This window comes from Lolium perenne, chromosome 2 (assembly GCF_019359855.2).
Source record: "Lolium perenne isolate Kyuss_39 chromosome 2, Kyuss_2.0, whole genome shotgun sequence".
Lineage (NCBI taxonomy): Eukaryota > Viridiplantae > Streptophyta > Magnoliopsida > Poales > Poaceae > Lolium > Lolium perenne.
This window is the reverse complement of record NC_067245.2, coordinates 162995125-163067213: the sequence shown is the minus strand read 5'-3', so window position 1 is coordinate 163067213 and position 72089 is coordinate 162995125. Positions and strand designations below refer to the sequence as shown.

Sequence of the window (72089 nt, the reverse complement as noted above, 5' to 3'; positions counted from 1 at the left end):
TCCCATGTGGGGGGTGGCCGGCCCCCTATGGTGGAGTCCACTTGGGACTCCACCCCATCTAGGGCTGGCCGGCCATGGAGGTGGAGTCCCTTGTGGACTCCACCTTCCTTGGTGGTTTCTTCCGGACTTTTCTAGAACCTTCTAGAACCTTCCATAGAACCTTCCGCGACATTTTATTTCACATAAAATGACATCCTATATATGAATCTTATTCTCCGGACCATTCCGGAACTCCTCGTGATGTCCGGGATCTCATCCGGGACTCCGAACAAATATTCGAACTCCATTCCATAATTCAAGTGCTACCATTTCAACATCCAACTTTAAGTGTGTCACCCTACGGTTCGAGAACTATGCGGACATGGTTGAGTACTCACTCCGACCAATAACCAACAGCGGGATCTGGAGATCCATAATGGCTCCCACATATTCAACGATGACTTTAGTGATCGAATGAACCATACACATATATTACCAATTCCCTTTGTCTCGCGATATTTTACTTGTCCGAGGTTTGATCTTCGGTATCACTCTATACCTTGTTCAACCTCGTCTCTGACAAGTACTCTTTACTAAATGCCGTGGTATGTGGTCTCTTATGAACTCATTCATATGCTTGCAAGACATTAGACGACATTCCACCGAGAGGGCCCCAGAGTATATCTATCCGTCATCGGGATGGACAAATCCCTTTGTTGATCCATATGCCTCAACTCATACTTTCCGGATACTTAATCCCACCTTTATAGCCACCCATTTACGCAGTGGTGTTTGGTGTAATCAAAGTACCTTTCCGGTATAAGTGATTTACATGATCTCATGGTCATAAGGACTAGGTAACTATGTATCGAAAGCTTATAGCAAATAACTTAATGACGAGATCTTATGCTACGCTTAATTGGGTGTGTCCATTATATCATTCACACAATAACATAACCTTGTTATTAATAACATCCAATGTTCATGATTATGAAACTAATCATCCATTAATCAACAAGCTAGTTTAAGAGGCATACTAGGGACTTCTTGTTTGTCTACATATCACACATGTACTAATGTTTCGGTTAATACAATTCTAGCATGATATATAAACATTTATCATAAACATAAAGATATAAATAATAACCCCTTTATTATTGCCTCTAGGGCATATCTCCTTGAGTCTCCCACTTGCACTAGAGTCAATAATCTAGATTACATTGTAATATACCTAACACCCATGGCATTCTGGTGTTGGTCATGCTTTGCCCTAGGGAGAGCTTTAGTCAACGGATCTGCTACATTCAGATCGGTGTGTACTTTGCAAATCTTTACTTCTCCATCTTTGATGTACTCGCGAATCGAGTGGTAACGCAGCTTGATATGCTTCAGCCTCTTGTGTGACCTTGGCTCTTGTGCATTGGCGATGGCACCCATGTTATCATGATAAATGATTAATGGGTCCAATGCACTAGGAACCACACCGAGCTCTACAATGAACCTCTTCATCCATACCGCTTACGATGAAGCCTGCGAAACCGCTATGTACTCTGATTCTGTTGAAGACTTCGCCACCGTGCACCTTTGCTTCGAGCTTGCCCAGCTTCGCAGCACCATTCAATATAAACACGTACCTGATTGTGACTTAGAGTCATCGGGATCGGTGTTCCAACTTGCATCGGTGTAACCGTTTACAACGAGCTCTTGGTCACCTCCATAACAAAGAAACATATCCTTAGTTCTTTTCAAGTACTTCGGGATATTCTTGATCACTGTCCAGTGTTCCATTCCTGGATCACTTTGATATCTGCTAGTCAAACTAACGGCATGTGCTATATCCGGTCTAGTACATAGCATGCCATCCAGGATAGATCCTACTGCCGAGGCATAGGGGATGTCACACATCCTTTCTCTTTCTTCTGCCGTAGCCGGTCCTTGAGTTTTACTCAATACCTTGCTGGTAACATTGGTAAGAACCCTTTCTTACTTTCGTCCATTCTAAACTTCTTTAGAATCTTGTCCAGATATGTACTCTGTGATAGCCCTATTAGGCGTCTTGATCTATCTCTATAAATCTTGATGCCTAATATATATGATGCTTCACCAAGGTCTTTCATTGAAAAACTATTATTCAAATAACCCTTAACAACTGCTTAATAGTTCTATATCATTCCCGATCAATAATATGTCATCTACATATAATATCAGGGAATGCTACTGAGCTCCCACTCACTTTCTTGTAAATACAGGCCTCTCCATGACCTTTGTATAAACCCGAAGTCTTTGATCACCTTATCAAAGCGTCGGTTCCAACTTCTTGATGCTTGCTTCAGGTCCATAAATTGAACGCTGAAGTTTGCATACTTTGTCAGCATTTTTAGGATCGACAAAACCAATGGGTTGTACCATATACAACTCTTGCTCAATGTCTCCATTAAGGAACGCCTTTGTGACATCCATAAGCCAAATCTCATAATAGAAAAATGCAGCTATTGCTAACAAAATCCTCACAGATTTTAGCTTCGCTACAGGTGAGAAAGTCTCATCGTAGTCAACTCCTTGAATTTGTCGGAAACCCTTTGCGACAAGTCGAGCTTATAGACGATAATATTACCATCGGCATCTGTTTTTCTCTTGAAGATCCATTTATTCTCGACAGCCTTTCGGCTATCGGGTAAGTCTACCAAAGTCCATACTTTGTTATCATACATGGATCCCATTTCGGATTTCATGGCTTCTTGCCATTTGTTGGAATACGGGCTCATCATCGCTTCTTCATACGTCGCAGGTCCTCATCATTGTTATCTACAATCATGACATTTAGACAAGGATCATACCAATCAGGAGTGGCACGTTCCCTTGTCGATCTGCGAGGTTCAGTAGTTTCCTCGTTCGAAGTTTCATGATCATTATCATTAGCTTCCTCTGTTGCCGGTGTAGGCGATGCAGGTACAACTTCCGATGCTGCGCTACTGCGATCAACGAGTATAGATTCATCAATCTCATCGAGTTCTACTTTTCTTCCAGTCACTTCTTTAGTGAGAAATTCTTTCTCAAGAAAGGTTCCGTTCTTAGCAACAAAGATTTTGCCTTCGGATTTGTGATAGAAAGTGTACCCTATAGTTTCCTTAGGGTATCCTATGAAGACGCATTTCTCCGCTTTGGGTTCTAGCTTGTCCGGTTGTAACTTCTTTACATAGGCTTCGCAACCCCAAACTTTCAGGAACGACAGCCTAGGTTTCTTATTAAACCATAATTCATACGGTGTCGTTTCTACGGATTTTGATGGTGCTCTATTTAAAGTGAATGCGGCTGTCTCTAATGCATAACTCCAAAATGATAACGGCAAATCTGTAAGAGACATCATACTACGAACCATATCTAAGAGAGTTCGATTACGACGTTCGGACACACCGTTTCGTTGAGGTGTTCCCGGCGGTGTCAATTGTGAAAGTATTCCGCATTTCTTTAAATGCATGCCAAACTCATAACTCAGATATTCACCTCCACGATCAGATCGTAGAAATTTGATCTTCTTGTTACGTTGATTTTCTACTTCACTTTGAAATTCCTTAAACTTCTCGAAAGTTTCGGATTTATGTTTCATGAAATAGATATACCCATATCTACTCAGATCATCTGTGAAGGTTAGAACATAACGATAACCACCGCGCGATGCTACGCTCATTGGTCCACATACATCTGTATGTATGATTTCCAATAAGTCAGTAGCTCGCTCCATCATACCAGAAAATGGAGTCTTTGTCATTTTACCCATTAGACATGCTTCGCATCTATCAAGTGACTCAAAGTCAAGTGATTCAAGTAATCCATCAGTATGGAGTTTCTTCATGCGTTTCACTCCAATATGACCAAGACGACATTGCCACATATAAGTAGAATTATCATTAAGTTTAATTCGCTTAGCATCAATGTTATGTATATGCGTATCACTACTATCGAGATCTAATAGAAATAAGCCATTCTTTTGTGGTGCTCGACCATAAAAGATATTATTCATAAAAATAGAACAACCATTATTCTCAGACTTGAATGAATAACCGTCTTGCATTAAACAAGATCCAGATATAATGTTCATGCTCAACGCAGGTACATAATAGCAATTATTTAGGCTTAAAACTAATCCCGAAGGTAGATGTAGAGGAAGTGTGCCGACTGCGATCACATTGACCTTGGATCCGTTTCCAACGCGCATCGTTACTTCATCTTTCAGCAGTTGTCGTTTATTCTTTAGTTCCTGTTTCGAGTTACAAATATGAGCAACCGAACCAGTATCAAATACCCAGGTACTAGAACGAGAACCAGTGAAATGAACATCTATAACATGTATATCAAATATACCTTCTTTCTTCTTCTTGACAAGGCCGCTCTTCAGATCAGCCAGATACTTGGAGCAATTACGCTTCCAGTGTCCCTTCTCCTTGCAGTAATAGCACTCAGCATCAGGCTTAGGGCCGTTCTTAGGTTTCATAGGAGGCGTGGCAGCTTTCTTGCCACCCTTCTTGAATTTTCCCTTAGACTTGCCCTGTTTCTTGAAACTGGTGGTCTTGTTGACCATCAACACTTGATGCTCTTTCTTGATCTCAATCTCAGCAGCTTTTAGCATGCCAAAAAGTTCAGGTAACTCCTTGTTCATGTTCTGCATATTGTAGTTCATCACAAAGTTCTTGTAACTTGGTGGCAGTGATTGAAGGACACGATTAATCCCCAGTCTGTTAGGAATCACTATTCCCAAGTCACTGAGTTTCTTCGCATGCCCGGTCATGGCGAGCATGTGCTCACTAACGGAGCTGCCTTCTTCCATCATACAGCTGAAGAAATGTTTCGATGCTTCATAGCATTCCATGGCCGCATGAGTCTCGAATATAGCTTTCAGCTCATTCATCAACTCATGAGGATCATGGTGCTCAAAACGTTTTTGAAGATCGGATTCCAGACTGCACAGGATGGCACACTGAACTTGAGAGTACCGAGTTTTCCGAGTCGCGTAAACAGCTTTTACTTCATCGGATTCATTTTCTGCAGGAGGGTCACCTAGCGGTGCATCAAGCACAAATTGCAGATTTCCGCCAGAGAGGAAGATCCTCACATGACGGAACCAGTCGGTGAAGTTGCTACCGTTGCTCTTAAGTTTCTCTTTCTCTAGGAACTGATTAAAATTGATTGGGGACGCCATCTCTACAACATATATTTGCAATAGTTTAGACTAAGTTTATGACAAATTGAGTTCAAATTTTAATTCAACATAATTAAAAACCTAAGTGAACTCCCACTCAAAACAATATCCCTCGCATTGTCTTAGTGATCACACGAACCAAATCCACCGCACCTAAACCCGATCATCACGAGAAAAGGTGTGATTTCAATGGCGAACACTCAAAGTGTTCATCATATCAACCATATGATTCATGCTCTACCTTTCGGTATCACGTGTTCCGAGACCATGTCCGTACATGCTAGGCTCGTCAAGGCCACCTTAGTATCCGCATGTGCAAAACTGTCTTGCACCCGTTCTATGTCCTGATTGAATCTATCACACCCGCTCATCACGAGGTGCTTCGAAACGACACGACTTGGCGCCGGTGCGACTAAGGCTGAACACTTTATTATCTTGATATTTTAGTGAGGGATCATCTTATAATGCTACCGTCGCGATCTAAGCAAAATAAGATGCATAAAAAGGATTAACATCACATGCGGTTCATATGTGATATGATATGGCCCTTTTGTTCTTGCGCCTTTGATCTTCATCTCCAAAGCACGGATATGATCTCCATCATCTTCGGGCATGATCTCCATCATCGTCGGCGTAGCGTCAAGGTCAATGGCGCCGTCTTCATGATTGTCCTCCATGTAGCAACTATTACAACTACTTTGAAATACTACTCAACATGAAATTTAAAGACAACCATAAGGCTCCTGCCAGTTGCCACAATACAATAATGATCATCTCATACATATTCATCATCACATTATGGCCATATCACATCACCAAACCCTGCAAAAACAAGTTAGACGTCTCTAATTTGGTTTGCATATTTTACGTGGTTTAGGGTTTTCGAGAGAGATCTAATCTACCTACGAACATGAACCACAACGTTGATACTAATGTTTTCAATAGAAGAGTAAATTGAATCTTTACTATAGTAGGAGAGACAGACACCCGCAAAGCCTCTTATGCAATACAAGTTGCATGTCGAACGAGGAACAAGTCTCATGAACGCGGTCATGTAAAGTTAGTCCGAGCCGCTTCATCCCACTATGCCATAAAGATGCAAAGTACTCAAACTAAAGATAACAAGAGCAACAACGCCCACAAACCATTGTGTTCTACTCGTGCAACCATCTATGCATAGACACGGCTACGATACCACTTGTAGGATAACGTTGCATAGAAAACAAAAATTTTCCTACGGCAAACACGCAATCCAAGCCAAGATGCAATCTAGAAGACGGTAGCAACGAGGGGTATCGAGTCTCACCCTTGAAGAGATTCCAAAGCCTACAAGATGAGGCTCTTGTTGCTGCGGTAGACGATCACTTGCCGCTTGCAAAAGCGCGTAGAAGATCTTGATCACGATCGGTTCCGGCGCCACGAACGGGCAGCACCTCCGTACTCGGTCACACGTTCGGTTGTTGATGAAGACGACGTCCACCTCCCCGTTCCAGCGGGCAGCGGAAGTAGTAGCTCCTCTTGAATCCGACAACACGACGGCGTGGTGTCGGTGGCGGTGTAGAAGTCCAGCGGAGCGTCGCTAAGCTACGCGGGCAATATGAAGTGGAGGAGCAAAGCTAGGGTTTGGGAGGGTGGCCGGCCACTCAAGGGGGCGGCCAAGCTATGGTCTTGGGGGTGGCCGGCCCCTCCCTTGGCCCCTCATTATATAGGTGGATCCCAAGTGTTGGTGTCCAAGTCTTCGAATAAGACCCGAAACCAAAACCTTCCATAGGAGGGGAAACCTAGCCCAACTAGGACTCCCACCCAAAGGTGGGATTCCCACCTCCCATGTGGGGGTGGCCGGCCCCCTATGGTGGAGTCCACTTGGGACTCCACCCCATCTAGGGCTGGCCGGCCATGGAGGTGGAGTCCCTTGTGGACTCCACCTTCCTTGGTGGTTTCTTCCGGACTTTTCTAGAACCTTCTAGAACCTTCCATAGAACCTTCCGCGACATTTTATTTCACATAAAATGACATCCTATATATGAATCTTATTCTCCGGACCATTCCGGAACTCCTCGTGATGTCCGGGATCTCATCAGGACTCCGAACAAATATTCGAACTCCATTCCATAATTCAAGTGCTACCATTTCAACATCCAACTTTAAGTGTGTCACCCTACGGTTCGAGAACTATGCGGACATGGTTGAGTACTCACTCCGACCAATAACCAACAGCGGGATCTGGAGATCCATAATGGCTCCCACATATTCAACGATGACTTTAGTGATCGAATGAACCATACACATATATTACCAATTCCCTTTGTCTCGCGATATTTTACTTGTCCGAGGTTTGATCTTCGGTATCACTCTATACCTTGTTCAACCTCGTCTCCTGACAAGTACTCTTTACTCGTACCGTGGTATGTGGTCTCTTATGAACTCATTCATATGCTTGCAAGACATTAGACGACATTCCACCGAGAGGGCCCAGAGTATATCTATCCGTCATCGGGATGGACAAATCCCACTGTTGATCCATATGCCTCAACTCATACTTTCCGGATACTTAATCCCACCTTTATAGCCACCCATTTACGCAGTGGTGTTTGGTGTAATCAAAGTACCTTTCCGGTATAAGTGATTTACATGATCTCATGGTCATAAGGACTAGGTAACTATGTATCGAAAGCTTATAGCAAATAACTTAATGACGAGATCTTATGCTACGCTTAATTGGGTGTGTCCATTATATCATTCACACAATGACATAACCTTGTTATTAATAACATCCAATGTTCATGATTATGAAACTAATCATCCATTAATCAACAAGCTAGTTTAAGAGGCATACTAGGGACTTCTTGTTTGTCTACATATCACACATGTACTAATGTTTCGGTTAATACAATTCTAGCATGATATATAAACATTTATCATAAACATAAAGATATAAATAATAACCACTTTATTATTGCCTCTAGGGCATATCTCCTTCAGTAGGATAACGTTGCATAGAAAACAAAAATTTTCCTACGGCGAACACGCAATCCAAGCCAAGATGCAATCTAGAAGACGGTAGCAACGAGGGGGTATCGAGTCTCACCCTTGAAGAGATTCCAAAGCCTACAAGATGAGGCTCTTGTTGCTGCGGTAGACGATCACTTGCCGCTTGCAAAAGCGCGTAGAAGATCTTGATCACGATCGGTTCCGGCGCCACGAACGGGCAGCACCTCCGTACTCGGTCACACGTTCGGTTGTTGATGAAGACGACGTCCACCTCCCGTTCCAGCGGGCAGCGGAAGTAGTAGCTCCTCTTGAATCCGACAGCACGACGGCGTGGTGTCGGTGGCGGTGTAGAAGTCCGGCGGAGCTTCGCTAAGCTACGCGGGCAATATGAAGTGGAGGAGCAAAGCTAGGGTTTGGGAGGGGGTGGCCGGCCACTCAAGGGGGGCGGCCAAGCTATGGTCTTGGGGGTGGCCGGCCCCCTCCCTTGGCCCCTCATTATATAGGTGGATCCCAAGTGTTGGTGTCCAAGTCTTCGAATAAGACCCGAAACCAAAACCTTCCATAGGAGGGGGAAACCTAGCCCAACTAGGACTCCCACCCAAAGGTGGGATTCCCACCTCCCATGTGGGGGGTGGCCGGCCCCCTATGGTGGAGTCCACTTGGGACTCCACCCCATCTAGGGCTGGCCGGCCATGGAGGTGGAGTCCCTTGTGGACTCCACCTTCCTTGGTGGTTTCTTCCGGACTTTTCTAGAACCTTCTAGAACCTTCCATAGAACCTTCCGCGACATTTTATTTCACATAAAATGACATCCTATATATGAATCTTATTCTCCGGACCATTCCGGAACTCCTCGTGATGTCCGGGATCTCATCCGGGACTCAGAACAAATATTCGAACTCCATTCCATAATTCAAGTGCTACCATTTCAACATCCAACTTTAAGTGTGTCACCCTACGGTTCGAGAACTATGCGGACATGGTTGAGTACTCACTCCGACCAATAACCACGAGCGGGATCTGGAGATCCATAATGGCTCCCACATATTCAACGATGACTTTAGTGATCGAATGAACCATACACATATATTACCAATTCCCTTTGTCTCGCGATATTTTACTTGTCCGAGGTTTGATCTTCGGTATCACTCTATACCTTGTTCAACCTCGTCTCCAGACAAGTACTCATTACTCGTACCGTGGTATGTGGTCTCTTATGAACTCATTCATATGCTTGCAAGACATTAGACGAAATTCCACCGAGAGGGCACAGAGAAAATCTATCCGTCAACGGGATGTACAAATCCCACTTTGTTGATCCATATGCCTCAACTCATACTTTCCGGATACTTAATCCCACCTTTATAGCCACCCATTTACGCAGTGGTGTTTGGTGTAATCAAAGTACCTTTCCGGTATAAGTGATTTACATGATCTCATGGTCATAAGGACTAGGTAACTATGTATCGAAAGCTTATAGCAAATAACTTAATGACGAGATCTTATGCTACGCTTAATTGGGTGTGTCCATTATATCATTCACACAATGACATAACCTTGTTATTAATAACATCCAATGTTCATGATTATGAAACTAATCATCCATTAATCAACAAGCTAGTTTAAGAGGCATACTAGGGACTTCTTGTTTGTCTACATATCACACATGTACTAATGTTTCGGTTAATACAATTCTAGCATGATATATAAACATTTATCATAAACATAAAGATATAAATAATAACCACTTTATTATTGCCTCTAGGGCATATCTCCTTCAGTCTCCCACTTGCACTAGAGTCAATAATCTAGATTACATTGTAATATACCTAACACCCATGGCATTCTGGTGTTGGTCATGCTTTGCCCTAGGGAGAGCTTTAGTCAACGGATCTGCTACATTCAGATCAGTGTGTACTTTGCAAATCTTTACTTCTCCATCTTCGATGTACTCGCGAATCGAGTGGTAACGCAGCTTGATATGCTTCAGCCTCTTGTGTGACCTTGGCTCTTGTGCATTGGCGATGGCACCCATGTTATCACAGTAAATGATTAATGGGTCCAATGCACTAGGAACCACACCGAGCTCTACAATGAACCTCTTCATCCATACCGCTTCGATGAAGCCTGCGGAAACCGCTATGTACTACGATTCTGTTGAAGACTTCGCCACCGTGCAATCGCCGAGCTTGCCCAGCCATCTTTGCAGCACCATTCAATATAAACACGTACCCAGATTGTGACTTAGAGTCATCAGGATCAGTGTTCCAACTTGCATCGGTGTAACCGTTTACAACGAGCTCTTGGTCACCTCCATAACAAAGAAACATATCCTTAGTTCTTTTCAAGTACTTCGGGATATTCTTGACCGCTGTCCAGTGTTTCATTCCTGGATCACTTTGATATCTGCTAGTCAAACTAACGGCATGTGCTATATCCGGTCTAGTACATAGCATGGCATACATGATAGATCCTCTTGCCGAGGCATAGGGGATGTTACACATCCTTTCTCTTTCTTCTGCCGTAGCCGGTCCTTGAGTTTTACTCAATACCTTGCCTGGTAACATTGGTAAGAACCCTTTCTTACTTTCGTCCATTCTAAACTTCTTTAGAATCTTGTCCAGATATGTACTCTGTGATAGCCCTATTAGGCGTCTTGATCTATCTCTATAAATCTTGATGCCTAATATATATGATGCTTCACCAAGGTCTTTCATTGAAAAACTATTATTCAAATAACCCTTAACACTGCTTAATAGTTCTATATCATTCCCGATCAATAATATGTCATCTACATATAATATCAGGAATGCTACAGAGCTCCCACTCACTTTCTTGTAAATACAGGCCTCTCCATGACCTTTGTATAAACCCGAAGTCTTTGATCACCTTATCAAAGCGTCGGTTCCAACTTCTTGATGCTTGCTTCAGTCCATAGATTGAACGCTGAAGTTTGCATACTTTGTCAGCATTTTTAGGATCGACAAAACCTTTGGGTTGTACCATATACAACTCTTCCTCAATGTCTCCATTAAGGAACGCCGTTTTGACATCCATATGCCAAATCTCATAATCGAAAAATGCAGCTATTGCTAACAAAATCCTCACAGATTTTAGCTTCGCTACAGGTGAGAAAGTCTCATCGTAGTCAACTCCTTGAATTTGTCGGAAACCCTTTGCGACAAGTCGAGCTTTATAGACAGTAATATTACCATCAGCATCTGTTTTTCTCTTGAAGATCCATTTATTCTCGACAGCCTTTCGGCTATCAGGTAAGTCTACCAAAGTCCATACTTTGTTATCATACATGGATCCCATTTCGGATTTCATGGCTTCTTGCCATTTGTTGGAATATGGGCTCATCATCGCTTCTTCATACGTCGCAGGGTCCTCATCATTGTTATCTACAATCATGACATTTAGACAAGGATCATACCAATCAGGAGTGGCACGTTCCCTTGTCGATCTGCGAGGTTCAGTAGTTTCCTCGTTCGAAGTTTCATGATCATTATCATTAGCTTCCTCTGTTGCCGGTGTAGGCGGTACAGGTACAACTTCCGGTACTGCGCTACTCTGATCAACGAGTATAGATTCATCAATCTCATCGAGTTCTACTTTTCTTCCAGTCACTTCTTTAGTGAGAAATTCTTTCTCAAGAAAGGTTCCGTTCTTAGCAACAAAGATTTTGCCTTCGGATTTGTGATAGAAAGTGTACCCTATAGTTTCCTTAGGGTATCCTATGAAGACGCATTTCTCCGCTTTGGGTTCTAGCTTGTCCGGTTGTAACTTCTTTACATAGGCTTCGCAACCCCAAACTTTCAGGAACGACAGCTTAGGTTTCTTATTAAACCATAATTCATACGGTGTCGTTTCTACGGATTTTGATGGTGCTCTATTTAAAGTGAATGCGGCTGTCTCTAATGCATAACTCCAAAATGATAACGGCAAATCTGTAAGAGACATCATACTACGAACCATATCTAAGAGAGTTCGATTACGACGTTCGGACACACCGTTTCGTTGAGGTGTTCCCGGCGGTGTCAATTGTGAAAGTATTCCGCATTTCTTTAAATGCATGCCAAACTCATAACTCAGATATTCACCTCCACGATCAGATCGTAGAAATTTGATCTTCTTGTTACGTTGATTTTCTACTTCACTTTGAAATTCCTTAAACTTCTCGAAAGTTTCGGATTTATGTTTCATGAAATAGATATACCCATATCTACTCAGATCATCTGTGAAGGTTAGAACATAACGATAACCACCGCGCGATGCTACGCTCATTGGTCCACATACATCTGTATGTATGATTTCCAATAAGTCAGTAGCTCGCTCCATCATACGAGAAAATGGAGTCTTTGTCATTTTACCCATTAGACATGCTTCGCATCTATCAAGTGACTCAAAGTCAAGTGATTCAAGTAATCCATCAGTATGGAGTTTCTTCATGCGTTTCACTCCAATATGACCAAGACGACAGTGCCACATATAAGTAGAATTATCATTAAGTTTAATTCGCTTAGCATCAATGTTATGTATATGCGTATCACTACTATCGAGATCTAATAGAAATAAGCCATTCTTTTGTGGTGCTCGACCATAAAAGATATTATTCATAAAAATAGAACAACCATTATTCTCAGACTTGAATGAATAACCGTCTTGCATTAAACAAGATCCAGATATAATGTTCATGCTCAACGCAGGTACATAATAGTAATTATTTAGGCTTAAAACTAATCCCGAAGGTAGATGTAGAGGAAGTGTGCCATTGCGATCACATTGACCTTGGATCCGTTTCCAACGCGCATCGTCACTTCATCTTTCAGCGGTTGTCGTTTATTCTTTAGTTCCTGTTTGAGTTACAAATATGAGCAACCGAACCAGTATCAAATACCAGTGTACTAGAACGAGAACCGGTTGAAATGAACATCTATAACATGTATATCAAATATACCTTCTTTCTTCTTCTTGACAAGGCCGCTCTTGAGATCAGCCGGATACTTGGAGCAATTACGCTTCCAGTGTCCCTTCTCCTTGCGATAATAGCACTCAGCATCGGGCTTAGGGCCGTTCTTAGGTTTCATAGGAGGCGTGGCAGCTTTCTTGCCACCCTTCTTGAATTTTCCCTTAGACTTGCCCTGTTTCTTGAAACTTGGTGGTCTTGTTGACCATCAACACTTGATGCTCTTTCTTGATCTCAATCTCAGCAGCTTTTAGCATGCCAAAAAGTTCGAGGTAACTCCTTGTTCATGTTACTGCATATTGTAGTTCATCACAAAGTTCTTGTAACTTGGTGGCGGTGATTGAAGGACACGATTAATCCCCGATCTGTTAGGAATCACTATTCCCAAGTCATCGAGTTTCTTCGCATGCCCGGTCATGGCGAGCATGTGCTCACTAACGGAGCTGCCTTCTTCCATCATACAGTGAAGAAATGTTTCGATGCTTCATAGCATTCCACTGCCGCATGAGTCTCGAATATAGCTTTCAGCTCATTCATCAACTCATGAGGATCATGGTGCTCAAAACGTTTTTGAAGATCGGATTCAGGATCGCACAGGATGGCACACCGAACTTGAGAGTACCGAGTTTTCCGAGTCGCGTAAACAGCTTTTACTTCATCGGATTCATTTTCTGCAGGAGGGTCACCTAGCGGTGCATCAAGCACAAATTGCAGATTTCCGCGAGAGGAAGATCCTCACATGACGGAACCGGTCGGTGAAGTTGCTACCGTTGCTCTTAAGTTTCTCTTTCTCTAGGAACCGATTAAAATTGATTGGGGACGCCATCTCTACAACATATATTTGCAATAGTTTAGACTAAGTTTATGACAAATTGAGTTCAAATTTTAATTCAACATAATTAAAAACCTAAGTGAACTCCCACTCAAAACAATATCCCTCGCATTGTCTTAGTGATCACACGAACCAAATCCACCGCACCTAAACCCGATCATCACGAGAAAAGGTGTGATTTCAATGGCGAACACTCAAAGTGTTCATCATATCAACCATATGATTCATGCTCTACCTTTCGGTATCACGTGTTCCGAGACCATGTACGTACATGCTAGGCTCGTCAAGGCCACCTTAGTATCCGCATGTGCAAAACTGTCTTGCACCCGTTATATGTACTTATTGAATCTATCACACCCGATCATCACGAGGTGCTTGAAACGACAAGACTTGGCAACGGTGCTACTAAGGATGAACACTTTATTATCTTGATATTTTAGTGAGGGATCATCTTATAATGCTACCGTCGCGATCTAAGCAAAATAAGATGCATAAAAAGGATTAACATCACATGCAGTTCATATGTGATATGATATGGCCCTTTTGTTCTTGCGCCTTTGATCTTCATCTCCAAAGCACGGATATGATCTCCATCATCTTCGGGCATGATCTCCATCATCGTCGGCGTAGCGTCAAGGTCAATGGCGCCGTCTTCATGATTGTCCTCCATGTAGCAACTATTACAACTACTTTGAAATACTACTCAACATGAAATTTAAAGACAACCATAAGGCTCCTGCCGGTTGCCACAATACAATAATGATCATCTCATACATATTCATCATCACATTATGGCCATATCACATCACCAAACCCTGCAAAAACAAGTTAGACGTCTCTAATTTGGTTTGCATATTTTACGTGGTTTAGGGTTTTCGAGAGAGATCTAATCTACCTACGAACATGAACCACAACGTTGATACTAATGTTTTCAATAGAAGAGTAAATTGAATCTTTACTATAGTAGGAGAGACAGACACCCGCAAAGCCTCTTATGCAATACAAGTTGCATGTCGAACGAGGAACAAGTCTCATGAACGCGGTCATGTAAAGTTAGTCCGAGCCGCTTCATCCCACTATGCCATAAAGATGCAAAGTACTCAAACTAAAGATAACAAGAGCATCAACGCCCACAAACCATTGTGTTCTACTCGTGCAACCATCTATGCATAGACACGGCTGCGATACCACTTTGTAGGATAACGTTGAATAGAAAACAAAAATTTTCCTACGGCGAACCCGCAATCCATGCCAAGAAGCAAACAATAAGACGGTAGCAACGAGGGGTATCGAGTCTCACCCTTGAAGAGATTCCAAAGCCTACAAGATGAGGCTCTTGTTGCTGCGGTAGACGATCACTTGCCGCTTGCAAAAGCGCGTAGAAGATCTTGATCACGATCGGTTCCGGCGCCACGAACGGGCAGCACCTCCGTACTCGGTCACACGTTCGGTTGTTGATGAAGACGACGTCCACCTCCCCGTTCCAGCGGGCAGCGGAAGTAGTAGCTCCTCTTGAATCCGACCGCACGACGGCGTGGTGTCGGTGGCGGTGTAGAAGTCCGGCGGAGCTTCGCTAAGCTACGCGGGCAATATGAAGTGGAGGAGCAAAGCTAGGGTTTGGGAGGGGGTGGCCGGCCACTCAAGGGGGGCGGCCAAGCTATGGTCTTGGGGGTGGCCGGCCCCCTCCCTTGGCCCCTCATTATATAGGTGGATCCCAAGTGTTGGTGTCCAAGTCTTCGAATAAGACCCGAAACCAAAACCTTCCATAGGAGGGGGAAACCTAGCCCAACTAGGACTCCCACCCAAAGGTGGGATTCCCACCTCCCATGTGGGGGTGGCCGGCCCCCTATGGTGGAGTCCACTTGGGACTCCACCCCATCTAGGGCTGGCCGGCCATGGAGGTGGAGTCCCTTGTGGACTCCACCTTCCTTGGTGGTTTCTTCCGGACTTTTCTAGAACCTTCTAGAACCTTCCATAGAACCTTCCGCGACATTTTATTTCACATAAAATGACATCCTATATATGAATCTTATTCACCGGACCATACCGGAACTCCTCGAGATGACCGGGATCAAATCCGGGACTCAGAACAAATATTCGAACTCCATTCCATAATTCAAGTGCTACCATTTCAACATCCAACTTTAAGTGTGTCACCCTACGGTTCGAGAACTATGCGGACATGGTTGAGTACTCACTCCGACCAATAACCAACAGCGGGATCTGGAGATCCATAATGGCTCCCACATATTCAACGATGACTTTAGTGATCGAATGAACCATACACATATATTACCAATTCCCTTTGTCTCGCGATATTTTACTTGTCCGAGGTTTGATCTTCGGTATCACTCTATACCTTGTTCATCCTCGTCTCCTGACAAGTACTCTTTACTCGTACCGTGGTATGTGGTCTCTTATGAACTCATTCATATGCTTGCAAGACATTAGACGACATTCCACCGAGAGGGCCCAGAGTATATCTATCCGTCATCGGGATGGACAAATCCCACTGTTGATCCATATGCCTCAACTCATACTTTCCGGATACTTAATCCCACCTTTATAGCCACCCATTTACGCAGTGGTGTTTGGTGTAATCAAAGTACCTTTCCGGTATAAGTGATTTACATGATCTCATGGTCATAAGGACTAGGTAACTATGTATCGAAAGCTTATAGCAAATAACTTAATGACGAGATCTTATGCTACGCTTAATTGGGTGTGTCCATTATATCATTCACACAATGACATAACCTTGTTATTAATAACATCCAATGTTCATGATTATGAAACTAATCATCCATTAATCAACAAGCTAGTTTAAGAGGCATACTAGGGACTTCTTGTTTGTCTACATATCACACATGTACTAATGTTTCGGTTAATACAATTCTAGCATGATATATAAACATTTATCATAAACATAAAGATATAAATAATAACCACTTTATTATTGCCTCTAGGGCATATCTCCTTCTGTAGGATAACGTTGCATAGAAAACAAAAATTTTCCTACGGCGAACACGCAATCCAAGCCAAGATGCAATCTAGAAGACGGTAGCAACGAGGGGGTATCGAGTCTCACCCTTGAAGAGATTCCAAAGCCTACAAGATGAGGCTCTTGTTGCTGCGGTAGACGATCACTTGCCGCTTGCAAAAGCGCGTAGAAGATCTTGATCACGATCGGTTCCGGCGCCACGAACGGGCAGCACCTCCGTGCTCGGTCACACGTTCGGTTGTTGATGAAGACGACGTCCACCTCCCGTTCCAGCGGGCAGCGGAAGTAGTAGCTCCTCTTGAATCCGACGGCACGACGGCGTGGTGGCGGCCGCGGTGTAGAAGGCCGGCGGAGCTTCGCTCAGCTACGCGGGAAATATGCCGTGGAGGAGCAAAGCTAGGGTTTGGGAGGGGGTGCCCGGCCACTCAAGGGGGGCGGCCAAGATATCGTCTTGGGGGTGGCCGGCCCCCTCCCTTGGCCCCTCATTAGATAGGTGGATCCCAAGTGTTGGTGTCCAAGTCTTCGAATAAGACCCGAAACCAAAACCTTCCATAGGAGGGGAAACCTAGCCCAACTAGGACTCCCACCCAAAGGTGGGATTCCCACCTCCCATGTGGGGGGTGGCCGGCCCCCTATGGTGGAGTCCACTTGGGACTCCACCCCATCTAGGGCTGGCCGGCCATGGAGGTGGAGTCCCTTGTGGACTCCACCTTCCTTGGTGGTTTCTTCCGGACTTTTCTAGAACCTTCTAGAACCTTCCATAGAACCTTCCGCGACATTTTATTTCACATAAAATGACATCCTATATATGAATCTTATTCTCCGGACCATTCCGGAACTCCTCGTGATGTCCGGGATCTCATCCGGGACTCCGAACAAATATTCGAACTCCATTCCATAATTCAAGTGCTACCATTTCAACATCCAACTTTAAGTGTGTCACCCTACGGTTCGAGAACTATGCGGACATGGTTGAGTACTCACTCCGACCAATAACCAACAGCGGGATCTGGAGATCCATAATGGCTCCCACATATTCAACGATGACTTTAGTGATCGAATGAACCATACACATATATTACCAATTCCCTTTGTCTCGCGATATTTTACTTGTCCGAGGTTTGATCTTCGGTATCACTCTATACCTTGTTCAACCTCGTCTCTGACAAGTACTCTTTACTCGTACCGTGGTATGTGGTCTCTTATGAACTCATTCATATGCTTGCAAGACATTAGACGACATTCCACCGAGAGGGCCCAGTATATCTATCCGTCATCGGGATGGACAAATCCCACTGTTGATCCATATGCCTCAACTCATACTTTAGGATACTTAATCCCACCTTTATAGCCACCCATTTACGCAGTGGTGTTTGGTGTAATCAAAGTACCTTTCCGGTATAAGTGATTTACATGATCTCATGGTCATAAGGACTAGGTAACTATGTATCGAAAGCTTATAGCAAATAACTTAATGACGAGATCTTATGCTACGCTTAATTGGGTGTGTCCATTATATCATTCACACAATGACATAACCTTGTTATTAATAACATCCAATGTTCATGATTATGAAACTAATCATCCATTAATCAACAAGCTAGTTTAAGAGGCATACTAGGGACTTCTTGTTTGTCTACATATCACACATGTACTAATGTTTCGGTTAATACAATTCTAGCATGATATATAAACATTTATCATAAACATAAAGATATAAATAATAACCACTTTATTATTGCCTCTAGGGCATATCTCCTTCAGTCTCCCACTTGCACTAGAGTCAATAATCTAGATTACATTGTAATATACCTAACACCCATGGCATTATGGTGTTGGTCATGATTTGCACTAGTGAGAGCTTTAGTCAACGGATCTGCTACATTCAGATCGGTGTGTACTTTGCAAATCTTTACTTCTCCATCTTCGATGTACTCGCGAATCGAGTGGTAACGCAGCTTGATATGCTTCAGCCTCTTGTGTGACCTTGGCTCTTGTGCATTGGCGATGGCACCCATGTTATCACGATTAAATGATTAATGGGTCCAATGCACTAGGAACCACACCGAGCTCTACAATGAACCTCTTCATCCATACCGCTTACGATGAAGCCTGCGAAGCCGCTATGTACTCTGATTCTGTTGAAGACTTCGCCACCGTGCCTTTGCTTGAGCTTGCCCTGCTTACTGCAGCACCATTCAATATAAACACGTACCCAGATTGTGACTTAGAGTCATCAGGATCAGTGTTCCAACTTGCATCGGTGTAACCGTTTACAACGAGCTCTTGGTCACCTCCATAACAAAGAAACATATCCTTAGTTCTTTTCAAGTACTTCAGGATATTCTTGACCGCTGTCCAGTGTTCCATTCCTGGATCACTTTGATATCTGCTAGTCAAACTAACAGCATGTGCTATATCCGGTCTAGTACATAGCATGGCATACATGATAGATCCTCTGCCGAGGCATAGGGGATGTTACACATCCTTTCTCTTTCTTCTGCCGTAGCCGGTCCTTGAGTTTTACTCAATACCTTGCACAGTAACATTGGTAAGAACCCTTTCTTACTTTCGTCCATTCTAAACTTCTTTAGAATCTTGTCCAGATATGTACTCTGTGATAGCCCTATTAGGCGTCTTGATCTATCTCTATAAATCTTGATGCCTAATATATATGATGCTTCACCAAGGTCTTTCATTGAAAAACTATTATTCAAATAACCCTTAACAACTTTGCTTAATAGTTCTATATCATTCCCGATCAATAATATGTCATCTACATATAATATCGGGAATGCTACAGAGCTCCCACTCACTTTCTTGTAAATACAGGCCTCTCCATGACACTTTGTATAAACCCGAAGTCTTTGATCACCTTATCAAAGCGTCGGTTCCAACTTCTTGATGCTTGCTTCGAGTCCATAGATTGAACGCTGAAGTTTGCATACTTTGTCAGCATTTTTAGGATCGACAAAACCTTTGGGTTGTACCATATACAACTCTTCCTCAATGTCTCCATTAAGGAACGCCGTTTTGACATCCATCTGCCAAATCTCATAATCGAAAAATGCAGCTATTGCTAACAAAATCCTCACAGATTTTAGCTTCGCTACAGGTGAGAAAGTCTCATCGTAGTCAACTCCTTGAATTTGTCGGAAACCCTTTGCGACAAGTCGAGCTTTATAGACAGTAATATTACCATCAGCATCTGTTTTTCTCTTGAAGATCCATTTATTCTCGACAGCCTTTCGGCTATTGGGTAAGTCTACCAAAGTCCATACTTTGTTATCATACATGGATCCCATTTCGGATTTCATGGCTTCTTGCCATTTGTTGGAATCTGGGCTCATCATCGCTTCTTCATATGTCGCAGGATCCTCATCATTGTTATCTACAATCATGACATTTAGACAAGGATCATACCAATCAGGAGTGGCACGTTCCCTTGTCGATCTGCGAGGTTCAGTAGTTTCCTCGTTCGAAGTTTCATGATCATTATCATTAGCTTCCTCTGTTGCCGGTGTAGGCGGTACAGGTACAACTTCGATCTTGCGCTACTGCGATCAACGAGTATAGATTCATCAATCTCATCGAGTTCTACTTTTCTTCCAGTCACTTCTTTAGTGAGAAATTCTTTCTCAAGAAAGGTTCCGTTCTTAGCAACAAAGATTTTGCCTTCGGATTTGTGATAGAAAGTGTACCCTATAGTTTCCTTAGGGTATCCTATGAAGACGCATTTCTCCGCTTTGGGTTCTAGCTTGTCCGGTTGTAACTTCTTTACATAGGCTTCGCAACCCCAAACTTTCAGGAACGACAGCTTAGGTTTCTTATTAAACCATAATTCATACGGTGTCGTTTCTACGGATTTTGATGGTGCTCTATTTAAAGTGAATGCGGCTGTCTCTAATGCATAACTCCAAAATGATAACGGCAAATCTGTAAGAGACATCATACTACGAACCATATCTAAGAGAGTTCGATTACGACGTTCGGACACACCGTTTCGTTGAGGTGTTCCCGGCGGTGTCAATTGTGAAAGTATTCCGCATTTCTTTAAATGCATGCCAAACTCATAACTCAGATATTCACCTCCACGATCAGATCGTAGAAATTTGATCTTCTTGTTACGTTGATTTTCTACTTCACTTTGAAATTCCTTAAACTTCTCGAAAGTTTCGGATTTATGTTTCATGAAATAGATATACCCATATCTACTCAGATCATCTGTGAAGGTTAGAACATAATGATAACCACCGCGCGATGCTACGCTCATTGGTCCACATACATCTGTATGTATGATTTCCAATAAGTCAGTAGCTCGCTCCATCATCTGAGAAAATGGAGTCTTTGTCATTTTACCCATTAGACATGCTTCGCATCTATCAAGTGACTCAAAGTCAAGTGATTCAAGTAATCCATCGGTATGGAGTTTATTCATGCGTTTCACTCCAATATGACCAAGGCAGCGATTGCCACATATAAGTAGAATTATCATTAAGTTTAATTCGCTTAGCATCAATGTTATGTATATGCGTATCACTACTATCGAGATCTAATAGAAATAAGCCATTCTTTTGTGGTGCTCGACCATAAAAGATATTATTCATAAAAATAGAACAACCATTATTCTCAGACTTGAATGAATAACCGTCTTGCATTAAACAAGATCCAGATATAATGTTCATGCTCAACGCAGGTACATAATAGTAATTATTTAGGCTTAAAACTAATCCCGAAGGTAGATGTAGAGGAAGTGTGCCATTGCGATCACATTGACCTTGGATCCGTTTCCAACGCGCATCGTCACTTCATCTTTCAGCAGTTGTCGTTTAGTCTTTAGTTCTGTTTCGAGTTACAAATATGAGCAACCGAACCAGTATCAAATACCCAGTACTAGAACGAGAACCGTGAAATGAACATCTATAACATGTATATCAAATATACCTTCTTTCTTCTTCTTGACAAGGCCGCTCTTCGGATCAGCCGGATACTTGGAGCAATTACGCTTCCGGTGTCCCTTCTCCTTGCGATAATAGCACTCAGCATCGGGCTTAGGGCCGTTCTTAGGTTTCATAGGAGGCGTGGCAGCTTTCTTGCCACCCTTCTTGAATTTTCCCTTAGACTTGCCCTGTTTCTTGAAACTGGTGGTCTTGTTGACCATCAACACTTGATGCTCTTTCTTGATCTCAATCTCAGCAGCTTTTAGCATGCCAAAAAGTTCAGGTAACTCCTTGTTCATGTTCTGCATATTGTAGTTCATCACAAAGTTCTTGTAACTTGGTGGCGGTGATTGAAGGACACGATTAATCCCAGTCTGTTAGGAATCACTATTCCCAAGTCAACGAGTTTCTTCGCATGCCCGGTCATGGCGAGCATGTGCTCACTAACGGAGCTGCCTTCTTCCATCATACAGCTGAAGAAATGTTTCGATGCTTCATAGCATTCCACTGCCGCATGAGTCTCGAATATAGCTTTCAGCTCATTCATCAACTCATGAGGATCATGGTGCTCAAAACGTTTTTGAAGATCGGATTCCAGATCGCACGGGATGGCACACTGAACTTGAGAGTACCGAGTTTTCCGAGTCGCGTAAACAGCTTTTACTTCATCGGATTCATTTTCTGCAGGAGGGTCACCTAGCGGTGCATCAAGCACAAATTGCAGATTTCCGCCAGAGAGGAAGATCCTCACATGACGGAACCGATCGGTGAAGTTGCTACCGTTGCTCTTAAGTTTCTCTTTCTCTAGGAACTGATTAAAATTGATTGGGGACGCCATCTCTACAACATATATTTGCAATAGTTTAGACTAAGTTTATGACAAATTGAGTTCAAATTTTAATTCAACATAATTAAAAACCTAAGTGAACTCCCACTCAAAACAATATCCCTCGCATTGTCTTAGTGATCACACGAACCAAATCCACCGCACCTAAACCCGATCATCACGAGAAAAGGTGTGATTTCAATGGCGAACACTCAAAGTGTTCATCATATCAACCATATGATTCATGCTCTACCTTTCGGTATCACGTGTTCCGAGACCATGTACGTACATGCTAGGCTCGTCAAGGCCACCTTAGTATCCGCATGTGCAAAACTGTCTTGCACCCGTTATATGTACTTATTGAATCTATCACACCCGATCATCACGAGGTGCTTGAAACGACAAGACTTGGCAACGGTGCTACTAAGGATGAACACTTTATTATCTTGATATTTTAGTGAGGGATCATCTTATAATGCTACCGTCGCGATCTAAGCAAAATAAGATGCATAAAAAGGATTAACATCACATGCAGTTCATATGTGATATGATATGGCCCTTTTGTTCTTGCGCCTTTGATCTTCATCTCCAAAGCACGGATATGATCTCCATCATCTTCGGGCATGATCTCCATCATCGTCGGCGTAGCGTCAAGGTCAATGGCGCCGTCTTCATGATTGTCCTCCATGTAGCAACTATTACAACTACTTTGAAATACTACTCAACATGAAATTTAAAGACAACCATAAGGCTCCTGCCGGTTGCCACAATACAATAATGATCATCTCATACATATTCATCATCACATTATGGCCATATCACATCACCAAACCCTGCAAAAACAAGTTAGACGTCTCTAATTTGGTTTGCATATTTTACGTGGTTTAGGGTTTTCGAGAGAGATCTAATCTACCTACGAACATGAACCACAACGTTGATACTAATGTTTTCAATAGAAGAGTAAATTGAATCTTTACTATAGTAGGAGAGACAGACACCCGCAAAGCCTCTTATGCAATACAAGTTGCATGTCGAACGAGGAACAAGTCTCATGAACGCGGTCATGTAAAGTTAGTCCGAGCCGCTTCATCCCACTATGCCATAAAGATGCAAAGTACTCAAACTAAAGATAACAAGAGCATCAACGCCCACAAACCATTGTGTTCTACTCGTGCAACCATCTATGCATAGACACGGCTCGATACCACTGTAGGATAACGTTGCATAGAAAACAAAAATTTTCCTACGGCGAACACGCAATCCAAGCCAAGATGCAATCTAGAAGACGGTAGCAACGAGGGGGTATCGAGTCTCACCCTTGAAGAGATTCCAAAGCCTACAAGATGAGGCTCTTGTTGCTGCGGTAGACGATCACTTGCCGCTTGCAAAAGCGCGTAGAAGATCTTGATCACGATCGGTTCCGGCGCCACGAACGGGCAGCACCTCCGTCCTCGGTCACACGTTCGGTTGTTGATGAAGACGACGTCCACCTCCCCGTTCCAGCGGGCAGCGGAAGTAGTAGCTCCTCTTGAATCCGACAGCACGACGGCGTGGTGTCGGTGGCGGTGTAGAAGTCCGGCGGAGCTTCGCTAAGCTACGCGGGCAATATGAAGTGGAGGAGCAAAGCTAGGGTTTGGGAGGGGTGGCCGGCCACTCAAGGGGCGGCCAAGCTATGGTCTTGGGGGTGGCCGGCCCCCTCCCTTGGCCCCTCATTATATAGGTGGATCCCAAGTGTTGGTGTCCAAGTCTTCGAATAAGACCCGAAACCAAAACCTTCCATAGGAGGGGGAAACCTAGCCCAACTAGGACTCCCACCCAAAGGTGGGATTCCCACCTCCCATGTGGGGGTGGCCGGCCCCCTATGGTGGAGTCCACTTGGGACTCCACCCCATCTAGGGCTGGCCGGCCATGGAGGTGGAGTCCCTTGTGGACTCCACCTTCCTTGGTGGTTTCTTCCGGACTTTTCTAGAACCTTCTAGAACCTTCCATAGAACCTTCCGCGACATTTTATTTCACATAAAATGACATCCTATATATGAATCTTATTCTCCGGACCATTCCGGAACTCCTCGTGATGTCCGGGATCTCATCCGGGACTCCGAACAAATATTCGAACTCCATTCCATAATTCAAGTGCTACCATTTCAACATCCAACTTTAAGTGTGTCACCCTACGGTTCGAGAACTATGCGGACATGGTTGAGTACTCACTCCGACCAATAACCAACAGCGGGATCTGGAGATCCATAATGGCTCCCACATATTCAACGATGACTTTAGTGATCGAATGAACCATACACATATATTACCAATTCCCTTTGTCTCGCGATATTTTACTTGTCCGAGGTTTGATCTTCGGTATCACTCTATACCTTGTTCAACCTCGTCTCCTGACAAGTACTCTTTACTCGTACCGTGGTATGTGGTCTCTTATGAACTCATTCATATGCTTGCAAGACATTAGACGACATTCCACCGAGAGGGCCCAGAGTATATCTATCCGTCATCGGGATGGACAAATCCCACTGTTGATCCATATGCCTCAACTCATACTTTCCGGATACTTAATCCCACCTTTATAGCCACCCATTTACGCAGTGGTGTTTGGTGTAATCAAAGTACCTTTCCGGTATAAGTGATTTACATGATCTCATGGTCATAAGGACTAGGTAACTATGTATCGAAAGCTTATAGCAAATAACTTAATGACGAGATCTTATGCTACGCTTAATTGGGTGTGTCCATTATATCATTCACACAATGACATAACCTTGTTATTAATAACATCCAATGTTCATGATTATGAAACTAATCATCCATTAATCAACAAGCTAGTTTAAGAGGCATACTAGGGACTTCTTGTTTGTCTACATATCACACATGTACTAATGTTTCGGTTAATACAATTCTAGCATGATATATAAACATTTATCATAAACATAAAGATATAAATAATAACCACTTTATTATTGCCTCTAGGGCATATCTCCTTCAGTGGCCACCCCAACTAGTAGGGCGCGCCACCCGAGGTACGTTGTTCCCACCTCAGACTTCCTTTCTGACTCTTTTTCGACTCAAACTCGTTATTTTTACCTAAAAATCATCAATATACGCTCCTCTGCCGATCTAATCTCGCATGGAGTCTTTTCCGAGCGAACAGTGTTTTCGACCCTGCCTTTCAGATTTGTCTCTACCAAAACCTTAGCTATGTCTTCGGAAGACTCCTCCGAATGCTCCTCCATGGGAAGGAGGAGAAGGAGAAAGGATCCCTTCGAAGATGAAGATGAAGAGGAAGAAGAGGAGCGTAAGGAAAAAATAAGAAGATGATGAAAAGGAAGGAGAAGAGGACCACAAGCATATCACCAACGATGAGCAAGGGGAAGCTTCACCCCCTCCTATACCTCTTGCTGTAGTGAGGATGGTGTCGCCTCCTAAACTTGAGGTGCTCTGCTCACAGGAGTACTGGTGGAAAAGCTCCAAGGCACTCTATGGCCTAGATAAATCTTGCTGGTAATTTCCATCGCAGGGAAAAGTCAAAGGAAAAAGTATCAACCCCAGATTGGATGCCAAGAAAAGAGACATTAGAAAAGAAGAATTGGGAGGACCCAAGAGTACGCGGGAGTTCAAGCAATCCTACAACCTCATTATGACTTTGCTTCACGATCTTCAAGAACATCGTGATCCAAAGCATCAGGAGAAGAAGGAGAAGAAATAAGATCTACACCAACCCTCAAGTTTGGGGAAGTTATATCAAGTATTTTTATGCATTTTAGTTTATCCTATCTTTTTTAGTTCGTCATCTTAGTTTCGTTTTGCTTTTATCTAGTAGTATCAAATCTCTTATAGTTTGGAGAGCTCTTAGAGCATTATCATCTATCTTTGGTCAAGTGATTTTTAATGAAATTTGAAGTATGGTCTCATCCATGATTCTTTTGTGTGGAGATTTATGGGTAACACTCATGCAGCTGTGTTCCTCATATTTAGAAATTTCAATCACATCTTATCTTGAACTTAATTAACTTGAACATGTTGTACAAGCATAGAATTTTGTAAGTATGGCTTGCACCAAAGAAAAGATCCAACAAGCAATACTAAGCATTATAAGAAAAATAAAAATACCTTGAAGTTGTGTGGGAGATGTGGTCTTGGAGAACAAATAGTTAGGAAGAAGAGATGACAAGGAATTATGGGATATTCTTGGTAAGCAACGAGTAAATTTATATCATGGATATTTTAATACATATGTTTAAACAAGTTTGTGAAAGAAAAGGTCAGCACCCAAGGATTCAGTTAGCCATGGAAAGTGAAAGACAAATTAAGCTGGATGTAAGTCATATGACATGATTGAAATATCCATGAATAAGGTTTATATTGGTTACTAAGGGGAAAGACTATTAACTGATCATATAAGAAAAAAAGCGAAGTGTTTCATGAACATCAAACTTCATGCTCTTCTTGTCATTTAAAAATTCATCTTCTTGTAACTAGTTGCTTTATGATCGAGAGTTTATCCTCAGTGCAAAGGAAGAGTAAAGAAGAACAAACTGGTGAAAGGCTAAGCATAGAAGTGATCTATACTTATAGACACACATGAAGAGTTGTTCAATTGTCCAACATGCAATGGTTGATCTTGTTCAAACGGTAAGAAGTAATTGCTAGTGTTTCTATTATGAATTTCATGTTTGTATGATTGTTGGTTCAGAAATCTTTCTTTACAATTGAATATTCATAAGTTGATGATGCAATGCTCGTATTTCTTTTATCAACTGTAAGCTCATTGATACATGATATGATCTATTCGCTTATTTGCTCGAGGGCGAGCAAAAGTTTAAGCTTGGGGAAGTTGATACGTGCATTTTTCTTCATCAGTATTGCTACATATAGGATTAGTTTTCATTGTTATTTGACTTCATACATTGCTATTTATGCATTTTTAATCGATTTCCGGAACTTTCCTACAAAGTCCCCTTCATTGGTATTTAATTCCTGGGAGGCAGAAAACCTCCATTTTCGTATTTTATTTGTTTTAGGACTTTCTAGGTCGCTAAAAATCAAGGGAAAAATACTTGATTAGTTTTCACCCGAAGAAAGTCCGTGAGCGAAAGAACCACGCGAGAGGGTTCACGAGGTGCGAACGGTACCAGGTGGCGCGCCCAGACTTGTAGGGCGTGCCACCCTAGCATGTTCGCTCCTCGAGCGTCGCCTCGGGCCCCCCTTTATACCAGAAGCTCTGTTTCGCCTAAAAACCTAAACCATATTTTCCCGAGATTATAGAGGCGGCAACAGAGGCGAAAGCCCTCTCCTACAACGGGAGCGGGTAGATCCTGCTGCACCGGTGCCTTCGGTGTAGGGAAAATTGACGCCATCGACATCCCCACTCCTCCTTGGCTTGGGAGGAGGCATCTCCATCAACATCTCCATTAGTTCCATCATCACCACCATCTCCATCTACGAGATCGACGTCATCTCCCTCATAGTTTGTGTTGAATTGAACCCCGAATATTGTTTTTAGTGCTATTGCATGTTCATGTGTCGTCATGGTGAACAGACAGATGCCATGGGATGGCTTATCTTGGGGCCGAATGGACGCTAGAGGATTCGGGGGAGGGTTTTTGATGTGGATGGTGAGGTTTCCGGATGGATTCCTCAAGAACTTGGCCTTGGCCGAAGGAAGAAGATGATGAACTCAAGAACAAGGACAGCACTAGATCTCTCTATTTCTTCATCACAAGTGCATACAGGTTTGATTGTACATCTCATCGTGCCCGCGAAGGGCTGTGCCCCATCTCCTTATATAGGGGAGAGGGTGGCTTACAAGGGAAGGAACCCTAGAAACCCTAATGGGATCTTTGACTAGACAAACTACTTTACAAAGCTACTTTAGCTACCGATGATGCCGGTATGCCTTTAATCAGAAGCCGTGACATCCTCCGGCACCTTTTACGTCATCCTTTGCCTTTGGCGTCATGGCTTCGATTAAAGCTGAAGTGCTTCGCTCATCTTTGTCTTCTAGCTCTGGAGAGCATCTTTGACTGGTCTTTGCCGACGTGCTACAGTAGCTTTGTTCCGGTATTCCGGTACGCTCTTAGCTAGTTCCGGTATCCCCCTCCTTGGGATACCGGTATGATTCTCTGAATCAACTTTCGCTATCCGGAACAACCTTTAAACCGGTACTTTGATGGCCTAAACCATCCGGTTTGGCATGCCTTTGGCATACCGGGGGTCATCCCCCCAACATTAGTCCCTGAAGCTGGTATAGTCCGGTGGATCCTATCCAACGGACCATGCTAGGTTTTCCTTTCTCAAGGTACCGGTTTAACCCTTCCGGAATCCGGATCAAATTCTTCGGTGTCCTTGCCGAACTTATTTCTCTGTACCGGTTTTCTCCGGCATCTCTTGTCATTAAACCTCTCCTCGTCGAAGTCGAGAATATCTCGAGTACCGTGCCTATCAGTGACATGCGCACTGTGCCTGGCGCGCGACAGTGTCAGTGGTCACTTCGGTTCGTCTTCTGTGCCCGCATTTATGGCGCCGCACCGGATCCGCGCTGCCGTTCCGGATCCGTGTGGCCTTCCTGTGTCTTTGTATTTTTGGTGCGTTTATCTTCGCGCCACGTGGCGGCCCACGATCCGAACCGCCGCGGCCCAGCGGTTTCCGGCCCACTTCTCTTCTTTCCTATATAAGGGGGGAGCGGTTCCTCTTCGTCTTCTCTCCGCATTTGCCCCCTTCCCTGCGCTCTAAGCCCTCTCGCCCGTTGCGCTCCCGTCGCCGCCGTTCTCCGCCGAGTTGCTGCTCCGACGAAGTCCAGCCATTCTTTGCGCTGCGTCAGGACTCTCCATCGCGCAGAGGGTCTTTGAAGCTCCTCGTCCGCAGCAGCATCGGGTTCCGGCAGGCACCCTCTGCTCACCTACGCCGCCGGCCTTCTCCGTCGACCGCAAGCCCGTCGCACCTCCGGCGACCTTCTTCGTCAGCGTCTCCACCACCTCTGGTTAGCTCCCATTCTCGTTTGCCCCTTTCTCTTTTGCCTTTCAGTTCTTGGGCCGGTAGGGTATTTGCTTCCTCTTTTCTTTTGCTTTTCCTCTTACTCGTAGATCTTCGCGCGGGGCTTGATCTTGGGAAATCTGTTTTTAGGTAGATTCCGGCATCTATCGACACGCATGTCTACCGACCTTTATCTTTCCGATTCGGCTTCCAGCAGCCGCCACAGTCAGTCTTCCGGTGGGCTTGAAGCTGAGCTGGACCGGATGGGAGCTTCCTCATCCGTTCCGGACTCTAGCTCTAGGAAGGGCCAGGAAGCCAGCAGCTCCCGCCAAGGTTCCGGTGTGGACTTGGCCAACATCACTCGGGGAGCTTGGAAAGGCTCCGATGTGACCCAAAAAGACATCGACTGGCTGTACCGCTCCCAGAGGATACCGGCACAGGTATCTTGCCAGATTCCATGTGACGAGGTGGAACCCAAGCCCGAGCCGAGAGAGTTTGTTGTTTTCGTCTCTCATTTTGAGCGCGGCTTCTGCCTTCCTGCCTCTGGTTTCTTTCATCAGTTCCTTGACTTTTATAAACTCCAACCCCATCACCGTCCTGGCAACGCCATCTTCTACCTCTCCTGCTATGTTTCTTTCATGGAGGCCTACGTTGGCCTCCTTCCCACCAAAGAAGCTTCCGCTCGCTTCTTCTGCCTTCGGATCAACTCGGTCCAAGGCAAAGACATCCCCAAGCCAAAACCTCCGGTGCAGTGCGGGTCCTGCATCGTGGGTTCCCGCCAAGGGAGCCCCTTTTTCAAGTTCTCTGGCCTGGATTCTTGACAGGCCTGGCAGGAGACTTTCTTCTATGTGAGGAACAAAGGTTCCTCAGATTTCATCAACTTGCCGGCTTACAATCCGGCGACGCCCACAAAGACCAACTGGGGCTACCATCCGGGGACCAATCATATCGAGACTAACCGGATAGTCCGGTTCCTGGAGAGCCTCAAGAAGGATATGAGGATCTGCTCCGACGATATCATCCGTGCGTTTATCTCAGGCCGGGTGCTTCCTCTCCAGCGCCGAGCTCATAAGATGAGCCAGATGTGCGGCCCCCGTGATCCCACGAAAATCTCCGGCTTGGCCCTGAGCATAGAGGATGTAGAGCTCAAGGCAATGCAAATTTGTAATACGGACATGCCCTCGGATTGGAAATGGGGCCTCCTTCCTCTTAGCGCCATGAACCCTCCAATAGCTGATGTAAGAACTCGAGTAATCCGGGTTGTTTTCCGGTACCTTTTCAATGCATAACTAACCGATTCTTCTCTTTTTCAGGCCTGCGAGCGCTTCCCTCGCATCGCTGACGAGGTGCGTGCTCCTTTCCGTAGGCGCGATCTGGACAAGGTTGCTCCGGATCCTTACGTGATCTGGACCAAGAGCAAGATGAGCCGCTCCCATACTCCGCGTCCCGGTAACTTTTCTGGCAAGGACTCCGGTTCGGACGATGAGGTTACTGTACTTGAGGTATCTTGCTCTTTCCGTTTTCTCATGTATCATATTTCTGTAGCCGCTCCTTCAGCCAACGCCAACCCACAGGTCATGGAGCACGCCACCCCGCTTCAGGCCGAATGCGGGGCCGAGTTTATGGAGAAGCTCGCCTCGGAGGGCCGCAAGAAGAAGGCGCCCACGCCTGAGGCTGGCTCCAGCGAGATCCCTCCGGCCAAGCGCTCCCGGATTGAGATCGCCGGGAACACGGTGACCACCAAGCGCTACCGGAAACGGGAGATGCCGGTGGCTACCGGGTGAGTTTCCGCTTTTACCTTTTTGTCTCTTGACTCTTTTTGCTTCCAGATTTTCTTTTGTTTCCGGATTCTCTTTTACCGGTTTCTTTTCTGAACTGTTTCTTCTTTTTTCAATCTTCTTTCCAGGCCTCCTTTGAAGATCTCCAAGAGCGCCTCTGGTATGAGGCCGGAGACCTCAGGGGACGCCGCCAGGGGCTCCCCTCCTCCTCAGCCAAGCCCGGCACCATCTGGTGCCGGCAACCTTTCTGCCTCCCCTCTGGGGGGCAACACAAGTTCGGGGTGCGCGGCCCCAAAACCTTCTGATCACCACGCGGAGGGGGACTTTGTCTCCCCTCCGGAGACCCAAGACACCGGCGCCAGCAACACCGGCGCCAGGCACCGAAGACGCCGGGCAGGCGGAACCTCTGGTTCCTCCTTCCCAGAAGAAAAAGAAGAACAAGACCTCTTCCTCCCCCTCCAAGGCCGTGCCGGATTCTTCCGGACCGGCCAGCTCCTATCCGGTGAAGGACGCTCCGGAAGCTCCTGAGCCTGCCAAGGCTACGCCAACTCCTCCTCCGGTAACCTCCATCGAGAAGCCGGCTCCTGCCAAGCCCACGCCGCCAGAGAGCGGTAAGCTTACTGCCCAGCAACTTGCTGTGGTGGTGACTGCGGCCACGGGTCCCTCTTCCGGTTCGCGGACGATGGTCCTGCATACCGGGCGTTCCGCCGTGGTGGCCTCCGCCCAGATTGGCCGGATTACGGAGTTCCAACGCCAAGGAGCCGAGCTGGGCCATCTGCTCGATTACGCTGAGAAGTGGAATCGGGCGGATCTGATGTCGGCGACGCGGGGCCTTGGCAAGGACAAGCTTCCGGTGGTCGACCCCTCCGGCCCCCGCAGCACCGTCCAACACTTTGGCCGGCTGCGGCGCGCGGCCAAGGAGTTTGACAATGCCTGGCACGATGCCAGCAGCAACGTGACGGTAAGCCGCACAACTCAATCTCTTTTACATCCTTGTTGAAATCTTTTTTTTCCAAAATTTGAAGATTATGTATATCCTTCTAGTCCCCGAGTTTCGGGTTGAGAACGTAGTTCTTAGCGCAAAACTGTGTTAGAAAAGCAAAAAACCGGCATAGCCAGTCCCCGAGTTTCGGGTTGAGAGCGCAGCACTTAGCGCGAAACTTTGTTAGAAATGCAAAAAACCGGCATAGCCAGTCCCCGAGTTTCGGGTTGAGAGCGCAGCACTTAGCGCGGAACTTTTTTCTCCTTGCCGGCATATTTCTTACTGAAAACCCTTCTCAACTTGAACAGAGCACGGCGAACACCCGGAAGCAGCTCTTTGAAGAGCTGCTGTGGGAGCACCGGGAGCTGTCCGAGGCCCACAGCAAATGCCAAGGTTAGTTCTTGCTCTTCCGGCTTCTTTTTACCGGTTGCTTTTGCTTTCCAGCACTTGCTTAACTTTTTGCATTTCAGCGCTTCCGGAAGTCTCCTTCGAGGATCTTTCCGCCGAGCTCGCCGCCCTCAAAGGTACTATCTCTTCTTTGTTTTTACTCGTTTTGCATGTTTCATCGTACCGGTTTTCCGTTTGTTAACAAAACTTTTCCGGATTCAGCTGAAAAGGAGCAGCTCACCTCCGCGCACCGCGAGTTGAAGGAGCAGGCCATGCAGGCTGAGCTCCGGCATGCGCGTGAGCTCAAGGAGGCCAAAGCCGCAGCAGAGGCCAAACTTGACGAAACTCTGAAGGAGTATACCGACTCCACTGCTGGGCTGCGGAAGGAGCTGGAGGAGGAGGCGGCCGCGCGGAAGGCTGCACAGGACAAGATCGCCCAGCTCACCACCGATCAAGCCGACTATGATCGGATGGTGATGCAGATCGACGCCCTCGCGTGCAGTAAGTGATTCCTCCTTTTTTTCTCTTGCTTAAAAGCTTTTAGCTCATACCGGTATGTTCTTACACCGGTTGCTTTTCCTTTTGTAGGGATCTTCCCGGACTCCCAAGCGCATGCTGTCGCCAAGTTCGCAGAACACAGGGCCACGCAAACTTTGCCGAGCCCGGATGCGCCCTGGGACGGCTACGATTACCTGGTCGCACTCTCCGCCCGGATCGCATATGCGTTCCGTGGACCGGCATCTTGCCGATCTTCCGGATGCTGCGATCCAGGTCCTGAAGGTGCTCTGGCCTGGGGAGCCGATTCCACGGAACGCGGCGGACCTGGGGAGCCGATGTCAAGGATGCAATTTCCGATGACGAAGGAACCGTCGAGGACGAGGAGGATGAGGATGCCGAAGAGGACGCGGCGGATCCGGAAGAAGGCGACGCTCCTCCGGAAGCTCCTGCGGCTGGCGAGCAGCCTCCCATTGCCTGAACCTGTTATCTTGTGCCCCTTTATATTTGTTGCTTCAAAACTTCCAGCTTGTTAAATTCTACCCCGGAATGCCGGGGTTTGAGATGTAAGTTAAAACAATCATGCCTTTTGCTGTGCTACAACAATTATGCCGGTATCTCTGTACCGGTAACTATTTAAGTTAAGTTTTACGTGCTGACTTAGCATTTTGCATATCGTTTGCTTTGATCTTGCACTGTGAAGATTCCGGAATTGTTTCGGCATCCAATCCGATGCACACTTGGTTCTTTTGCTTTGCCTCTGCCTACCTCTCTGGGTTTTTTGGCGTATGAGTCACAAAGTTCTTTTGCCAAGCAAGCATTTTTCTTGAACTTAGAAAAAATTCGAATTTTTTCACAAAAAACCGGTATAATCGGGGTTAGTTAAACTTTTCCGGATTGATTGTTCCCATTCATCCTCTTTGTGTTTCACGTGCTTAGTTCCTACCGGTTTATCTTGCTTGCCATGAAGCCGGTCTGCGGACAACAGCATAGTCGAAGACTCCGGTAGGTTTAGCACGTTACTAAACCAGAAAGAAAAAATGTTCACCAAGCAACCGGTAAACTGAAAAAATAAACATATTACATGCAATTTTCGGTAGAGGCAGTCCCCGAGCTTCATTCGAGGTGCCGGCATCTTTATTCATAGTATTAAGGTACAAAAAGGAACTTCTTACAGCACAACTTCAGGAATAGAAAGGACGCAGTAGTGCTATGTTCCATGGGCGCTTGGTTTCCTCTCCAGACCTGTCCGCCTTGCCCTTCTTTGATTCCTGTGCATCGATTAAGTAGTAGGCATCATTGTGCAGAGCCTTGCTCACAATGAAAGGTCCTTCCCACGGGGGTGAGAGCTTGTGGCGTCCCTCAGTGCGCTGCACTAGGCGTAACACCAGATCTCCTTCCCGGAAAACCCTCGGGTTAACCTTCCGGCTATGATAGCGTATGAGGTTCTGCTGGTATATGGCTGTTCTAGCCAAAGCCAGCTCTCTTGCTTCTTCTAGCAAGTCCACATCGTTTTCTCGGGCCTTTTTTACCTCTTCTTCGATATAGAGTTGAACCCTTGGTGAATCATGTATGATATCGGTTGGGATTATGGCTTCCGCCCCATAAACCATGAAGAACGGGGTGTATCCGGTAGACCGGTTTGGTGTTGTTCGGATGCTCCACAGTACGGATGGTAGCTCATCCAGCCAACATCCTGGTGACTTTTCAAGCGGTTCGATCAGCCTTGGCTTGATACCGGAAAGCACCAGAGCATTTGTCCTTTCAACCTGGTCATTGCCTTGCGGGTGTGCGACGGAGCACAAATCCAACCGAATATTATTATCCTCACAAAACCTTTTGAACTCACCTTGAGCAAAGTTTGTGCCATTGTCAGTGATGATGCTATGCGGGTATCCATACCGCAAGATCACATCTTTTAAGAATTTCACAGCCGTATGCCCATCACACTTTGCGATAGGCTTCACTTCCAACCATTTGGTGAACTTATCCACCATTACTAGTACATGTGTCATGTTGCCCCTTGCGGTTTTAAATGGACCAACCATATCAAGGCACCAAACTGCAAATGGCCACGTCAATGGTATAGTTTTGAGGCCGGACGCTGGGGTATGATTTTGCTTGGCGTACCGCTGGCAGCCGTTGCACTTTCGTACCAAGTCCTCAGTGTTTTCCAGAGCTGTGGGCCAATAGAACCCATGCCGGAAGACTTTTGCCACTAGGGCCCTTGATGTGGCATGGTGTCCACACTCTCCTTGGTGAATCTCTACCAGCATTTCTTTTCCCTCTTCCGGTTCCACGCATCTCTGGATGACACCGGTAACACTTCTTTTGTATACTTCTCCATTGATGATAGTGTAGGCCTTGGACCTTCTTTGGATCCTTCTCGACTCGTTTTCGTCAACCAGCAAGGTGCCGTTGATCAGGAATTCCTTAATAGGTTCAACCCACGTTGGTGTTTCCCGGACTAGGAATACCGGTACGTCTATCTCCATACTGTCCACCAGCATAGCTTCTTCCGGTTTTGACACTGCAGTCCCCGGGTTTACCGGAACAGTCCCCGGGTTTCCTTCGTCAATGTCCATTGGCACAACGTGTGACTCCGGTACAAAAATTGACTCTGATTCCGGACTCGGTTTGATCGATGGAGTCCTTAGGTGAGCTAAAGCCACTCCGGGAGGAATTTCCTGCCGGGAGGAACCTAGCTTAGAGAGAGTATCCGCGGCTTCGTTTTCCGTGCGCGGCACATGGTGAAACTCACAACCTTCGAAGAAGCCGGCAATCTTTTGCACATGAAACTGGTATGAGGCCATGTTGGCATCTTTTGCATCCCAATCTCCGGAACACTGCTGCACCACAAGATCTGAATCTCCATAACAAATGATCCGGTGCGCATCGATTTCTTTTGCGACTTTGAGCCCATGGATCAGAGCCTCGTACTCAGCAACATTGTTTGATGCTCTGAAGTGCACTTGTAAAACGTACCGGAGATGATCTCCCTTAGGTGAAGTAAGCACCACTCCGGCGCCTAGACCCTCCTTGAGTTTGGATCCATCAAAGTGCATCTTCCAGTACTCTATCTTGTGTTCCGGCGGTTTGTATTGCATTTCCGCCCAATCAACCAAAAAATCAGCTAAAACCTGCGATTTTATGGCGTCCCTTCTTTCGTATTCTGGTACGTATGGTGATACCTGAATTGCCCACTTGGCAATCCTGCCGCTAGCATCCTTGTTGCCCATGATATCGGAAATTGGTGCCTCACTCACTACCTTCATGGGATGTTCTTCAAAGTAGTGCTTCAGCTTTGTGGCGGCCATGAACACGCCATAGGTCATTTTCTGGAAGTGAGGGTAGTTTTGTTTTGAGAGGGAGAGCACCTCGCTCAAGTAGTATACCGGTCTCTGCACGGTTTTTTCCTTCCTCTTCTCTTTCGACCACAACTACCACACTCACAACCCGGTTCGTTGCTGCTATGTACAACAGCATGGGCTCTCTTTCTAGAGGTGAAGCCAATATTGGCGCAGTGGCTAGCATTGTTTTCCGCTCTTTAAACGATGCATCTGCCTGAGGGGTCCAGACGAAGGAGTCGGATTTTTTCATCAAAGCATAGAGTGGTAGGGCCTTTTCCCCCAACCTGCTTATGAACCGGCTTAGCGATGCCAAGCTTCCGGTAAACTTTTGCACATCTTTGAGCTCTTGCGGTATTTCCATTCTTTCTATGGCCCGGATCTTTACCGGATTAACCTCAATACCCCGGCTAGACACGAGAAAACCAAGCAATTTGCCGGCTGGTACACCGAAGGTGCATTTTGCCAGATTGAGTTTCATCCAGAACCTTCTTAGGTTATCAAACGTTTGCCTCAAATCATCGATCAAGGTTTCCTTGACCTTCGTTTTTATCACAATGTCATCCACATAGACTTGCACATTCTTACCGATTTGATCAAACAAACACTTTTGCATGTAGCGCTGGTACGTTGCACCAGTGTTGCGCAAACCGAAAGGCATAGTAACATAGCAATAAGCCCCGTGCGGGGTGATAAACGCGGTTTTTATTTGATCTTCCTTTTTCAAGGGAATTTGGTGGAAACCGGAATAGGCATCCAGGAACGACAGCAGTTCACATCCAGCAGTGGAATCAATCACTTGATCGATCCGGGGTAAAGGGAAAGGATCTTTCGGACAAGCCTTGTTCAGGTTGGTGTAGTCGATGCACATGCGCCACACCTTTGGAGCTTTTGCTTCAAGGTTCTCCTCTTTTTTCTTCTCGACCAGCACCGGATTGGCTAGCCACTCATTATGCAATACTTCCACGATGAATCCGGCAACTAACAACTTTGTCACCTCTTCTCCAATAATCTTTCTTCTGTCTTCAGCAAACCGGCGCAACGGCTGCCTTACCGGCTTCGCATCCTTCCGGACATTCAGAGAGTGCTCAGCCAACTCCCTCGGAACACCTACCAAATCATCAGTAGACCAGGCAAAGATATTCCGATTCTCACGGAGGAAGTTGACGAGCGCGCTTTCCTATGCCTCACTGAGACCGGCACCGATACGAATGGTGCGCTCAGGGTGAGCCGGATCCAACACGATGTCTTTTGTTTCCTTGGTTGGCTTGAACACCGGTGTGCCAAGGTTGCCACTCATTGCAGCTAAACTCAACTGTGAGGACTGAGCCAGCGCAACCGCAGTTTGCATTCTCCTTTTTTCCTCTGCGATCACCAATGATTCGGCCAGATTTGATCCGGCGGAAGCGGTTTCCAGCGATACCTTGTAGTTTCCCACTACGGTCAAGGGTCCAGATGGTGCCGGCATCTTCATCTTGAGATATGCCGTATGAGTTGAGGCCATAAACGATGCCAACGCCGGTCTCCCCAGCAGCGCATGGTAAGGACTGTCTAAATCCACCACTTCGAACAGAACATTTTCCACCCGGCAATTGTCACGTCCTCCAAACGACACATCCACCCGGACTTTTCCCATGGGCGAGCAGGACAAGCTCGGAACGATTCCATGGAACGTAGTGTGAGTTGGTTGCAGCATGTTCTCAGTGATTCCCAGCGTACGCATGGTATTCCGGTACATAATGTTTATGCTGCTTCCATTGTCAATCAGCACCTTGCTGAACCGCACTCGAGCTGTTGGCCCATGCATGATAGGGTCCACAACAAGAGCATAACCACCCGCATTAGGCATGATTTTCGGATGATCCTTGAACGACCAGGTGATTTCCTGATCTGACCACATCATGTACCTTGGTACCGCCGGCATCACCGCGTTCACTTCCATGGAGCGGCGGTATAAGCTTTGCTTGTCAGTTGGCTCAGTAACGAACACAACATAGCATAAGTCTGGATCTTGGTAAACATTCTGGCCCAAAGGTGCTGGCGGTGGCGGTTGGCCATTGCCATCACCCACCTGATGAACTTGCTGGTGATGCTGCCGGTTTGGCTGAGGTTGTACCAGTAGAGCATTTGCTCCGGTAAGCGGTGGTGGTGGTGGTAAGGGGTGCTGATGCAGCATATCTTGCGACGGTGGTAGTACCGTGGTACAGCCTTGTGCTTGCGCATCTTTTACCGCACCTTTTAGCATCAGGTACTTAGTCCAAGAACAATCCTTGGTCAAATGGTTAGACGGGTTAGCCGGATTCGGTGTGTGCCACCGGCAAGGTTGGTCCATAGCTGCTTCCATGGTGTACTTTGCATGTTCTTTCCAGTTCTTTTTCTGGCCCCGGGGCTTCTTTTCGACCCATTGTTTTTTAGGACCCGCCCACGGCTGCGATCCGGTTTTTGGCCTCTGGCTGCCGCTGGCCCCAGAGTTATCTTGCACAGCAGCAACTCGCTGCGGACCGTACCTTCGATCCGAGAATTCTTCCCTTCTTTTGTTGTGCCGGTTATCCCAGTACTGATCTTGGCGTGGTTGGCTTGTTTGTGCTGGCTCTGCCTGCACAGCCGGTTGCATTGGGTCTCCCAATGCGTAGCTATCCGCCACACGTATCATTTCCGACAAAGTTGTCGGCATGTTCCTCTGTAGCTTTTGCCACAGAGGTGAACCTCTTCTGCACCCGTTGCAAAACCAAGCTATGGCTTGTGCTTCGATTACCCCTTCACAGGAGTTCCTTGTGGAGTTCCACCGGGTCAGGTAATCCCGGTCTATTTCGTTCGAACGCTGCGTGCATAGGGCAAGCTATTGTGGCCTGTTTGGCCTCCGGTAGGTACTGCTGAAGTTGCTCACAAAAGCTTCCTCAAAGTCCAACCAGCCGTTTATACTTCCTGCCGGCAAATTGTTCAGCCAGATGCGCGCTGGTCCTACCAGGAAAGACGGTACAATTCTCACGGCCCAACGCCGGTTTCCTCCACCAGCGATGGTTCCTCCGCCTCCGGCAACGTAAACTGCGGTCACATAATCCGCAAGCCAGTCTTCCGGCTTGGTGCTACCATCGTACGTTTTTGTATCGCGGGGCAACGTGAAGTTGCGAACCGGTGGTTCCTCTTTCATGATCCGCGGGCCAAAACACTTGGGACCCGGAGGACCTTCTGCCTCAACCATTTCAGACCAATACATCCTATCCAGCCTGTGCCTCGCGTCCCGGTCTGGTAGGCATCTTTCTCCCAACCTTTCCCCAAAGGGTTCCAGTAGGCTCCGACTCTTTCGGTTGCTGAATCAGCTTCGTCGTATCTTTCCGGTACCATGGCCCTTGCCTGCCAGTACCTTGGCGGAGGCATTTCCTCCTCTGCATAAGCAGCTCTTGGTACGCGATAATTTTGCCCGGTTTCACCTCTACCGGCATACTCATCTCTGGCATAGCCGTATCTGGCATAGCAACGATCTGCCCCTTGGCTTTTTCTACTGGCCTCGTGTCACCCGGCTTGTTGTTTTCCGGCAAGAACCGGATCATACACAGTCATCTGCTGCGCATTCACCTCTTTTTTCTTTTCTTTTGTCCGGATGGGGGGACGATGCCTGCCCATGGGACTTGCTTCCGGCATTCTTTGTTGAACGCACAGATTTTGAAGCTGTAGCCTTGTTCAACTTGGCCAGCTGCTCTGCATTTTGCTGCTCGATGGTATCAAGCAACTCCCTGACACGCTCTTGCTGTTTTGCCAAAGCATCCCCGGAAAGCGATTCACACAGCTCTACTGCAGCCTTAGCAGCTTTTATGGTTTTATCCGGACTGCTATACTTAGGTTTCTCTACCATGCTCAATGATGCAGAAGTGCTCTTTCCGGTAAGAATCTCCTTACGCAGATCCTGATCTAGGTTGCGAGCTCTAAGCCGGTTTTCCGGTATCCTTGCAGCCTGAGCGCTAACAGAAGCAAAGCCATGGGCAGCATTATACTCACGTAGGGTTAGGTTCAGCTCGCGTTGCGCCCGGACGATGTCGGTGCCGTTCGCGAGCAGCTTCTGGCGTTGCGCCTCCAGCTCCGCCTGAGCCACTGCCGGGTCGATGTTCTGCGCGATAGGCGTAGCGAGGACACTCATGGCCGCTTGGAGTGGAGTCTCCGGTGGTGGTGCGGAAGCTCCGCAGCTTCCTGGTCGCGCTCGGTCGGCGGCTTGGCTGTGCGTGCGGACTTCGTCCGGCCAGCGCCTTCTGCCGCAGCTCCCTTGCTGGCGTCGCCCGCGCCAACGACCAGCACCTCGACGCTGCCGGCGGCGCGGTCGCTGCGAAGCGCAGATCTTGGCGGGTCCGGAGCCACCAGCACCGGCGAGAGGCACTGGCGCTCGGGGACGGTGCCGTAGTAGACGAGGATGCTCCCGAACTCGATGACGCGGCCGTTCTTGGGGAACTTACCTCCGTTGGAGAAGCATCCCGTGTTGTCGTTGATGAAGCGCATGTCACGGATGCGGTTGACGAGCGCGGTGACGACGCGCTCTCCGCCGACGGTGAGGAGGCCCGCCCGAATATGAACTCCAGCAAGCGCCGCTGCTGGCCCCACGGTGGGCGCCAACTATCGTCGTGGTCAATAGACAGATGCCATGGGATGGCTTATCTTGGGGCCGAATGGACGCTAGAGGATTCGGGGGAGGGTTTTTGATGTGGATGGTGAGGTTTCCGGATGGATTCCTCAAGAACTTGGCCTTGGCCGAAGGAAGAAGATGATGAACTCAAGAATAAAGACAGCACTAGATCTCTCTATTTCTTCATCACAAGTGCATACAGGTTTGATTGTACATCTCATCGTGCCCGCGAAGGGTTGTGCCCCCTCTCCTTATATAGGGGAGAGGGTGGCTTACAAGGGAAGGAACCCTAGAAACCCTAATGGGATCTTTGACTAGACAAACTACTTTACAAAGCTACTTTAGCTACCGGTGATGCCGGTATGCCTTTAATCAGAAGCCGTGACATCCTCCGGCACCTTTTACGTCATCCTTTGCCTTTGGCGTCATGGCTTCGATTAAAGCTGAAGTGCTTCGCTCATCTTTGTCTTCTAGCTCTGGAGAGCATCTTTGACTGGTCTTTGCTGACGTGCTACAGTGTAGCCTGTTCCGGTATTCCGGTACGCTCTTAGCTAGTTCCGGTATCCCCCTCCTTGGGATACCGGTATGATTCTCTGAATCAACTTTCGCTATCCGGAACAACCTTTAAACCGGTATTTTGATGGCCTAAACCATCCGGTTTGGCATGCCTTTGGTATACCGGGGGTCATCCCCCCAACATCATGATTGGTCTTTTTTCATTATTTGGTGGGGATATTATATATTCAGATTGTGTTTGTACTCATTACACCTCTGGTCCATATCATGTTTGATATTTGTGAGTAGTTCCCCACGTTCCTGGGGGCATAGATCTGGTTATGATTCTATATGATATGCAATGAGTATTTGTTCAAGTTTTCTATCTTTTATGTTGTTCTATGATGGTTTTACTGCACCTATATGGGCTCAAAGGACTGCACTTTAATGTAATGCATTAGTGTTGGAAGGGTAAGAATGACAGAAACCATGTTCCAACACTATGGGTTGCATTAGAGGGGTTTATGTCGGGGACCCCTGATCTTATAGCCATGATTGGACATTTATGTCTTAATGATTCCTATACTCACTTATGAAAATGGCTCTAGGACCCATCATAAGGGGTGCATTTGCTCATTATGAATGCACCTAATTAAGCTCCCCCTAATTGAATAAAGCTTGACAAAATATTTACCGCATTGTTTAGAACTCAGATACTAGTGAATCCATACCGCCCTCGAGAACGTCAGTCTCATATAAGCACACACTTGAGCTTGTCCTCTTGCTGCATAGAGGATTGGGCTTTTCTCTCATCAAGAGCATTTACTTATTTGCTATTTACTTTCCGCACTTTATTTTTATTGCAAACTATACACACAAAAACACCAAAACTGCATACTTTATTATTATTGCTTTCTTGCCGATTCTGCTAACCAATACCTTCAGCTTCTCGTGGGTTCGGCAACCTTTCTTATTGAGAAGTACTACAATTGATCTCCTACACTTGGGAGCTATCAATTAGTCACATATGAGGCGAGGAAACTCAATTTGCTCCCACTCAACTTGTGTCATCTCCATATAATGATCGAGAAAACTAGTACAGCCACTCATAGCCTTCTTGTGTCACTCTTCTGACTAATAATATAAATAGTGCCTTAAGTTCATCAACCATAGCGCATGGACAAGTCACAGTGTGTACGATAATCCCCATTATCATCCTCACTCGCGGAGTTCTTGAGTTCATATCCTAGCGGTTCTTGTATCACGTAAAGCATGTCATTACTAGTGAGAAGATCCCTTTGGAGTTGGTACAAATTTTATGAAGTTAGATCCATCAATTTTAAGTTTCTCATTACGCACAAAAGAGCCATAATAAACATTAGGGTATGATATCATCTACAAAGAATGATATTTGCAACAACATTTAGAATAAGTTCATAATTATGAGTTCAAGTTATAATCACATATTATCAAAGAACTCCACTAAAACAATCATCCCTAAGAATGTCTTAGTGATTACATGACCCCATTCACTATACCTCCCCCGATCGTCGCGGCCATTGGTATAGTTGCAAGGTAGAGACCTAAGTGTCGATCACATCATCCATGTGACCCATGCTTGATGTTTCGATCACCCGTGTTCCGAGGCCATGTCTATGCACATGCTAGGCATGCCAATTTAACCTTTAGTGTATTCGAAGTGCAACGTGGCTTATACCCACCATATGCGAACGCCATATTCTGACACACGATCGTCATGGTCTGCCTCATAACGGAGAACTTTATTGGTAGTGCACACTTAAGGGAGAATACTTTTATTAGTATTAATGTTAGAGATCATCTTATTTAATGTTACCATTGTGGAAACTTAACACTAGCAACTAAACAACATGTTTTAAGCTATTTTACGTCAAGGTGATGTGTCACATGATATGAGGTTTTCATTAATGTGCTTAGATCTCCATCGAGTGCCCTGGCATGGCGCCTCCAGTTGATTGCCCATCACGACGTTTTACTACTACAACAACTTAGCAACAGCAAGCAGAAACTACTTTACATCATGACCATATCATATAACAAGCCCCCCCCCCCCCCCCCTCCCGGCAAAAGAAAATTAGACGCCTCTATTTTATCTCTTGTAAATTTTACATGGCTGTAAGGGCTTCCATGAAAAGAACTTTTCTTACCTACCAACTTTCAACCACAACACCGATTAAAAGATTGTCTCTATTACACCCCTTTCGGGGCCATCCATTGCAAATGCCATACCGCAAAAGTAAGAGAGACAGACACCCCCAGGCCCCACCCGCTTAAATGGGAGTATTTTAGGTCCATGGGACTGCTAATTTCACGTTTATTTATTGATTTTGTAGTATTTTTTGTGTTAAACAGCTAAGCAGGTTAGCTTTCTCTATTGCCCGCTATAGCTGTTGTAGCTTTCCAAAAGAGGTTGCCGCTAAACCAAATAGCCCGCTATTTAAAACCTTGGTATTTATGGCAAGAAAATTAAATCTAGAAACATCAAAAGGTACCCAGAACCATTCATTGCTCCTGATGCACAATCAGTTTTTACAATATAGGGAAACCGATGGGTTTCACTCTAAACTAATCTGGAGATATGACATATTATTCAAACTCTTGGGAATGTGCAGCTTTGGACAGTCAGATATGCACAATGATCTCAGAGAGGTTACATTCTTCAACCACTCTGGCAAGGTCTCCAATTTTGTGCATTTTGTTAGAGACAAACTCCGGAGGAATGACAAATGCTGCATACCACAGGGTAAAGAAATTAATTCTGTGCACATTGAAATATGAAGTTCCTCAAGCCCATGAAGTTCATGCAGCCCCTCACATTGAGAACATTCTAGTAGCTCGTCACACATGGAAATTGATAGAGCCCTTAAATGCCTAGACAAACCTTGGAGTGATCCTCTACATGCAATCAACTTCTCATTATTCATCAGCATGATCAAGCGTTTAACAGCTCGGAGTTTTACATGCACTGCTATGAATTTTGGGCATTGAGTGACTGTCAATTCTTCAAGGCGCGGGAAAAGTGCTTCTCTGTGTGATGGCAGCCAGGTTTCTAGATTGGGCATGTGAAAGAATGAGAGTTTCTCCAACGAGGGAAACGTGCCATCACCCCCATAGAATGTGTCATCTACATATTTGACAGCATCTATTCCGCTTAGTACAACAGTCTTGAGGAGAGGTAACTGTCCCAGTGGCGGCAGGCTTTCACAAGCCAGATTAACCAGCTTGATATCAGTAAGTGCTTTTAGGTAAGGTACCTTACTGGTTATCCATGATGGAAGTTTCCTTCCTGGATAGGAAAAAAATTGAAGCACTTTCAAACCACGGCTTGGTTTGAGAAGTTCAAGTATTTCCTGTGCTCTTGAACTAGTTTCGGGATCTGTGCAATTTCCAGTCCAACTCAATGCCAATGACTCAAGCTTATGTTTGTCTTGCAAGATAACATTTCTGGCGTCAGCAGAAGAAGAATTTTCCATGTTCTGAATACCGAGTTCCTTCAAATTAACTAAAGGACGTAACTCTGAGATGGTATGTGTTGGAGTCTTCGCTGCAATGTACCTTGGCAATATTTTGATGCTTGTGAGTTGGTTCATCTGACATGGCATTTGAGTTAGTAAAGGACATTCAAGAATGTTTAGGTAGGCAAGACTTCTCAAGCTTTTCATGCCTCTGGGTAAAACAGCAAAGTAGTGACAGCCTTCAAGGTTTAGCGTATGCAGATTCACTAGATTGCTTATAGCTTCATGCAAGCCAAGAAGTTTTTCACAGTGAGATAGGTCCAGCACATGCAAGGATTGCATCTTTCCAACTGATTCTGGCAGTTCAGCAATTTCAGTTCGTGAAAGGTTGATGTGCGTCAAAAATCGAAGGTTGCTAATTGAATCTGGTACTATCTCAATATCACTATGAGAAAGATTGATATAGGTTAATTTTTGTAGCATATCAATTACCCTAGGGATCCTCTTGATCCTGCAAGATGGCATATGCAGTACACGCAGAGCTGTCAGATGTTGGCAAACCTCTGCTGGGATATCTGTGATTGCGCACTTGTTCTCAGACAAAAGCATGTTTTCATCTCTGAGCAATATTAGGGTCCTCAAACTTGCAAATTCAAATAATTCTGGTGGAAGCTTACTGGTTTCAGAATCAACGAGTAAGGAGAGGCACCTGGCATTGTACGAAGGCCAAATTATTTCCCTTCTAGCATCTATTGCTAAGTGGAATCCCCCGCTGATCCTTTGCGCAAGAAGTTGCATCCCAGGATGCATCTTGTAAACAGTGTTTCCACTGTGTCGAGATTTCTGCACTACATCATAGAAGTGTTCTGTCATTATCTTGGAGAAGTACAGATGCATGTCGGATTTGCTGCTTGTCAGTTTTATGAGCTCATCAGCAATGAACATGTCAGTCAGCTGTTCAGGTGTAAAGCTATGAACTAGGAACAGTGAGCAGTAAAGAAAGCATTGCTGGATGCTTGAAGGTAGATGTTTATAGCTGACATAAGCTGCCTCCAACAGAAGGCGGTCTGCATAGAAGACGAGATCAAATCTGCTCAGGACATGCTGCCAAGCGACTTGAGTTTTTCGTATGCTCTTCAGCTTGTTTGATACACTGAGTAGTATTGAGGGCACACCACCACATGTTTCAGCAATCATTTTTCTGATTGGGATGAGCCGTGGTGGCAACTCTGCAGGATTTTGCATCCAATGTGTGAGCAGCTTTGAAGAATCAGCTGGCAAGAGACTCTGTAAGGTGTATGGTTTGAGGGAGTTGGCCAACGTTACAGCATCAGGAATGCGACTAGTGACAATCATCTTGCTTCCTGGCATTCCAGCACTCTGAAGGACTTCCATCAGTACCTGCCATTTCTGCATATTCTGATCCCACACATCATCCAATACAAGAAAAAATCTCCGCCCACTAAGTTCCTTTTTGATAAGGCACTGGAGTTTCTCCGGATCCTCTATGTTACACTTCTGGGTGGTTAGAACTTCTGCTATTCTACTCAATATCACCATGCTATTAAAATTACAAGATACCAAAACCCAAATTCGATCATCACCAAAGGTATCTACAACCCATGGATGCCAGAATACTAGCTGAGCGAGGGTCGTCTTCCCGATTCCAGCCATTCCCGTTATGGGGAGAATTGACAGGCCAAGTGCGCTGTCATGGCTTTGCATCATTCTTAGGACATCATCCACTTCTCTTTCTCTACCAAGTACACCTTCAGGTTCGCCAAATGTTCTTTGACAATTCACAGGTGCATGGATATCTGTGTGTCTGGCTGGCTGTCGGATTCTATATGTTTGTGCATAGCAGTCTTTCAAGTTAGCTATTGCATGCTTGATCTTATTGACAATAAGACGGCGAAAACGGAGCCTTAGAAACATGGGCAAGGTGCGTACCTGAAACGCAAAAAGGTTCCCTTTTTCCATCAGATGGCGAGACACTCTATCCAGCGTGCTATCAGTATCAAGTGTGAGGGACCAGATCCTCTGCAGAAGCTGGAGGTATTGCTCGTTGTTGGTGTTGATCATAAGAAATGCACTCTCATCGGTGTGACTGATCCTCCCATGGATCATCATGAACTGCGCATGCAGGTCCTGGAGTAGGCTTCCAATGCCAAGCAGCTCAGCCAGCTCCTGGACAGATTCGGACTGCAGCTTTTCCATCATTGCGTGCAGTAGATGCTCCACCAACATGGTTTTCTCTTCTATTGTGAACTTCTATCTGAGGAGTCCGATTGCCTTGAACTATGCCCGCACTTGAAGGAGATTATTTATCTTGAAGATCAACATCTGGAGGATTTTCCCCTCATCATTAGTTTGGTGGACTTGTTGATAGTTGACTTCCTTTGGCATCTTTTCCATGGGGCTTCTGTACATACATTGCGTAGGAAACTTCATAGATATTTTTTAGGTCCTTGAACTATTCTTCCTACTGTCACTAAATTTTAATTTTGTAACATGTGGCAGAGGTTAGTGCTAGGTCTACGTCACACGTTACTGTCTCACCAACTGGGCCTTTAACGTTTTTCCTCCCTACAGTGTTCGAAATTAAAAAAAAAAAAAAAAAAAAAAAAAAAAAAAAAAGCTACTATATGGCAGGCATAGTGTTGTTGTTGGAACGTCACTGTCTCACTGATGCAATGGTTCTATAATAAAATATGGGCATGTATTTCTAAGGCATTTATTTGTGCCACAATTATTGAACCAGTCTAGAATCAGACACAAACACATCTCAAAGCTTATCCAAAGGCCAGGAAGTTCAAGAGTTAGGGCATCTCCAACCCCAGGACCCAAACGGACGTGTATAGTCGTCCGATTGTGGTCGTTTGGGTCGACCTCCGGACACGCGGACAGACAATATGTCCGTGGCTTGTTTTGGTTCCCCAACGCGGACAGACCCAAATTATTTCTCTTCCCTGTCAAGCCATACTACTACTTGGGCAAGAACATGCCCGGCGAGCTCCGCCCCGCCCCGTCGAACCTCGGCCCCAGCAGCCTCCGTCCCCGCCCCGGCGACCTCCGCCCCACCCCGCCACTTCCCGGCGACCTCCGCCCCACCCCGCCACTTCCGGCGAGCTCCGCCGCGCCACGGGTCGCCAAGGCACGGCGACCTCCGCCCCCGCCATGCCCCTGGCGAGCTCCGCTCCGCGGTTCCCGCCCGCGTCGACCTCCGCCCGGCGAGCTCGCTCCGGCAGCCCCGCCCGCGTCAACCTCTGCGAGGCCTCCGTCCCCGCACCGGCCGGCGGCCTCCGTCCCGCCCATGGCCGTGCCCGCCCCCGCTGGTGAGCGAGTGTGCGCGCGACGCGGCCGTGCTCGCGGACGGCGGCCGACGGCGTGGCGGGCGGCGCGCGTCGCGGTGGCGGGCGAGGGCGGCGCGGGGAACGGCTGGGAGGGTCCAGCTGCGCGCGTGGGAAGGAAGCGAGCGTGCGCGGCCCCCTGCGGCGCGCGGGCGGCGGAGCTCCTCGCGGCTTGGCTCGGCGGCGGCGTGACGGGCGAGGCCGAGGGCGCGCGTGGCGAGGCCGCCGACCTCCCGGTGATGGCCGCTCCCACCCCCCACCGCCGAGGCTCCAGCTCGCGCACCACAGCTCCGCCGCACCTCTCCTTCGTCGGCAGCAGCTGCAGCGGGCGGAGCTTCCTCGCACGGCGCGGGCGGCGGAGCTCCTCAGCGCGGCGGCAACGCTCATCACCGTTTCGGCCGCGGCGACCTCCGACAGGGACGAAAAAAAGGGGCCATGCTTAGCGACGGGATCCTCCACGCGAGCTCGACGGCGGCGGTTGGCCGGCGAGCCTATTCCGGTGAGGAGCGATGGCAATATCCATGGCAGAAGAGAAAAAGAAGGATAGAGGAGAGTAAATGCTGTGCGGGTCTGGGTGTGTGGCTGCCATGTGGGGTTTGGGAGGACACGCGCGGATGACCAGAGACGCCCGCACGCGTCCGGCTCGCCCCAAATTGCTCCCAAATTTGGTCCGGCTTTGGGTCATGCCGGACAGCACAGCAGTCCGTTTTTAATATGGGTCTGCGCGTTGGGACGCGTTTTTACCCAAACGGACGAAAGTGGTGTCCGTTTTTCGGTTTGGGTCTCCGGGTTGGAGATGCCCTTAACACTGCAACTTGCAGATGGCAAACCTGATTAAATTCCCCCTCAGGCCCATAATACCTGTCGTGGTTTTAATTCAAAATTGTATTGGAACCACGACAAATATTATAGAGGAGGGAGTATTAGAATTTCCTGGAAGTTTCCAATTGGCATGTTCTCAGTCCACATGAAAGACTTGGCATGTGTCCAAAGAAAGACTTGCCAGTTGCCATTGGAATACTTTTGACAGGTTCTTCATAGGAACCTGTGAAGGTTTCTTAGATCCTATCTTGCAAATCCTGCTTGCAATTACTGCGAACTGAACTTCGCTCTGGCGTGCTGTAAAGTAACTGAGGTACTGTACTATTTAAGCTTCAATTTATCTCCAGCATATGACTAATCAGTTCTATTTGTCCTGCAGAAAGATTACCAGCTGCTTCTTTCCAGATCATATTTGTTTGATCCATACTTTGATCTTTCATACTGGTACCATTAATCGTGATGCTTGTCCACCAAAGCATTGAAAAGGATGTCTTTGAGCCACTGGAGGCTCGTGTTACTGAAATTGGACGCCGCTTCTTTGGGGTAGTGAGTTCACCTGGAAATGGTGAAAGAGGTCTTATAGTGCAGGAACTTCCAGCAAAGATTAGATGGGAAGTGCAGCATCTCGAAGAATTGTTTGAGGGAATCAAGGAAGACAAGGAGGGGGTCTATGAAGGCATCACGTCTGTTAGCATGGCAGTCTCTGAGTGGCAAAGAAGATTGGGAATAGCATACCAGAATGTTGGAGCTCCTGAACCTTTTGAGGGAATGAAATGGGCATTTGAGCATCATGAGGAGTGGGTTGAGGATGATACCACATCAGGAGCCAATAATGAGACGCTGTCTTTTGATGAAGATGAGCTTTTTGAATCACTTCGATACCTTAAGACTGCAGAAGGTGGTTCAGAAGCTCGTCTCTTGGAAAGTATCAAGAGTGTGATGCAGTGCATCAACCATGTTCTTGCCACTGTTCGATCAAGAATGGACGCAGCCAATGGGAGCTCTCGTATTGTAGACCATGTCTTCTCCCCAGTATTGGGACTTCTAAAAACTATTGACCATCTAGTATCAGAAGCTACTGCCCGCAGTAACAAATCTGAGAACTATAAGTTCCTTGCCAAGATTGATGAAAAAGTAAATTGCTTGCAAGATGCACTGCATGTGATTGATAGAAACAAGAGAGAGGTTCAGGAAAGCTTTAGGATGATTGAAGATCTCATCTCGCCACTATTGGCACGTCTTAATGACACCTGCAATGATCATTTGGAATCTCCGAGCTTCCAAGATGAGATTAAGCACAACATTAACAGCTTGGTAGATGTACTTGATATGGTTGACAAAAAGAAGCAAGATGGAAATGCTAACTTCACCATTGTCAACGCAGCGTTCTTGCCACTGTTGACTTGTTTGAGCACCTTCAGGCACCTCTCATTAGAAGCCTTAGCTCATGAAGATAAATCAGGTGCTTCTGTTCTCTTGAGCAGCATCACTGATGAGCTATCACAGCTCAAACATGCACTCCAGAAAGTCCAGGAGAAAGAAAAAGGGATATACAGTAACTTTGATGCCATCGAGCAACATATTGATGAGATTTTTGAGGGACCTATCATAGATGCTGAAGGCTCCTTAAAACTTCGGCAGATGGGTGGTCTGCGAGAAAAGCTCCATATGATTCATGAAGAGATAACAAACATATGGGGAAAGGTGAATGACTCTTATAAGGTCCAGGAGGTCTCCATCGGATCGATATCTGCAGGACATGAAGCTTCATCTTATCATCCGTTGTCAGCAGCAGATACATTCTGCATTGCCAGGGAAAGTGCGCAAATGCGGCAGCTCAAGGTTACCATCGATAGTCTGCATACGAGGTTGAGAAATTGCCTTATGTGCCTTGCTGTGTTCCCAGAGGATGCAGTCATCAAGAAGAGGCTGCTAATTCATTGGTGGATTGGAGAAGGCTTTGTGAGTTCAGTTTCCGAGGGAAGAAATTCTTTGATGAACTGCTTGTCCCGAAGGGATTCATTAAGCCAGTAATGAAATACCACTGCGACAAAGTCCACAGTTGCAAGGTGCAACCGTGGATCCGTGGGATACTGATCGAATCTGCAAGGAGCACCGCATTTGTTGAGATCAATTCTGATGGCAGCTCCAAGAATGACTTCACCAGAACCCAGCGTGCATGTTTGTATGATGGGAAGATCCTTACCAATTTCCACCATGATGTGTTGACGGTTTACAATATTAAGCAACAGTATCTGGAGTTAGACAAGGCATGGTTTTCTGGAAAGAAATGTTTGAGCACTCTGCAGTTAGGACGATGGCAGGACTCGAATTATGACCCTCGGGCACATCACATAGAGATGAACAATGTTGAATTCCTAAAACAGTTCAAGTCCTGCAAGGAACTGAAGTACCTGAGCTTGAGAGGCATATCGAGCATTGTAGCCCTCCCAACCTCGATTGGAAAGCTCACAAGACTTGTTATCCTTGATCTCAAAGCATGCCATAATCTGGAGGACATACCAAAGGAGATAGTGAAACTAGTGAAGCTAGAGTACTTGGACGTTTCGGAATGCTACTTGATGTCAGGTATGCCTAAAGGACTAATCAAGCTTTCACAACTTGAAGTTCTCAAGGGGTTTGTTCTGGCCAACACTAGGAGCAAAGATCCCTGCCATCTCAAGGAACTTGTCATGCTGAAAAAATTACGGAAGCTGAGCATTAGAATTGGAAATAGTATAGATAGTGATCAGTTTGAGAAAATCAATGAGTTTTCTGCCCTCCGGTCGCTCACACTTACTTGGGGGACTGCGGTACCCTCAATACCTGCTATACATGATGGAAATCGTGTTTCAGGATCAAGTCATGCTGCTACTACTGCTCTTAAACATGCAATGCCTTCTGTTCTCCCCTCAGGTCTTGAGAAGCTGGATATCCGTTGCTACCCAGTAGCAGAATTTCCTTGCTGGGTTAATCCGCAAGATCTGAAAAATTTGAAGAAACTCTATATCAGGGGAGGTATCATCAGTGGTCTAGGTGAGGACAAGTTCTGGGAGGTGACCGTGGTTCGGCTAATGTTCCTCAATCTTCTCAACTATGCCTGGACTGCACTGCAAGATACATTCAAGAAACTCCACATTTTGGAGGTGCATGAATGTGAAAATCTTGAAACATGGCCTGACTGTCAAAAAGGCTTGTGGCGGAAAGAGATGAATGGAATGTTTGCATCTCTATTACCCTGAAATGAGACTTCAATCTTGCAAGGCATCAGTTTCTTGTTAACTGCCAACTTGTGGTATTTCTTCAACCATGCCATACCAGAACAAGAATTTATAGACAAGGTTCAGAAGGCAACTTGTTGACGGTAAAGAAGAAACTTGAATTTTCGCCAGTCCCGTTCCATTTCCGTGAACAAAATATTGCGACATCACAAAAGAATTATTGTCAGATGGCTATCAGTACTCAGCTCTCCACTTTGTAAGCCTGGATCAAGATCTGGGTGTCTCAGACACGTCATCTCTGAGCAGTGAGCACGCAGTGGCGGAGCCATCCTTGAGCTGTGTAGTCATTTGACTACACAACTTTTTGACAATACAAGCTTAAAATGTGTAAAAAATAATTAGAAAATTATACAAATACATGTATTTGACTACACAACTTTAACATGACTACACATGGTTGATGTTCTGGCTCCGCCACTGTGAGCACGGAAGGGACAGTGAAACGTTCAGGCCGCGTTTTACAGGTACTGCAGCAGCAGATCAATAATCTACTCCCTCCGTTCTTAAAAATAAGACGTTTCCCAAAACACCTTTTTTTTTTTTAGAGAAACACTCTATATTTAGGAACGGGTTCTTTTACTGTACCCAGTACCCCCAAGTTTGTATATACTCTCCATTCTCGTCGATCTACTGGATGAGGTTAACGCAGACTCCGGTAAAAGTGCCATGGAGTAACATGGCAAAAATTAGGGAGTACCACTACCGCAGGGGTAGAATGGTAATATGTAATAATTATTATAACTTTTGTTTATAATCATGAAACCAGAACTCAGTTCTATTGTATCTCCTATTAATGATGACTTCCTCTAGCTGACTGCGGACGGCAAGGGAGCGAGATGCTGAATTTTGTAGTCGTCGTAGAGATAACTGATTCCAAGAAATTGGGGCAAATTGGGGCAAAGATAACCATGAATCTGAAGGGAACAATTCACGGATTCAATTAAGAACAAGGATTTTGGGGATACATGGTTAAACTTAAACAATCTGGTGAAGTAAACCAATTTTTCGCGAAAACGCAAAAGCCTTACGTTTCGATGCATTGATAGAAAAGAAGGTTATACTTAGAAGTCCTCGAGAGGACACACCCGGCATACAACTCGACCCAAGAAAGAGAGCCTATCCTAGGGGAGGAGTTGGCGAACACCTCGGGCCCCCGCGTCCGCCCATTGCTGCGCTTCAAAACAAATGTCGTTGAACAGAGATGCCACTGACGGACGTGCGTTGTCAAAGACCGCAGCACTCCGCTGCTTCCATATCCACCACGCCGTGAGCATGATTATCGACGAGGTGCCTTTGCGCAGCTGGCGAGGGGCGGTCCGCACCACCAGCGACCACCACTCCGCGAAGTATACCAATACGGTGTTCAATCATGCACAGCACATGGGAGATGAAGACAGGATGAGTGGATGTGGTTGAAGAAGACAGAAGGGACGAGCGCCCATAGCGCCTAGTGCCTAACTAAAGTCGAGCGATAAGGGGAAAAATAATGGGAGCGCAGCCGGCCGCCCGGCAGAGAGAAAATAAGTGGTGTGTCCTAGCGGTTGCATGCTCGAGGGAGAAGACCGCCGTTGCAGTCGTGCACCCGGTGGCGACCGAGCGCGTTTGGTAGCCTAGGCTGAATTCTTGTATCGCTGCGCCAGTGAGAAAAATGCCTCTGTCATTTTAGATGGGCCACGGACGAAAAGGCCTCTTGTTTAGTCGCATGTGCAGAGTTTTTTCGGCCCCGTGTAGATTTAGGATCTGCCTGTTTGGTAGGTTGGTGCTTCGAGCTTACTGGTGAAAGACAAGCGGTTCCGCCAGGAATTCGAAGCCTCTACAGGTGAGGGGACATGGCGACTAGCCCCGCCAGATCTCGAGCTCGCGTGCTGGATCCCTGCCACTCGGAGAAGCAATTGAAGGAGGCAATGTGATGAGATCAGGGGAGAGGAAGGTTCAGAGGGGGGAGAGGGAGGGATGCAGGAGCGAGGGGCACTTACGATGAGCAGGTTGTTCATGGCGGCGCGGCGAGGAGAGAGGAACATGCAGACGGTGATGAGAGAGAGAGAGAGGTGGCCGTTGTAGCATATGCGACACTTTAACGTGTGGGGGTTAAGCTGGACGCGCCGTGCTCTGCGGCTGACAAGTGGATCCAACTGGCGATTTATTATATTGCCCCTGTGGATCTAAATAAATGTTGGCTGCCGAAATATTTTTTTTAGATCATAGGCCAAAAGGCCCAACGTTAAATTAATAACGCCACAATGGCGACAAGGTACAAAGAGCTGAACCCAGATTACAACACACACCCACACACCCACACGAATTGCCAACATGGCTACAACCGGAACCTCGAACGGCGATCACAACCCTTACGAAGCCTGCGAAGAATCGGAGAAGACATCGGACAACAACAGTGTTGGGCCGGAGCTCACCCTAGAGCGAGCCATCGAGCACGCACGCCGTCAATAGAACTCCCCGCCGCGGGCAGCGCCACCAGTGGCCGACCACCACTGTGCATTGCTGCGCGTAGTTGACGTATGTCTTTCCGTCCAACACGCGTCCGTTGGGAACCCCAAGAGGAAGGTGTGATGCGTACAGCAGTAAGTTTTCCCTCAGTAAGAAACCAAGGTTTATCGAACCAGTAGGAGTCAAGAAGCACGTCGAAGGTTGATGGCGGCGGAGTGTAGTGCGGCGCAACACCAGGTATTCCGGCGCCAACGTGGAACCTGCACAACACAACCAAATTACTTTGCCCCAATGTGACAGTGAGGTTGTCAATCTCACCGGCTTGCTGTAACAAAGGATTAGATGTATAGTGTGGATGATGATGTTTGCAGAGAACAGTAGAACGAGTATTGCAGTAGATTGTATTCGATGTAAAAGAATGGACCGGGGTCCACAGTTCACTAGTGGTGTCTCTCCCATAAGATAAATAGCATGTTGGGTGAACAAATTACAGTTGGGCAATTGACAAATAAAAAGGGCATGACCATGCACATACATGTTATGATGAGTAGTGTGAGATTCAATTGGGCATTACGACAAAGTACATAGACCGCTATCCAGCATGCATCTATGCCTAAAAAGTCCACCTTCAGGTTATCATCCGAACCCCCTCCAGTATTAAGTTGCAAACAACAGACAATTGCATTAAGTATGGTGCGTAATGTAATCAACAAATACATCCTTAGACATAGCATTGATGTTTTATCCCTAGTGGCAACAGCACATCCACAACCTTAGAACTTTCTGTCACTGTCCCAGATTTAATGGAGACATGAACCCACTATCGAGCATAAATACTCCCTCTTGGAGTTACAAGCAAAAACTTGGCCAGAGCCTCTACTAGCAACGGAGAGCATGCAAGATCATAAACAACACATAGATAGATTGATAATCAACATAGCATAGTATTCCATATTCATCGGATCCCAACAAACGTAACATGTAGCATTACAAATAGATGATCTTGATCATGTTAGGCAGCTGACAAGATCTAACAATGATAGCACAATTAGGAGAAGATGACCATCTAGCTACTGCTATGGACCCATAGTCCAGGGGTGAACTACTCACACATCACTCCGGAGGCGACTATGGCGGTGAAGAGTCCTCCGGGAGATGATTCCCCTCTCCGGCAGGGTGCCGGAGGCGATCTCCTGAATCCCCCGAGATGGGATTGGCGGCGGCGGCGTCTCTGGAAGGTTTTCCGTATCGTGGCTCTCGGTACTGGAACTATTCTCGACGGCTTATGTAGGCGGAAGGGTAGGTTTAGGGGCGACGCGAGGGGCCCACACGCTAGGCCGGCGTGGCCAGGGCCTGGGCCGCGCCGCCCTAGTGTGGCGTCGCCTCGTCGCCCCACTTCGTTTCCTCTCCGGACTTCTGGAAGCTTCATGGAAAAATAAGATCCTGGGCGTTGATTTCATCCAATTCCGAGAATATTTCCTTACTAGGATTTCTGAAACCAAAAACAGCAGAAAACAGCAACTGGCTCTTCGGCATCTCGTTAATAGGTTAGTGCCGGAAAATGCATAAATATGACATAAAGTATGTATAAAACATGTGAGTATCATCATAAAAGTAGCATGGAACATAAGAAATTATCGATACGTTGGAGACGTATCATGCATCGACCACCACCGATCGAACCCCAACAAGCAGCACCAAGGAAACTCGACGAGGAAGCAGGGGAGGACGCAAGCCTTGCCGAAGGTCGCCAAGCGAAGAGCGAACGCCAACCGAAGAGACACGGTAAGCTCCAAGACGATGTGTTCAAGAAGAACACGACACGAGAGCGTCGTCACCGCCCGGTCCGCAGATCTTAGGTTCTCACCCAGAGCACCTTGCTCGTCGAAGACCGCGCCTCAGCCACACCACCAACGGAGAGCCGCATACTGTGAACTCCAAGGCGGTGTCTTCAAGAAGATCACGACACAAGAGCGCCGCCACCGCCCGATCCGAGGATCTTGGTCTTTCACCCGGAGCACGTAGATGGCCAGGGAGAAGCCTCAACAACGCCTTCAAGAAGGGAGCGGCGTCCGCAGACGTCGCCGTCGTGGCCCGGGTGTTGGAGATATGCCCAAGAGGCAATAATAAAATGGTTATTATAATATATCTTTGAGTTTATGATAATGTTTACATACCATGCTATAATTGTATTAACCGAAACATTGATACATGTGTGTTATTTGAACAACAAGGAGTCCCTAGTAAGCCTCTTGTATAACTAGCTTGTTGATTAATAGATGATCATAGTTTCATGATCATGAACATTGGATGTTATTAATATCAAGGTTATGTCATTATGTGAATGATGTAATGGACACACCCAATTAAGCATAGCATAAGATCACGTCATTAAGTTCTATTTGCTATAAGCTTTCGATACATAGTTACCTAGTCCTTTCGAGCATGAGATCATATAAATCACTTATGCCGGAAGGGTACTTTGATTACATCAAACGCCACTGCGTAAATGGGTGGTTATAAAGATGGGATTAGGTATTCGGAAAGTATGAGTTGAGGCATATGGATCAACAGTGGGATTTGTCCATCCCGATGACGGATAGATATACTCTGGGCCCTCTCGGTGGAATGTCGTCTAATTAGCTTGCAAGCATATGAATGGTTCATAAGAGATGACATATCACGGTACGAGTAAAGAGTACTTGTCAGGAGACGAGGTTGAACGAGGTATAGAGATACCAATGATCAAACCTCGGACAAGTAAAATATCGCGTGACAAAGGGAATCGGTATCGTATGTGAATGGTTCATTCGATCACTAAGTCATCGTTGAATATGTGGGAGCCATTATGGATCTCCAGATCCCGCTATTGGTTATTGGTCGGAGAGAGGTCTCAACCATGTCTATATAGTTCGTGAACCGTAGGGTGACACACTTAAGGTTTGATGTCGTTTAAGTAGATATGGAATATGGAATGGAGTTTGAAGTTTTGTTCGGAGTCTCGGATGGGATCCAAGACATCACGAGGAGGTCCGGAATGGTCCGGAGAATAAGATTCATATATAGAAAGTCATATTCCAAGTTTGGAAATGATCCGGTGCATTTATGGCAGGTTCTAGAAAGTTCTAGAAAAGTCCGGAAGAAATCACCATGGAAAGTAGAGTCCCGGAGGGACTCCACCTTGCATGGCCAGCCAAACCCTAAGGGGAGGAGTCCCAGGTGGGCTCCACCATAGGTGGCCGGACAACCCCACAAGGAAGGGGTGGGAGTCCCACCTTGAGTGGGGATTCCCCCCTTGAGTAGGTTTCCCACCTATGGGAGGTTTTGTTTTTGGGGTCTTATTCGAAGACTTGGACTACAACTCTTGGGGATTTCCACCTATATAATGAGGAGGAGAGGGAGGGGGCAGCCGACTCTTGGCCGCACCACCTAGGGCCCCCATGGCCGGCGCCCTACCCCTCTCTCTCCCCAAACCCTAGCGCCCCTCCTCCACATAATACTCCCGCAGCGCATAGGCGAAGCCCTGCCGGAGTTCTCCATCGACACCGCCACCACGTCGTCGTGTTGCCGGGATTCCAAGGAGGATCTACTACTTCCGCTGCCCGCTGGAACGGGGAGAAGGACGTCGTCATCAACACCGAACGTGTGACCGAGTACGGAGGTGCTGCCCGATTGTGGCACCGTCAAGATCTTCTACGCGCTTTTGCAAGCGGCAAGTGATCGACTACAGCAACAACGAGATCTAATCTCGTAGGCTTTGGAAATCTTCGAGGGTTAGTCTCATGATCTTCTCGTTGCTCCCATCTTCTAGATTGCATCTTGGCTTGTTTTTCGTTCTCGCGGTATTTCTAAGGCATTTATTTGTGCCACAATTATTGAACCAGTCTAGAATCAGACACAAACACATCTCAAAGCTTATCCAAAGGCCGGGAAGTTCAAGAGTTAGGGCATCTCCAACCCCAGGACCCAAATGGACGTGTATAGTCGTCCGATTGTGGTCGTTTGGGTCGACCTCCGGACACGCGGACAGACAATATGTCCGTGGCTTGTTTTGGTTCCCCAACGCGGACAGACCCAAATTATTTCTCTTCCCTGTCAAGCCATACTACTACTTGGGCAAGAACATGCCCGGCGAGCTCCGCCCCGCCTCGTCGAACCTCGGCCCCAGCAGCCTCCGTCCCCGCCCCGGCGACCTCCGCCCCACCCCGCCACTTCCCGGCGAGCTCCGCCGCGCCACGGGTCGCCAAGGCACGGCGACCTCCGCCCCCACTGTCAACACCCGGATTTTTAAGTCCGGATGCCTATTATGTCATACATCGCAATCCCAGGAAATTGTTGTTGCGAGGCATAATAGTTAAGTATCACAGTCATCATTCATTACAAACCATAATGTCTTACAAATTGGAATCACATGATCCATATTACACAAATAGTTGATCTAATGATCAACGAACAAACACAAGTTCATAGCGGAAGCGTAAGATACAAGGACTCTCTAGTCCACAGGCCAACGCTTGACGTTAGAAGCTCCTAGTTGTGGTAGACATCCTGCTGATCGTCCTCCTCGTACTGCTGCTCGGCTTCATAGTCTGGCCATTTGAATAGCCAGGGACAAAGCCGTGAGTACTTTAAGTACTCGCAATCTAATACTAAGGTAAGTACTAACATTACTATTGAAAGTGTTCTAAGCTCTAAGTTTATTTGCAGAAAGCCAATTTTATTTCATAAACACTTTTGTAAACAACTCCTCAAGTGCTAACTAACTCAAGTGGGAACATTAGTGTCATTCCCACAACTTAGTTGTGATTCAAGTCAAAGTCACCGTTCAAGTTCAAAAAAAGATATAAATTCTGATGACGGAAACAGAATGGCCTTTCCAATTGTCCATATCCGCGGACGCGGCTATTCGAATAGTTCTACACTCTGCAGAGGTCGCACACTTGTGCCACAACATTTGATTACATCCGTCAGGGATAAAACCCTGAATAATCGTAACTCAGTACGCGGATCATCAACCATTAACCTTTCACTTACACACCCTAGTATAGGCACCCCTCCCCATGAGCTTGGCCTCCCGGTGAAAACCAACTGTTAACCCGGGAACTGCACAGGGCTTGGCCGTACAATTCACCTTCAATTCACATCATTTCTCAACAACGGAGGCAGCCTCAAGCATAACCCCTATGACGTGTGTTCAGAGGGAACCCATACTAAGACGCATAAATTTCCAGCTAAGCCCTACCCATAATCAGGTATTGTGGGGGTACTCAAATATTGGAATGGTATCGCATCCAATCAATCATCAGTTTTTAGCCAAAGTCCCCAAGTCAACTTCAGTGTCATATTCACCTTCAAAATCTTTCAATGGAAATGACTAATCATTCCAAGGTTTTCACCATCCTCATTTCATCAACACATTGTTCCCATCTAGAGTAGTCAACTTAAATTTAGCACTAGCCACTATGTGTGAGGGGTGCTAAGTATTTGCTTCTAGGCTAAGTTTGATACTCTTGTACTAACTCCATACTAATCTAGTAAAACATAAATCAAAAGGTACTTTGATAAAACAAAAGTAAATAAAGCTTGTAAAGTAAAAACTGGGAAATAGGATCATAAGCATAAAGAAAAAGGGGTAATGCCTTGCTCATGGTGAGCTTTGCACTTTGCAAGAGTATTATCTTGCCTTGGTTGGGAAACTGGTCAAAGTGGTCTTCTTCTTCCTGGAAGTAGACCTCCTCCTCCTCCTGGTACTCCTCGGTACTAGCGTCTAAAATACGAATACGGGGTACACAATCATCACACCAAACTAATCTACTAAACTATGCACAAACATGGTTCACACACCTAAACTAGCATCACATTTGGCTAATAAGTTGGTGGATGTGTTTTTCTTATTAATTAAGAAAAATAATTTCCTCTCATACTAAACTTAAGTGTTACTTTGAATTATTTAGAGAAATAATTTCCTCTCATTATCTTATTAAGATTTAATTTCTCTTATGCATAATATGTGACCTAGGTTGACCCAAGTCAACCTCTTCACACTTAGCATTTGGAGAAAAAGATTTAAATGAGGTGAGCACCTCATACCATTTAATTCTAGCATAACAAAGATTTAATTTCACCAACAATTCCTATGGGACCTAAATAACCAGAGTCTCCACTTTACTTGGAATTGGTGGTGACAAGATTTAAATGAGGGAAACTCCCACATAAGAATTATTAATAGTTTTGGACAAAATCTTTGACTAGAAATAGCCATAAAGGCATTTAAACAACTAAACCATGATCATTCAAAGGAAGCATGGCATATTTTTGTAGAAACAATTAGTATAAGTGAAAAGTGAATTATTGGAGGTGGAATTAACTGAAAAGCATTTATGGTTGATTTTTAAGAATTATTATAAGACAGAAAAGTCCCTGCCTTGTTTATTTTGTCACTTTAATTCTACAAAAGATCTAGGGTTCTATCCAGTGGCAAGGTGTAGACAATTTCATAAGGTTTCCAAAAAGATAAAGTTTGCAAAATTTGGCCCAGTAGATTTGTCACAATTGAAATTCAAAGTTTGCATCAGATTAGAGTATTTTATCTAAATTCCAGATTTGAATTCAAACGGTGGGCTTCGCGCGGGAAAAGAACTGGGCTGCGGGAAAAAAAGGAAAATGGGCCGGCCCACTTCGCGTCCAGCGCGAGCAGGCCGTCTGACGGCGGGTCCCAGTGGTCAGCGAGATTAACTCACCGAACCGGTACGGGAAGCGAGGAGCGTTGGATCAGGCGATGATCCAACGGCTGGAGGTTGTCGTCGTCGACGGCGAGAGGCAGTGGCGAGCGCGGCGGCAGCAGGGGGTCGGAGCCGTCGTCGGAGCTCCGGCGGTCGTCGGAGTGGTGCGCCGCGACGTTGTCGATGATGGGGAGGCGCCTGGAAGCAGCGGCGCGTCCTGGGGCGGCCTCCTTCTCCGGCGGGCTTCGGCTACGGTAAGCGGCGGCGAGCTAGCAATTGCGGCGGTGCGGTGGCTAAAAGATGGAATTGAGGCGGCGGGGAGAGGCTGTGAGGTGAGGGAAGGTGAGTGGCGTGCTCAATTGGAGCGGGCGGGGGCTCCTTTTATAGCGGCGAGAGGTGGCTGTGGCGCCCGGCTAGGTTCGCCATGGTCGCCGTCGGTCCAGGGCCGCGAAGGGGCAAGTGATGGGCTCGGAGTGTTGGCGACGTCCAGGCGGAGCTGACGCGCTTGATTGTGGGGAAAACGAGGCACTACAGCGGTGGTGAGCTTGACGGAAGCTCTCGGGCAGTGGCGGATGGTCGTCGACGCGTTCGTCACCTGCGGCGTTCCCGCGGGCCAGCGAGCGTGTCCAGGCGTGTCAGGGTGAGGTGAGGCGTCGACTGGCGGTGAGCGTGAAGGCTGAGGTGATGCGAGGACGCGGGGCGTCGTCACGCTCTGGGCGTCCAGGGTGATCGCCATGCGCGCTCTGGCGCGGCATGGGCGTTGCCTGGGCGTCACTGGGCGCGCTGGTTCCGGCGTGTGCGTGCGTCGTGTTGACCATGGGAGGGTACGGGCGTGTCCAGGAGAGTGAGGGGAAGCTAGTGGACACGATGGTGCAGGCCAGAGATGGCCAGTGGTGAGGATGGCATGAGGGTGGCATTGCCATGCCACGGCATGGCCATCCTTGGTCAATGTCGAGCAACAGAGGTGGTGGCAAGTGGTGAAAAGATGTGGTGAGGTGAGAGGGAGACTCCAGGGTGCAGAGAGGGCAAGGTTGGACCAAGTCCAAGGTAGAAAATGAAGTATGGGCTCAAATTTCTACCCTGCCTGCAATGTGTTCGACAGAATGCCCGCAAGAAACATATTTTTGAATTTTGAAAATCTTTTTGGTGGGTTGAAATCAAATAATAGATGGAGCATTTTGGTGGTGGTGGTGGTCAAAATGGAATTGATATGCAAAATCACATTTTGCATATGATCTTGTTTTTGTGAGAAAGTTCCAACTTTGCTTGCTTCCCATTTGAAATTGGTGATGAATTTGGGGTGATGGTTTTGGGCAAAGTTGTAGTGCTTGATGTTGTCTTGGATGAGGTGAAAAGGTTTGACAAAGTTTAGAAGTGGAAAGAAGAAAACCAGGGGCTCAAAGTGAGCATCAGACTAAAAATGGCTCATGTGACCATAATCACATGTGAGCTCAAAATTGCTTCAAATTTGAATTGAAAAGTGTTTGAGGGTTTCCAAAGTTGTTAATATATGTTTGGTATCCATTTACACCCAATGGTGCAAACCAAAAAGGTCTATAACAAAGATTTGTAAAAATGGCCTAAGCCTTATGGGTGTGTGAAGTTGGGTTTTTATTATTTCTTTTCTATTTTCTTTTTATTTGACTTTGGGTGATCAAGGGATCATTGCTAGGGTTTTAGAGTGAGAGAGAACACATAAGCAAACATCATGGCAAGTGCACACTCAAAATAATTAATAAGGTGATCTATATGCATAAACCTATATGATGAGAAAAGTTTTTTGTTAACCCTGATTTTTGGATTCTTGAACTCTCTCTCTTGTTCATTTTATTGAAACTTGGGATGTTACACCCACCATGCCCTGGCGAGCTCCGCTCTGGCAGTTCCCGCCCGCGTCGACCTCTGTCCCGGCCGCGTCGACCTCCGCCCCGGCGAGCTCTGCTCCGGCAGGCCCCGCCCGCGTCAACCTCTGCAGGCCTCCGTCCCCGCACCGGCCTGGCGGCCTCCGTCCCGCCCGTGGCCGTGCTCCGCCCCGCCTGGTGAGCAGGCGTGCGCGCGCGACGCGGCCGTGCTCGCGGACGGCGGCCGACGGCGTGGCGGGCGGCGCGCGTCGCGGTGGCGGGCGAGGGCGGCGCGGGGAACGGCCTGGGAGGGTCCAGCTGCTGCGCGCGTGGGAAGGAAGCGGCGTGCGCGGCCCTGCAGCGGCGCGGGCGGCGGAGCTCCTCGCGGCTTGGCTCAGCGGCGGCGTGACGGGCGAGGCCAGGGGCGCGCGTGGCGAGGCCGCCGACCTCCCCGGTGATGGCCGCTCCCACGGCCCCCGCCCGCCAGGCTCCAGCTCGCGCACCACAGCTCCGCCGCACCTCTCCTTCGTCGGCAGCAGCTGCAGCGGGCGGAGCTTCCTCGCGCGGCGCGGGCGGCGGAGCTCCTCAGCGCGGCGGCAACGCTCATCACCGTTTCGGCCGCGGCGACCTCCGACAGGGACGAAAAAAAGGGGCCATGCTTAGCGACGGGATCCTCCACGCGAGCTCGACGGCGGCGGTTGGCCGGCGAGCCTATTCCGGTGAGGAGCGATGGCAATATCCATGGCAGAAGAGAAAAAGAAGGATAGAGGAGAGTAAATGATGTGCGGGTCTGGGTGTGTGGCTGCCATGTGGGGTTTGGGAGGACACGCTTGGATGACCAGAGACGCCCGCACGCGTCCGGCTCGCCCCAAATTGCTCCCAATTTTGGTCCGGCTTTGGGTCGTGCCGGACAGCACAGCAGTCCGTTTTTAATATGGGTCTGCGCGTTGGGACGCGTTTTTACCCAAACGGACGAAAGTGGTGTCCGTTTTTCGGTTTGGGTCTCCGGGTTGGAGATGCCCTTAACACTGCAACTTGCAGATGGCAAACCTGATTAAATTCCCCCTCAGGCCCATAATACCTGTCGTGGTTTTAATTCAAAATTGTATTGGAACCACGACAAATATTATAGAGGAGGGAGTATTAGAATTTCCTGGAAGTTTCCAATTGGCATGTTCTCAGTCCACATGAAAGACTTGGCATGTGTCCAAAGAAAGACTTGCCAGTTGCCATTGGAATACTTTTGACAGGTTCTTCATAGGAACCTGTGAAGGTTTCTTAGATCCTATCTTGCAAATCCTGCTTGCAATTACTGCGAACTGAACTTCGCTCTGGCGTGCTGTAAAGTAACTGAGGTACTGTACTATTTAAGCTTCAATTTATCTCCAGCATATGACTAATCAGTTCTATTTGTCCTGCAGAAAGATTACCAGCTGCTTCTTTCCAGATCATATTTGTTTGATCCATACTTTGATCTTTCATACTGGTACCATTAATCGTGATGCTTGTCCACCAAAGCATTGAAAAGGATGTCTTTGAGCCACTGGAGGCTCGTGTTACTGAAATTGGACGCCGCTTCTTTGGGGTAGTGAGTTCACCTGGAAATGGTGAAAGAGGTCTTATAGTGCAGGAACTTCCAGCAAAGATTAGATGGGAAGTGCAGCATCTCGAAGAATTGTTTGAGGGAATCAAGGAAGACAAGGAGGGGGTCTATGAAGGCATCACGTCTGTTAGCATGGCAGTCTCTGAGTGGCAAAGAAGATTGGGAATAGCATACCAGAATGTTGGAGCTCCTGAACCTTTTGAGGGAATGAAATGGGCATTTGAGCATCATGAGGAGTGGGTTGAGGATGATACCACATCAGGAGCCAATAATGAGACGCTGTCTTTTGATGAAGATGAGCTTTTTGAATCACTTCGATACCTTAAGACTGCAGAAGGTGGTTCAGAAGCTCGTCTCTTGGAAAGTATCAAGAGTGTGATGCAGTGCATCAACCATGTTCTTGCCACTGTTCGATCAAGAATGGACGCAGCCAATGGGAGCTCTCGTATTGTAGACCATGTCTTCTCCCCAGTATTGGGACTTCTAAAAACTATTGACCATCTAGTATCAGAAGCTACTGCCCGCAGTAACAAATCTGAGAACTATAAGTTCCTTGCCAAGATTGATGAAAAAGTAAATTGCTTGCAAGATGCACTGCATGTGATTGATAGAAACAAGAGAGAGGTTCAGGAAAGCTTTAGGATGATTGAAGATCTCATCTCGCCACTATTGGCACGTCTTAATGACACCTGCAATGATCATTTGGAATCTCCGAGCTTCCAAGATGAGATTAAGCACAACATTAACAGCTTGGTAGATGTACTTGATATGGTTGACAAAAAGAAGCAAGATGGAAATGCTAACTTCACCATTGTCAACGCAGCGTTCTTGCCACTGTTGACTTGTTTGAGCACCTTCAGGCACCTCTCATTAGAAGCCTTAGCTCATGAAGATAAATCAGGTGCTTCTGTTCTCTTGAGCAGCATCACTGATGAGCTATCACAGCTCAAACATGCACTCCAGAAAGTCCAGGAGAAAGAAAAAGGGATATACAGTAACTTTGATGCCATCGAGCAACATATTGATGAGATTTTTGAGGGACCTATCATAGATGCTGAAGGCTCCTTAAAACTTCGGCAGATGGGTGGTCTGCGAGAAAAGCTCCATATGATTCATGAAGAGATAACAAACATATGGGGAAAGGTGAATGACTCTTATAAGGTCCAGGAGGTCTCCATCGGATCGATATCTGCAGGACATGAAGCTTCATCTTATCATCCGTTGTCAGCAGCAGATACATTCTGCATTGCCAGGGAAAGTGCGCAAATGCGGCAGCTCAAGGTTACCATCGATAGTCTGCATACGAGGTTGAGAAATTGCCTTATGTGCCTTGCTGTGTTCCCAGAGGATGCAGTCATCAAGAAGAGGCTGCTAATTCATTGGTGGATTGGAGAAGGCTTTGTGAGTTCAGTTTCCGAGGGGAAGAAATTCTTTGATGAACTGCTTGTCCCGAAGGGATTCATTAAGCCAGTAATGAAATACCACTGCGACAAAGTCCACAGTTGCAAGGTGCAACCGTGGATCCGTGGGATACTGATCGAATCTGCAAGGAGCACCGCATTTGTTGAGATCAATTCTGATGGCAGCTCCAAGAATGACTTCACCAGAACCCAGCGTGCATGTTTGTATGATGGGAAGATCCTTACCAATTTCCACCATGATGTGTTGACGGTTTACAATATTAAGCAACAGTATCTGGAGTTAGACAAGGCATGGTTTTCTGGAAAGAAATGTTTGAGCACTCTGCAGTTAGGACGATGGCAGGACTCGAATTATGACCCTCGGGCACATCACATAGAGATGAACAATGTTGAATTCCTAAAACAGTTCAAGTCCTGCAAGGAACTGAAGTACCTGAGCTTGAGAGGCATATCGAGCATTGTAGCCCTCCCAACCTCGATTGGAAAGCTCACAAGACTTGTTATCCTTGATCTCAAAGCATGCCATAATCTGGAGGACATACCAAAGGAGATAGTGAAACTAGTGAAGCTAGAGTACTTGGACGTTTCGGAATGCTACTTGATGTCAGGTATGCCTAAAGGACTAATCAAGCTTTCACAACTTGAAGTTCTCAAGGGGTTTGTTCTGGCCAACACTAGGAGCAAAGATCCCTGCCATCTCAAGGAACTTGTCATGCTGAAAAAATTACGGAAGCTGAGCATTAGAATTGGAAATAGTATAGATAGTGATCAGTTTGAGAAAATCAATGAGTTTTCTGCCCTCCGGTCGCTCACACTTACTTGGGGGACTGCGGTACCCTCAATACCTGCTATACATGATGGCAATCGTGTTTCAGGATCAAGTCATGCTGCTACTATGGGCATGACTATGCCGTTTTGGTATATCCAGATGGAAAAAGGGGTCCTGGGTCTCGTCGGGAGACGGCTGGAGATGCTCTAACTGATGGTGACTGTCGCCTTTGGACTAACCCTCCGAAACCCTAGCTTCCACGACATACTCCGCCCACGTACGTCTCTCCTCTCAGCCGCCGCCTAAACCCTAGCCGCCTCCAGTTCTTCCTCCTCCATAGATTGGTTCCCCCTCCTCCGGTCGGCTTCGCCGGCGTCGGGAGGAGTGGGGAACCCGATCTATGCGTGGAGTTTCGAATTAAAGTATTGTTTTCATTAGATTATGTTAGGATTTTGGTAGCCGTCTTCTAGTTGGTTTCCCCTCAATGGAGATGGCATCGTCTGCAATAAGTGATCTTCAGCCTTTCGTTCGGCGACGAGATCTTCTTCCCGGCGTCAATGGTGGTGTTGAACAATCACAATTTTCTAGGTATGGGCCTTCGGATCTTGCTTCGTCAGATCGATTTTGGATCTTTTGTCGTTGTTGCCGCGAGGAGGATTATCCTCGCAGTTTTTGTCCCGGCTGCTACGTCCTCGACAAAGCTAGTCGGTTATTATTCCCTGACATGCTGGTGTTGGTACTCTTGCCGATGTTGTATGACTGCTTTAATGGTTGCTTGCGTGCACGCAGCCTTGGCATTGCGGCTCAAAAAATTATGGGAGAACTTTCGTCGGTATCTACAGGTTTATGGTTCGTTATCTATCTTTGGCTGCCTTCAGAAGAGTACAAGATTGTGTTCTGGAAGAAGAAAGAAATTGAAGACCTCGAAGATTTGTTATTATCTTTTAGACTTTATTTTGTAATCGTTGGAGTCAGTTCATGTATCTCTACCATGTATTATTTGTTGCTATGAATATATGTGGTATTGATTGTCAAAAAAAAAAAAAGTCATGCTGCTACTACTGCTCTTAAACATGCAATGCCTTCTGTTCTCCCCTCAGGTCTTGAGAAGCTGGATATCCGTTGCTACCCAGTAGCAGAATTTCCTTGCTGGGTTAATCCGCAAGATCTGAAAATTTTGAAGAAACTCTATATCAGGGGAGGTATCATGAGTGGTCTAGGTGAGGACAAGTTCTGGGAGGTGACCGTGGTTCGGCTAAGGTTCCTCAATCATCTCAACTATGCCTGGACTGCACTGCAAGATACATTCAAGAAACTCCACATTTTGGAGGTGCATGAATGTGAAAATCTTGAAACATGGCCTGACTGTCAAAAAGGCTTGTGGCGGAAAGAGATGAATGGAATGTTTGCATCTCTATTACCCTGAAATGAGACTTCAATCTTGCAAGGCATCAGTTTCTTGTTAACTGCCAACTTGTGGTATTTCTTCAACCATGCCATACCAGAACAAGAATTTATAGACAAGGTTCAGAAGGCAACTTGTTGACGGTAAAGAAGAAACTTGAATTTTCGCCAGTCCCGTTCCATTTCCGTGAACAAAATATTGCGACATCACAAAAGAATTATTGTCAGATGGCTATCAGTACTCAGCTCTCCACTTTGTAAGCCTGGATCAAGATCTGGGTGTCTCAGACACGTCATCTCTGAGCAGTGAGCACGGAAGGGACAGTGAAACGTTCAGGCCGCGTTTTACAGGTACTGCAGCAGCAGATCAATAATCTACTCCCTCCGTTCTTAAAAATAAGACGTTTCCCAAAACACCTTTTTTTTTTTAGAGAAACACTCTATATTTAGGAACGGGTTCTTTTACTGTACCCAGTACCCCCAAGTTTGTATATACTCTCCATTCTCGTCGATCTACTGGATGAGGTTAACGCAGACTCCGGTAAAAGTGCCATGGAGTAACATGGCAAAAATTAGGGAGTACCACTACCGCAGGGGTAGAATGGTAATATGTAATAATTATTATAACTTTTGTTTATAATCATGAAACCAGAACTCAGTTCTATTGTATCTCCTATTAATGATGACTTCCTCTAGCTGACTGCGGACGGCAAGGGAGCGAGATGCTGAATTTTGTAGTCGTCGTAGAGATAACTGATTCCAAGAAATTGGGGCAAATTGGGGCAAAGATAACCATGAATCTGAAGGGAACAATTCACGGATTCAATTAAGAACAAGGATTTTGGGGATACATGGTTAAACTTAAACAATCTGGTGAAGTAAACCAATTTTTCGCGAAAACGCAAAAGCCTTACGTTTCGATGCATTGATAGAAAAGAAGGTTATAATTAGAAGTCCTCGAGAGGACACACCCCGCATACAACTCGACCCAAGAAAGAGAGCCTATCCTAGGGGAGGAGTTGGCGAACACCTTGGGCCCCCGCGTCCGCCCATTGCTGCGCTTCAAAACAAATGTCGTTGAACAGGGATGCCACTGACGGACGTGCGTTGTCAAAGACCGCAGCATTCCGCTGCTTCCATATCCACCACGCCGTGAGCATGATTATCGACGAGGTGCCTTTGCGCAGCTGGCGAGGGGCGGTCCGCACCACCAGCGACCACCACTCCGCGAAGTAAACCAATACGGTGTTCAATCATGCACAGCACATGGGAGATGAAGACAGGATGAGTGGATGTGGTTGAAGAAGACAGAAGGGACGAGCGCCCATAGCGCCTAGTGCCTAACTAAAGTCGAGCGATAAGGGGAAAAATAATGGGAGCGCAGCCGGCCGCCCGGCAGAGAGAAAATAAGTGGTGTGTCCTAGCGGTTGCATGCTCGAGGGAGAAGACCGCCGTTGCAGTCGTGCACCCGGTGGCGACCGAGCGCGTTTGGTAGCCTAGGCTGAATTCTTGTATCGCTGCGCCAGTGAGAAAAATGCCTCTGTCATTTTAGATGGGCCACGGACGAAAAGGCCTCTTGTTTAGTCGCATGTGCGGAGTTTTTTTGGCCCCGTGTAGATTTAGGATCTGCCTGTTTGGTAGGTTGGTGCTTCGAGCTTACTGGTGAAAGACAAGTGGTTCCGCCAGGAATTCGAAGCCTCTACAGGTGAGGGGACATGGCGACTAGCCCCGCCAGATCTCGAGCTCGCGTGCTGGATCCCTGCCACTCGGAGAAGCAATTGAAGGAGGCAATGTGATGAGATCAGGGGAGAGGAAGGTTCAGAGGGGGGAGAGGGAGGGATGCAGGAGCGAGGGGCACTTACGATGAGCAGGTTGTTCATGGCGGCGCGGCGAGGAGAGAGGAACATGCAGACGGTGATGAGAGAGAGAGAGAGAGAGGTGGCCGTTGTAGCGTATGCGACACTTTAACGTGTGGGGGTTAAGCTGGACGCGCCGTGCTCTGCGGCTGACAAGTGGATCCAACTGGCGATTTATTATATTGCCCCTCTGGATCTAAATAAATGTTGGCTGCCGAAATATTTTTTTAGATCATAGGCCAAAAGGCCCAACGTTAAATTAATAACGCCACAATGGCGACAAGGTACAAAGAGCTGAACCCAGATTACAACACACACCCACACACCCACACGAATTGCCAACATGGCTACAACCGGAACCTCGAACGGCGATCACAACCCTTACGAAGCCTGCGAAGAATCGGAGAAGACATCGGACAACAACAGTGTTGGGCCGGAGCTCACCCTAGAGCGAGCCATCGAGCACGCACGCCGTCAATAGAACTCCCCGCCGCGGGCAGCGCCACCAGTGGCCGACCACCACTGTGCATTGCTGCGCGTAGTTTACGTATGTCTTTCCGTCCAACACGCGTCCGTTGGGAACCCCAAGAGGAAGGTGTGATGCGTACAGCAGTAAGTTTTCCCTCAGTAAGAAACCAAGGTTTATCGAACCAGTAGGAGTCAAGAAGCACGTCGAAGGTTGATGGCGGCGGAGTGTAGTGCGGCGCAACACCAGGTATTCCGGCGCCAACGTGGAACCTGCACAACACAACCAAATTACTTTGCCCCAATGTGACAGTGAGGTTGTCAATCTCACCGGCTTGCTGTAACAAAGGATTAGATGTATAGTGTGGATGATGATGTTTGCAGAGAACAGTAGAACGAGTATTGCAGTAGATTGTATTCGATGTAAAAGAATGGACCGGGGTCCACAGTTCACTAGTGGTGTCTCTCCCATAAGATAAATAGCATGTTGGGTGAACAAATTACAGTTGGGCAATTGACAAATAAAGAGGGTATGACCATGCACATACATGTTATGATGAGTAGTGTGAGATTCAATTGGGCATTACGAAAAAGTACATAGACCGCTATCCAGCATGCATCTATGCCTAAAAAGTCCACCTTCAGGTTATCATCCGAACCCCCTCCAGTATTAAGTTGCAAACAACAAACAATTGCATTAAGTATGGTGCGTAATGTAATCAACAAATACATCCTTAGACATAGCATTGATGTTTTATCCCTGGTGGCAACAGCACATCCACAACCTTAGAACTTTCTGTCACT

The 72089-nt window shown here is 46.6% G+C and overlaps 2 protein-coding genes and 1 pseudogene across 3 annotated transcripts; 2 read left to right on the top strand and 1 right to left on the bottom strand.

Moving 5' to 3' along the window:
- Positions 1 to 44317: 44317 nt before the first annotated feature.
- Positions 44318 to 47821, bottom strand: LOC127333876 (putative disease resistance protein RGA3). Of its 2 annotated transcripts, XM_051360316.2 has the most exons (2): positions 47257 to 47363; positions 44318 to 47149 (listed from the first exon to the last, which is right to left on the bottom strand). In XM_051360316.2, exon 2 carries the CDS (start codon positions 47032 to 47034, stop codon positions 44407 to 44409), a length of 2628 nt encoding a protein of 875 aa, XP_051216276.1. In that variant the 5' UTR covers positions 47035 to 47149; positions 47257 to 47363; the 3' UTR covers positions 44318 to 44406. The 2 variants fall into 2 exon arrangements, with proteins under 2 accessions (XP_051216276.1, XP_051216275.1); XM_051360315.2 differs by having other exon boundaries at positions 44318 to 47821.
- A 1250-nt stretch (positions 47822 to 49071) lies between these two features.
- LOC127333877 (uncharacterized) lies at positions 49072 to 53007 on the top strand (annotated as a pseudogene).
- An 11655-nt stretch (positions 53008 to 64662) lies between these two features.
- Positions 64663 to 69633, top strand: LOC139836084 (uncharacterized). Its single transcript, XM_071826310.1, has 3 exons — positions 64663 to 65122; positions 65189 to 67688; positions 68623 to 69633. Exons 2-3 carry the CDS (start codon positions 65269 to 65271, stop codon positions 68984 to 68986), a joined length of 2784 nt encoding a protein of 927 aa, XP_071682411.1. The 5' UTR covers positions 64663 to 65122; positions 65189 to 65268; the 3' UTR covers positions 68987 to 69633.
- The last annotated feature ends 2456 nt before the right edge of the window (positions 69634 to 72089 follow it).

Bases quoted from the DNA above. Each gene is read 5' to 3' on its own strand.
- LOC127333876 (XM_051360315.2), bottom strand. From the start codon at position 47,553: ATGTTGGTGGAGCATCTACTGCACGCAATGATGGAAAAGCTGCAGTCC.
- LOC139836084 (XM_071826310.1), top strand. From the start codon at position 65,269: ATGCTTGTCCACCAAAGCATTGAAAAGGATGTCTTTGAGCCACTGGAG. The intron at 67,689-68,622 runs GGGCATGACTAT...TGCTGCTACTAC, and splicing joins TCAAGTCATGCTGCTACTAT to TGCTCTTAAACATGCAATGC.